Source organism: Coregonus lavaretus (assembly GCF_964263955.1).
Source record: "Coregonus lavaretus genome assembly, chromosome: 12".
In the NCBI taxonomy this organism is placed as follows: domain Eukaryota; kingdom Metazoa; phylum Chordata; class Actinopteri; order Salmoniformes; family Salmonidae; genus Coregonus; species Coregonus lavaretus.
Genome location: NC_139999.1, coordinates 29,000,958 through 29,073,046, shown reverse-complemented (window position 1 = coordinate 29,073,046; position 72,089 = coordinate 29,000,958). Strand labels below are relative to the sequence as shown.

The following is a 72,089-nucleotide window of genomic DNA, read 5'->3' as shown; positions in this document are numbered from 1 at the left end:
TCATCGCCATGGCAATCAGCAGGTACAAGACCTATGTCAATCCGCTCTCTCACCTGTGTCTCTCATTTGTCTCACCTCCGTCTCTCCTCTCTCTGTGCCTAACTTTCCTTTCACCTGTGTCACGGTTCTCTAACGTGTCTCACCTACCTCTCATATGTGTCACTGTTCTCTAACCTGCCTCACCCTCCTCTTCTGTCTCACCTGTGTCTGTCCTGTGTCTCACCTCCCCTCCTCTGTGCTCTCCTTAGTGTTGGGGGTCTGATCCTAGATAAGACTGTGTCCAACCCCAACTTTGCTGGTATGGCTGTCTTCACTCCTGTTATCAATGGTGAGACTCCTGGCATTGAAATACCCAGTACATAACCACTCATACACAACCACTGATACAAAACCACTCGTACACAATGCCTGTCTGTCTCATACGTGTACTGTGATGTGCTCTGCCAGGTGTGGGAGGTAACCTGGTAGCAGTGCAGGCCAGTAGAATCTCCACCTATCTGCACATGAACGGTATCCCAATGGGAGACCCTGACCCCAACCCCAGGAAATGCCCCACTCCCTGCACCTCCTTCTTTAGCTCCAGTGAGTATTGATTCGTTTTATGTTAAGGTTCAATGTTTACTGATGCAGGATTGTTAGCAAAACGGTGGTTTGTTGAGTGATATTATGTAAACACGTCTTTCGTACCCCTCTCTCTCTCTCTATCTCTCTCTCTACATTTCTCTCTCTACATCTCTCTCTCAGATGTGAACTCTCGTTCGGCGCGGGTGCTCTTCCTCCTGGTTGCTCCAGGTCATCTGGTCTTCCTCTACACCATCAACTCCATGCAGGGAGGACACACCACTCTAACATCCACATTTATTGCCTTCTACATGGCAGCTGCACTACTGCAGGTACACATACACACAATCACACACACACACACACACACACACACACACACACACACACACACACACACACACACCTCACCACTCTCCTTCTCTGTCTCTAGGTATTGATCCTGTTGTACCTGGCTGACTGGATGGTCCATTGGATGTGGAGTAGGGGAATGAACCCTGATAACTTCTCTATTCCCTACCTGACGGCCCTGGGAGATCTGCTGGGGACTGGCTTCCTGGCCCTCTGCTTCCATGTCCTCTGGCTCATTGGAGACAGAGACACCGACGTGGGAGACTAAGCATACACACAGCTGGACAGTATACATACACGGCATCAACGCCGGATCACCGGAAACAACCTGAACAACTGAACTGTACAGTATCTCCCTCTAGACATCTGAACCACAGAACAGCTGAATGACTTTCAGACCCAGACCAAACCCCCCTCCCCTCCCTGGGTCGCAGACTACGCTTCTCTTTCTTTATTTGACTAAATAAGAGAGTTCTACTACTATTATTTTTATTATTATTACTATGACAACGATTATGATTATTATTGGTAATAGTGAATTTGATATGAATCTATATCTGTTTTATCATTGGGCAGATTAATCCTCATTATTTTCAATGGGGACATTCTCCCTTGGGCCAGTCACGTTGGCCGCATTTGTAAAGATGAGATACATTTTAAAGACTTGAAATGAAGACAGACAGCAAAAAAACTCTCACAAGCCTAGAATACTTAATCACCAAGTGCTATATGTATAAAGAGATTAATTAATTATGAGATATGGGGCCGATTCCGACCCGAGTTAAGCGCGAGTAAATGGAACGTAATTCCCTTTTAATGCACTTTTCTCTCTATGTGTATTCTGACCTTGAACTTAAGCATGAGAATAGCATGATATTCACCCGCTATTCGTTCAGGGTGGAGATCTAAGAAATGAAGGTGTGGTGGAGGTGTGTCTACACCGTATTCTGACCTTGACTTAATTCCCTCATAATTCCACCACCTTTACACGCAAGGAAACCAGGAATAAGGTTGAGCGAACCTGCCGGTTCCAAGTGGAAAACGCATCTACTTTCTTTTTACCAATAGAAATAACAGCATTCTCCATGCACTATAATTTATAAATTGATAAGAGCTATTGATAGGAGCTAGGTAAATGAGTAGGGGATTGTAAATACACATAGCAATTGTTTTAGATGATTTTTCCTTATGATCCCTGGAGACGAATGTGAAACCAGTTATGGAAGCAAACTGAAAATCATATCAACATGACATGTATTGTGGCCCCCTTTTTTTACGGTGAAGTAGGCTATAAGTAGCTGTGCCATTATTCCAAATTTGAATTGTGTGCCCTCATCATTTGCGTAGATGAAATGTGGAGACCCAAGCTATAGGCTTCTGATCCTGCCCGGTTGATGTATGCGCTTTAGAACTTTTTAATTATACGCTCGGGCTTTTCTCCTTCATATTAAATATTAGCCACTTTCGGGAGCCACCGTCAGTAATACCCACATACATTTATGACTGTCACTTTAGTGTTCGTTTTCTTCAATTTGTAGCTTACATTTTTTATCATTCCATTCCGTTTCCCTTTCTTTCCTCTGTCACGTCCGTGAAGTTGTTCCTGAGGGTCGTAATCATTAGTGGATCATATTAGGCTAACGTGCAATAATTTCGGACATGGAGCCTATTTGAATCATTATGGAACTCAGACCACACGTAGCAGGTTAAACCTGGAGCATGGCACACGGTTCACAACGACTGGACCGTTGTCATACAGTTCCATGATTAGTGGGGATTAGGGTAAATGTATAGGACTATTGTTTAACCCTTATTGTACACTTTTTCCACCTTCCAATATTTAATGGATTGAACTTGATTCAGGATAAATCAAACCACTGTATTTTTGATTCATCAATATATTTAGTGTGTAAAGGCTCTCCAAACCAGTTATTTTTTAATGATTCATACATACTTTCCTAACCCTAAAATGTGCCTAAATAATCGATATGATCACAGTATTTTTAAATCTACGAGTTGGTGCTGAAAAGGAGACAAATATGCATATATTTAGATTACTTTCTTTCATTGATCCCTATATTCTGAACCCATTCTTTCGATGTATTCTAATGAGTCGGTTGACAAAATTCAAATTAAAGGTACACCGTATTTAAAGGGATGGCTTAAGACAAATGTACTGAAAACCCTATTGATTGAAAACTCCACAAGAAAATCTGTTGGCCAGCTAGCGGGAGGGTTTTTAGCAGTTTAATTAAATGTATTCAGCATGTGCAAGGGAACCACGCCTGCAAAGCCCGTTACGCACCTGCATAAGGTAAGTCTGAAAACCAACTACTGAGATGTGCGTAGGAAAGGCGCGGGTAGCAAAGGCATATATTTCCTAAGTCGGAATCGGCCCCTATGTGAATAATGTTTGATGAAGGAGAGTGCACAGGGCCTTAAATGACTCTCCCAATTTGCCTTGCCTTTATCGTAGTGATTCAGTGGGGGCAGCTGCACAGGGACCCGGACCAGAATGTATAGACCTGAATCCGCTTAAGTAACAACCTTCCAACCCAATCAGTGGACGTCTGAACACTAACCTGAACAGAAACAGGAAGTGTTAACAGTTCTGGGTAGAAGTTGCCCTTTAAGCACAGCTCTAGGATCGGCTTACCCACCCCTAATCCTAACCTGAACCATTGGGGAGAGATGAAAACATACCTGACCCTATATCAGTGGTGAGAGGCAACTTCAAACTATTCTGTGGACAGAGGTCACTAAGGTCGTGCCAGATCGTAAGGTCAGGTGCCAGGGACCTCTATACACATCATGTTTCACACACAGTTGGAGGGTTGTTTCTTGAATTAAAGTCAGCCCAATTCTTGCCAACCATGTCCTTAGTGGTTCCTGAGGCAGAAGAGCGCCACTACAATGTGTCAACACTTCCTTGTTCTCCCCTAAATCCTCCTAAAGGGCTACGATTGTGAAATATCTTAAATTAGATTGTTGTTTCTTCTTTGTTAACGGTTTTTGTACACAAACACTTAGAGACAGAAAATTAGGCTTTGTTTGTCCGGCCTGCCTCAGTTTCTGGCAGGATGACGGTTACGCACACAAATAGCCGCAGAAAGTAGTTGTGCTGAGGGTGCTGCAGCACCCCCGGATAAATCAGAGAAATCAAAAATAATATTTTAAAAAACGTATTTTGTTTTTCTTGTCCCCCCCCCCCCCCCCCCCCCCGTCGACAGCACCCCCACCTCAAAACATCTTTCTGCGGCCATGCGCACATACACACAGCTCTGCTGATCACTGGGTTCACCGAGGTTAGAGTAGCCTTACTGGGAGGCCAGAGAGAGACCAGAGAGGGTAGAGACAGCTCTTATTGAGACAGAGGCCATTCTAGGTGAAATCTGCTCTCCAAATCAAATCACATTTTGTTTTTTGTTTTCCAGCACAAGGAATTTGGAGAATCTGTAAAAAACGTGGCTTTACTTGTTTGGTGTGTTCTGATTGGAAGGCTTAACTGGAATTCAATGGTTAGTGAGGAAAGACAGGATGTCAACTGATGTGAGATGAACGTTATCAGAAATTGCAGTTTGTTGAGGGATGAATTGTCAAGCCAATATTCCCACCGTTAGGGATATCATGTAACAACATCTCATGTCTCTCTCTCTCTCTCTCTCTCTCTCTCTCTCTCTCTCTCTCTCTCACACTCTCGCTCTCTCTCTATTAGGGATATAATGTACTAAAATCTCATGTCTCTCTCTCTCGCTCTCTCTCTGTTAGGGATATCATGTACTAAAATCTCATGTCTCTCTCTCTCTCTCGCTCTCTCTCTGTTAGGGATATCATGTACTAACATCTCATGTCTCTCTCTCTCTCTCTCGCTCTCTCTCTGTTAGGGATATCATGTAACAAAATCTCATGTCTCGCTCTCTCTCGCTCTCTCTCACTCTCTCTCTCTCTTTTAGGGATATCATTTAACAAAATCTCATGTCTCTCGCTCCCTCTCTCTTTATGTCTCTTTCTCATGGTACAAACAACGTCAAACACAATGTGCAGCTGACCTACAATATCTGCCAGCTAGACGCCATGCTTCAAAATGGTCTCTTATCCTACCATCATCTACCTACTGTCAGTATAGACACTCAAATTCTCTAAGCAGCAGAGCCCAGCTTGATGGTCAAATTCATGTGTTATCATCTAATGCTTTGTTATCTGTTGCTTGTTAGATTTCTATGTTTTTTAAGGGGCCAGCAGAATGCATGTGCAGACCACATAATATGAATATGCAAAACGTGTGCTTTATGAATTAAGTTTCCTTCTCTTTAAAATATCATGTTTTCCTGCTTAGGTTTGTGACCCATTTTACAAAGTGGACATTGAGTCTGTTGTTAGATTTTTATTTAACTTCATTATTTTTCCTAATCCTTCTGTGATCTTATGTGTTGGTCATAGAAAATGATTATGTCATGTCTATGATTGAGGCAGCCCAAGTGGAGTATAGCGTCATTGTGTGGAAAGTACTGTAGTATACACACAGGCACCAGAGGGCGACATTGTCATATGAGTGAATATGAGACAGTGCTGATCGCCTCTGTTCACTATTCCCTTCATCTAGAGTCTAGAACCTGTATCCAAGATTCTGATCAAGGACCTATGTTTTCTAGATTCTAGAACTTTTATTTTCTTGTTTCTAGAACCTGGGTGTTCTAGAACCTTTATCCTTGGTTGTAGAATCTATACCTTCTTACTTCTAGAACGTCCTCTGGATTCTTGAAGCAGAACCCTGGATCTAGAACCTGGGTTCTCTTTGCTGTCTTACTGAACCTGTGCCAGCGTTGTGCCCCAGCACGGGTCAGAGGTTGTGAATACTTCTTCAGGGGGGAAGGAATGCTTTGTCTATTTATTTTTAGATGCATACAAAGCAAATTGTACATACTATATTTATTCTATAAATAATGTGTTTATTTTTCATTTCATTTTGTCTCAGTTCGCTGTTTTTGTTTTTGTAATTGTTTATCTCATTTTCTTTCTTTTCTTTTTTTGTTAATTATTTTTTCTTGCCTCGGGCCAGTAGAGCTTTAGCGCTAACCGCGGTAGATTAGCGGCTAAGTTAACGAACAGAACAGCGTGGTGCCTAATATCTCATGAACCTCACACACCTCACACCCCCTGCCCTCGGGCAGGGGACCAAACATAGGAGGCCTTAACCAATCAAGAGCCAAGCTCAATACATAATAACAAATCAGGAGCCAGGCTCACCACAGAGTAGCATCTCTTTAATTAGCTTTGACTAATAACTGATGTATGTTGATTTGATGTTGAAATGTAATGAGTGAATGAGCAGTCTAAGAGAGAGGCTGCATGGCTATAAAGGCTGCAGTGTTTGGGAATCACTGGGGCCAGAATCTTCTATTTAGAACAGAAATGAATAGATGAATATTGTAAATAGAAGGCGCTGTCTAGGGCAACTGTGGGCTGGGTATAGGAACAGACTCAGTGGTGGGACGACACCGAGGTTTAGAAAGTATAACGGACTGATCATCTCTCTATAACCCCCCCCCCTATAACCCATACACTGTAACTTCAGAAAGGCATAACACACACACACATACACACACCATACATACATACATACTGTACATACATACAGATATACACACACAAACACACTCATACACTGTATTTGGAACTGTGTCCCACTGCTACACCCCCCCCCTCCCCCCCCCCCCCCCCCCGCTAACTGTAACCCCATGACTGTAGTGGGGTTCTCTCTCTGCAGGACTTTATAAATTGCTGGAATTAAAGGACTATATCATTTCGAACCACTCTTCAGTAATCCTATGGTCTTCTGTGAGTGCCTCTGTCTTTGTGTGTGTGTAATGCCTTTCTGAAGAAACAGTGTAATGTATCACATGGGTATGGGTTATTGAGTGTCCTTGTGATAGAGGTGAGTAGCTCTCTCTCCAACAAACACACACACACACACACACACACAAACACACACACGCACAGATGTTTGGTGCTGTCATCTGGTTCACAAACAAAGACACACATACACCCTGAGTCATGGTTCTCACAGTCTTATCAGATAACTGTCTAAGTACAATCTATCAGCTCAACACTGAATCTTGGAAGACACATGTTTTTCTGAGTAATTCAACCTCAGTAGACATGGATTTGAATAGTGAAAAAGAAAGTGCTCAATACAAATGTATCAATGTTTTATGTATTAATGTAATTCTACAATAACTACAATAATTAGAATATTACATTTAGGTCCCTCATGTGAAAATATATAAAATCTCCATGAGACATTTGATAAATAATGAATAAAGAGTATAAACTAATTACTGCACCTGATGTTGAGTAATCAGTGTCTAATGTCAATCAGAATAAAAGAATACACACAGTAGTAGAGTGCTCCTCTACAAAACATTGAACTAGAGAGGCAAGACATGTCAGATCTGACAAAGAACACAGAAAAACCTAAACATTGAACTAGACAGGCAAGACATGTCAGATCTGACAAAGAACACAGAAAAACCTAAACATTGAACTAGACAGGCAAGACATGTCAGATCTGACAAAGAACACAGAAAAACCTAAACATTGAACTAGACAGGCAAGACATGTCAGATCTGACAAAGAACACAGAAAAACCTAAACATTGAACTAGACAGGCAAGACATGTCAGATCTGACAAAGAACACAGAAAAACCTAAACATTGAACTAGACAGGCAAGACATGTCAGATTTTATTTTATTTTTTTCACCTTTATTTAACCAGGTAAACCAGTTGAGAACAAGTTCTCATTTACAACTGCGACCTGGCCAAGATAAAGCAAAGCAGTGCGATAAAAACAACAACACAGAGTTACATATGGGGTAAAACAAAACAAAGTCAAAAATACAACAGAAATACATATAATATACAGTGTGTGCAAATTTAGCAAGTTATGGAGGTAAGGCAATAAAATAGGCTATAGTGCAAAATAATTACAATTAGTATTAACACTGGAATGATAGATGTGCAAGAGATGATGTGCAAATAGAGATACTGGGGTACAAATGAGCAAAATAAATAACAATATAGGGATGAGGTAGTTGGGCGGGCTAATTTCAGATGGGCTGTGTACAGGTGCAGTGATCGGTAAGGTGCTCTGACAACTAATGCTTAAAGTTAGTGAGGGAGATAAGTGTCTCCAGCTTCAGAGATTTTTGCAATTTGTTCCAGTCATTGGCAGCAGAGAACTGGAAGGAATTGCGGCCAAAGGAGGTGTTGGCTTTGGGGATGACCAGTGAGATATACCCGCTGGAGCGCAGACTACGGGTGTGTGTTGCTATGGTGACCAATGAGCTAAGATAAGGCGGGGATTTGCCTAGCAGTGATTTATAGATGGCCTGGAGCCAGTGGGTTTGGCGATGAATATGTAGTGAGGACCAGCCAACAAGAGCGTACAGGTCACAGTGGTGGGTATTATATGGGGCTTTGGAGACAAAATGGATGGCACTGTGATAGACTACATCCAATTTGCTGAGTAGAGTGTTGGAGGCTATTTTGTCAATGACATCGCCGAAGTCAAGGATCGGTAGGATAGTCAGTTTTACGAGGGCATGTTTGGCAGCATGAGTGAAGGAGGCTTTGTTGCGAAATAGGAAACCGATTCTAGATTTAACTTTGGATTGGAGATTCTTAATGTGAGTCTGGAAGGAGAGTTTACAGTCTAACCAGACACCTAGATATTTGTAGTTGTCCACATACTCTAGGTCAGACCTGTCGAGAGTAGTGATTCTAGTCGGGTGGGCGGGTGCAAGCAGCGTTCGGTTGAAGAGCATGCATTTAGTTTTACTAGTGTTTAAGAGCAGTTGGAGGCTACTGAAGGAGTGTTGTATGGAATTGAAGCTCGTTTGGAGGTTTGTTAACACAGTGTCCAATGAAGGGCCAGATGTATACAAAATGGTGTCGTCTGCGTAGAGGTGGATCTGAGAGTCACCAGCAGCAAGAGCGACGTCATTGATATACACAGAGAAAAGAGTCGGCCCAAGAATTGAACCCTGTGGCACCCCCATAGAGACTGCCATAGGTCCAGACAACAGGCCCTCCGATTTGACACATTGAACTCTATCTGAGAAGTAGTTGGTGAACCAGGCGAGGCAGTCATTTGAGAAACCAAGGCTATTTAGTCTGCCAATAAGAATGCGGTGGTTGACAGAGTCGAAAGCCTTGGCCAGGTCAATGAAAACGGCTGCACAGTACTGTCTATTATCGATCGCGGTTATAATATCGTTTAGGACCTTGAGCGTGGCTGAAGTGCACCCATGACCAGCTCGGAAACCGGATTGCATAGCGGAGAAGGTACGGTGGGATTCGAAATGGTCGGTGATCTGTTTGTTGACTTGGCTTTCAAAAACTTTTGAAAGGCAGGGCAGGATGGATATGGGTCTGTAACAGTTTGGATCTAGAGTGTCACCCCCTTTGAAGAGGGGGATGACCGCGGCAGCTTTCCAATCTCTGGGGATCTAAGACATTACGAAAGAGAGGTTGAACAGGCAAAGATCTGACAAAGAACACAGAAAAACCTAAACATTGAACTAGACAGGCAAGACATGTCAGATCTGACAAAGAACACAGAAAAACCTAAACATTGAACTAGACAGGCAAGACATGTCAGATCTGACAAAGAACACAGAAAAACCTAAACATTGAACTAGACAGGCAAGACATGTCAGATCTGACAAAGAACACAGAAAAACCTAAACATTGAACTAGACAGGCAAGACATGTCAGATCTGACAAAGAACACAGAAAAACCTAAACATTGAACTAGACAGGCAAGACATGTCAGATCTGACAAAGAACACAGAAAAACCTAAACATTCAGTGATTTGCATAGCTAATCCTTCTTGTCCAATATTATAAGTATAAATATAAATATATAAATGTGCATGAATAAATGTGTCTGTATGATAAGTGCCATTTTGGTAACAAACACAATAGAATAGATAGACAGGGAGTAATGGCTAAAGCTTCTGTGTAATTCAGATTATAAAGCGAGTAGTTTGGGTCCTGGATGCTGATTGGCTGAAACAGCATTTCACCCTGGTGTATACTGTATCAGACACCACAGGTATGATGTAAAAATACTTGTTTACTGTTCTATTTATGTTGGTAACTAGTTTATAATAGCAATAAGGCACCTCAGGGTATTTGTATTTTTTGTATTTATTGTTTAAATATACCAAGGCTAAGGGCTGTTCTTAAGCACGAGGCAAAGTGGGGTGCCTTGATATAGCACCAGCCGTGGTATATTGGCCATATACCACAAGTCCCCAACATGTCTTATTGCTATTATAAACTGTTTACCAACATAAATAGGACAGTAAAGTATTTTTGCATCATACCTGTGGTATATTGTCTGATATCAGCCAATCAGCATCCAGGACCCAAACTACCCAGTTTATAATTAAGCAATAAGGCCTGAGGAGGTGTGTTATATGGCCAATATCGTTCTTACGCACGACGCAACGCGGAGGCCTGGGGGCCTGCAGGGCATAAGAGGAAGTGGTATAGTAGCACAGTCATAGAAGGAGGTTTAGGCAGACCCCCAATGTCCAATCTGGAGCGAGAAGTCACAAGCTCTGCTGGTCGGCTACTGCGTAGCAACCTAGCGGTGCCAAAAGCCCTGGCATGCCCCAGAAAGCCTTTGTAAATTAAGATCACCAGAACGGCCAAACCCCAACAAATTTACAAACGTTTTGGGCTCTAAAATTAGTTTATTACGATCAAGTTCAATCCCCACAGTGAAGTTTTCTACAAATTGAGATATTTCATTAAATAGTGATCCATTCTGATGACTACGTCATCACACAGGACCACGTCCTGACACAGACCAATTAAGGGCTACGAGGAGGCTCTTTGCACGTACACCTAAGGGGGTGTGGTGTGCTATCCAGATGAGAGTGCGGAGTCAAGCATGTCAAGTGGAGATGGAGGGGCTGACCAATGTCTATGGGGCTGACAGGGAGCGGAGAACAGAGGATGGACATGGAGGATTGCGCTCACACTATATTTGAAATGTCAATTTAGTATGCAATTATAAGTTAATACATTTTGAATACCAAACTACACTTAGTATACAACACATTAAGAACACCTGCTCTCTCCATGACATAGACTGACCAGGTGAATCATGGTGAAAGCTATGATCCCAGTGATGTCACTTGTTAAATCCACTTCAATCTGTCACGTTCGTTGTGTAAAGGATCAGACCAAGGTGCAGCGTGGTATGCGTACATAGTCGTTTATTTTAAGAAACACTGACAAAATAACAAAATCCAACAGAACGTGAAGTTCTAAAGGCTAAACATCCAACAAGCCGAAACAGAAACAAGATCCCACAACATAGGTAGGCAAAATGGCTGCCTAAGTATGATCCCCAATCAGAGACAACGATCGACAGCTGCCTCTGATTGGGAACCACACCCGGCCAACATAGAAATAGATACACCAGAATGTATCCAAATCACACCCTGACCTAACCAAACAGAGAATACAGGTGATCTCTAAGGTCAGGGCGTGACACAATCAGTGTAGATGAAGGGGAGGAGACAGGTTAAAGAAGGATTTTGAAGCCTTGAGAAAATTGAAACATGGATTGTGTATGTGTGCCATTCAGAGGGTGAATGGGCAAGACAAAGATTGAAGTGCCTTTGAACGGGGTATGATAGTAGGTGCCAGGCGCACCTGTTTGTGTCAAGAACTGCAACACTGCTGGGTTTTTTACACTCAACAGTTTCCCGTGTGTATCAAGAATGGTCCACCACCCAAAGGACATCCAGCCAACTTGACACAACTGTGGGAAGCATTGGAGTCAATATCGGCCAGCATCCCTGTGGAACGCTTGCCCTGACTAATATGCAGGTTATGGGCATATCTGATTGACTTAGCTAACTTAACTTGGTCGTCTTCGTTTTCATGACAAGCAGTAATAAAATGATGGTGATGGTGATTGACACGTTTACATGCACAATAGTAGGCTATGCCGCATATCACTGGGGGCTTTGACAGGAACATGGTGTTTAAGCCTACACATTATAAACAGAATATTGCCATATCCCAAATAACACCGGAATATTAATGTGCATGTAACACGGTCACTAAATTCCAATTGCTTTTGCTGGACTAACGTTACTCAATGGCCAGGGTTTTTAGTTTGTCTAATAAAAATTCAGTGTAAGCCAGGGGTTCCCAAACTTTTTTGGCCCACAACCCCATTTAGATATCTGAAAATGATCGCGATCCCAACCATGTGAAAAAAAAGTATGTAATTAACAGCCAATGTTTCCTTTTTTATTTGGGTCTATGGCAGTTCATTCAAAAACATTCTAAACAGTATTTCTGATTGTCTTCTCGACTCACCATCACATACTTTTAGTGTGGGGCTATGATAGTCAATTGGAAATTAGTCTGACATAATGTATCTTATCTCACCACCACTAATGAGATGGGTGGGCCTGACGAATGTCTCGTCGGAGATTCTCAAAGTTAGGGGGCGTGGTAGACAGTGTGCTCCTCATCTCTGCTGTCACATCCAACCTGGATCAATATTTGGTTTTAAGAGCTCTATAAGTGATCACGTTTGCCACAGTTTGAGACAGGTTTTTTTGGGTGTAAATTCTTAATGTCCAGAGACTTACTTTTTTGTGCAAATTCTTAATGTCCAGAGACATACAGTGGGGAGAACAAGTATTTGATACACTGCCGATTTTGCAGGTTTTCCTACTTACAAAGCATGTAGAGGTCTGTAATTTTTATCATAGGTACACTTCAACTGTGAGAGACGGAATCTAAAACAAAAATCCAGAAATCACATTGTATGATTTTTAAGTAATTAATTTGCATTTTATTGCATGACATAAGTATTTGATATATCAGAAAAGCAGAACTTAATATTTGTTACAGAAACCTTTGTTTGCAATTACAGAGATCATACGTTTCCTGTAGGTCTTGACCAGGTTTGCACACACTGCAGCAGGGATTTTGGCCCACTCCTCCATACAGACCTTCTCCAGATCCTTCAGGTTTCGGGGCTGTCGCTGGGCAATACGGACTTTCAGCTCCCTCCAAAGATTTTCTATTGGGTTCAGGTCTGGAGACTGGCTAGGCCACTCCAGGACCTTGAGATGCTTCTTACGGAGCCACTCCTTAGTTGCCCTGGCTGTGTGTTTTGGGTCGTTGTCATGCTGGAAGACCCAGCCACGACCCATCTTCAATGCTCTTACTGAGGGAAGGAGGTTGTTGGCCAAGATCTCGCGATACATGGCCCCATCCATCCTCCCCTCAATACGGTGCAGTCGTCCTGTCCCCTTTGCAGAAAAGCATCCCCAAAGAATGATGTTTCCACCTCCATACTGGGATGGGATGGTGTTCTTGGGGTTGTACTCATCCTTCTTCTTCCTCCAAACACGGCGAGTGGAGTTTAGACCAAAAAGCTCTATTTTTGTCTCATCAGACCACATGTCATTGGCAAACTTCAGACGGGCCTGGACATGCGCTGGCTTGAGCAGGGGGACCTTGCGTGCGCTGCAGGATTTTAATCCATGACGGCGTAGTGTGTTACTAATGGTTTTCTTTGAGACTGTGGTCCCAGCTCTCTTCAGGTCATTGACCAGGTCCTGCCGTGTAGTTCTGGGCTGATCCCTCACCTTCCTCATGATCATTGATGCCCCACGAGGTGAGATCTTGCATGGAGCCCCAGACCGAGGTTGAATGACCGTCATCTTGAACTTCTTCCATTTTCTAATAATTGCGCCAACAGTTGTTGCCGTCTCACCAAGCTGCTTGCCTATTGTCCTGTAGCCCATCCCAGCCTTGTGCAGGTCTACAATTTTATCCCTGATGTCCTTACACAGCTCTCTAGTCTTGGCCATTGTGGAGAGGTTGGAGTCTGTTTGATTGAGTGTGTGGACAGGTGTCTTTTATACAGGTAACGAGTTCAAACAGGTGCAGTTAATACAGGTAATGAGTGGAGAACAGGAGGGCTTCTTAAAGAAAAACTAACAGGTCTGTGAGAGCCGGAATTCTTACTGGTTGGTAGGTGATCAAATATTTATGTCATGCAATAAAATGCAAATTAATTACTTAAAAATCATACAATGTGATTTTCTGGATTTTTGGAGATTCCGTCTCTCACAGTTGAAGTGTACCTATGATAAAAATTACAGACCTCTACATGCTTTGTAAGTAGGAAAACCTGCAAAATCGGCAGTGTATCAAATACTTGTTCTCCCCACTGTATGTTTTGTCATTATCTGCTACCTGCCCTCTCTCCGATTGACAGTTTTACAATTTACAGACTCTGTTTTTGAGCTGAACTCTGCCAACTGAGGCTCTAGTGTAGTATGATATGCTCGCCTGCCTTGCTGAGGTTCGTTACTTTGCCCATCATAAAATATTCTGACCCAATGTGGTCCAAGCATTGTGGAATGGGGCATGGAGGTGGTAGGCACTGCTTCGATGTACACAAAACGGTCTCCATTGGAGCAGTTTGTGAGCTGGTTCTTGAATCTTATCATACGCCTCATCACCTTCCCCACAATATTGCATCCTGCCTTTGTCAGAAAATCTGTGACAACACTACAGTCGTGGTCAAAAATTTTGAGAATGACAGAAATACTAATTTTCACAAAGTCTGCTGCCTCAGTTTTGATGATGGCAATTTGCACATACTCCAGAATGTCATGAAGAGTGATCAGATGAATTGCAATTAATTGTAAAGTCCCTCTTTGCCATGAAAATGAACTTAATCCCAAAAAAAAATTCCACTGCATTTCAGCCCTGCCACAAAAGGACCAGCTGCCATCACGTCAGTGATTCTCTCGTTAACACAGGTGAGAGTGTTGATGAGGACAAGGCTGGAGATCACTCTGTCATGCTGATTGAGTTAGAACAGGGGTGTCAAACTCATTTTAGCTCAGGGGCCACATGGAGGAAAATCTATTCCCAAGTGGGCCGGACCGGTAAAATCATGGTATATATAACTTAAAAACAACAACTTCAGATTGTTTTCTTTGTTTTAATACGATCAACATACAACCTAAAGCTGGAGCCTGAGGACAGTGTGTCCAAAATAGTACAAGCACAACATCACTATTAATCATAAAACACGTCAAGTTTATTTGAAAATTCTAAAGAAAAAGAACACACAAACACACAATGCCTCAGTGATTAACAGAACTGTTTCACAGATCACAGAACTATATCAGGGTGTCATTTCTCAGGCAGAAATGTAGATAAAAATAATGAAATCCTGTTCCCCAAACAAGTGCAAGAACCACAGAGTCAAGAATAGGTTAAATATACAAATAAAATAAAATCAATTAAAAACAATAGCACATCAACATAAAAACATATAAACATAAAGCTGGAGCCTGAGGACAGTGTCCAAAAGCACAACATCACTATTAATCATAAAACACCTCAAGTTATTTGAAAGTTCTGAGGACAAAGAACACACAAACACACAATGCCTCAGTGATTCACATAACTGTTTCACAGATCACAGAACTATATCAGGGTGTCATTTCTCAGGCAGAAATGTAGATAAAAATAATGAAATCCTGTTCCCCAAACAAGTGCAAGAACCACAGAGTCAAGAATAGGTTAAATATACAAATAAAATAAAATCAATTAAAAACAATAGCACATCAACATAAAAACATATAAACATAAAGCTGGAGCCTGAGGACAGTGTCCAAAAGCACAACATCACTATTAATCATAAAACACCTCAAGTTATTTGAAAGTTCTGAGGACAAAGAACACACAAACACACAATGCCTCAGTGATTCACAGAAGTATATCACAGATCACAGAACTATATCAGGGTGTCATTTCTCAGGCAGAAATGTAGATAAAAATAATGAAATCCTGTTCCCCAAACAAGTGCAAGAACCACAGAGTCAAGAATAGGTTAAATATACAAATAAAATAAAATCAATTAAAAACAATAGCACATCAACATAAAAACATATAAACATAAATCTGAAAGCGTTGCTCAAACTCCCGTAACAGTCCCGTTATTTTATCTTTGAACCGCTTCATGTCTGCCACATGTTGGGTCACGCACACATTTTTCAGACAGGGGAAGTGAGCTGCATCACCACCGGCAAGTTGCGTCTCCCACAATGACAGCTTCAACTTGAAAGAACGTATGCTGTCATAATACTGCGTGACAACTTTGTTGCGCCCTTGCAGCTGTTTGTTCAAGTTATTCAGGTGCTCTGTAACATCCACCATAAATGCAAGGTCCGGCATCCATTCTGCGGAATGTAATTCTAACACTGGTTTGCCCTTTTCTTCCATGAACTGTTCAATTTCTTCTCGTAAATCAAAGAAACGCCTCAGCACAGCACCTTGGCTTAACCATCTTACCTCAGTGTGGTATGGCAGGCCATAGATGTGGTCTTTCTCTCTGAGAAGGCTGTCAAACTGACGGTGATTCAGGCTTCTGGATCGGATGAAATTAACAGTTTGGATGACCACCTTCATGACGTTATCCATCTTTAATGACTTGCAACACAAAGCCTCCTGGTGCAAAATACAGTGAAAAGTCAAAATATCACGTCCTCCATTTGCAGATTGCACTTTCTCTCTGAACTTTGTCACAACGCCTGCTTTTTTCCCGATCATTGAGGGCGCACCATCTGTAGCCAGGCTGACAGCGCGGGACCAGTCCACTCCGACCCTGTCCAGCGCGCCGACGAGTGCGGTAAAAATATCAGCTGCTGTCGTTGTATCTGTCATCGGCACCAACTCCACAAACTCCTTGGTGACGGTCAATGTGTCATCAACTCCGCGGATGAAAAAATGGCCAGTTGTGCAACATCTGTAATGTCCGTGCTTTCATCAATTGCAACCGAAAACGCAATAAATGACTTTACTTTTTGCTTCAACTGGCTGTCCAAATCCACTGAAAGATCGGAAATCCTGTCTGCAACTGTGTTTCTTGTCAGGCTGATATTTGCAAAAGCCTGCCGCTTTTCAGGGCACACAATCTCCGCTGCCTTCATCATGCATGTTTTTACAAATTCACCCTCACTAAATGGTTTTGAAGCCACTGCGATTTCATTAGCAATGAGGTAGCTAGCTTTCACTGCAGCGTCACTGATGTCTCGGCTGTGAGTAAACACAGACTGCTGTTTCTTCAGACCCGCCAACAGTTCATTCACCTTCTCTCATCTCCGCTGTCCTTGAAAGTTGTCATATTTGTCGGCATGAAGACTCACATAGTGGCGACGAAGGTTATATTCTTTCAGCACTGCAACATGCTCTGAACACACCAAACATACAGCTTTCCCATTCAATTCCGTGATTAAATAGGATGACCATTTTTCTTGGAACACTCTGCACTCTGCGTCCACTTTTTTCTTTTTTGACAGAGACATATTGGGGCAATGAGGGTGCCAAAGCACATAATGTTAAAAGTAGAAGCCGTAATAAATATCGCGGGCAAAACAAAGTAGCTCATTGGCTGCACTTGCTTGACCTACTTGCTCTGCCCCGGTATAAACAGTTTGCTTGCTTAACACAATTGCTATTGCGCCATCCAGTGGACGCAATTGGAACAGCAGTTTATTTTATTGAAAAATTGCAGCGCATTTTTATACTTTACAAAATAATATAATATAATATATATATATATTATTATTTTTTATCATCTCGCGGGCCGGATTAAACCCGTTTGCGGTCCTGATCCGGCCCGCGGGCCGTATGTTTGACACCCCTGAGTTAGAATAACAGACTGGAAGCTTTAAAAGGAGGGTGGCACTTGAAATCATTATTCTTCCTCTGTTAACCATGGTTACCTGCAAGGAAACACGTGCCGTCATCATTGATTTGCACAAAAAGGGCTTCACAGGCAAGGATATTGCTGCTAGTAAGATTGCACCTAAATCAACCATTTATCGGATCGTCAAGAACTTCAAGGAGAGAGGTTCAATTGTTGTGAAGAAGGCGTCAGGGCGCCCAAGAAAGTCCAGCAAGTGCCAGGACCGTCTCCTAAAGTTGATTCAGCTGCGGGAGCGGGGCACCACCAGTGCAGAGCTTGCTCAGGAATGGCAGCAGGCAGGTGTGAGTGCATCTGCATGCACAGTGAGGCGAATACTTTTGGAGGATGGCCTGGTGTCAAGAAGGGCAGCAAAGAAGCCACTTCTCTCCAGGAAAAACATCAGTGACAAACTGATATTCTGCAAATGGTACAGGGATTGGACTGCTGAGGACTGGGGTAAAGTCATTTTCTCTGATGAATCCCCTTTCCGATTGTTTGGGGCATCCGGAAAACACCTTGTCCGGAGAAGACAAGGTGAGCGCTACCATTAGTCCTGTGTCATGCCAACAGTAAAGCATCCTGAGACCATTCATGTGTGGGGTTGCTTCTCAGCCAAGGGAGTGGGCTCACTCACAATTTTGCCTAAGAACACAGCCATGAATAAAGAATGGTACCAACACATCCTCCGAGAGCAACTTCTCCCAACCATCCAAGAACAGTTTGGTGATGAACAATGCCTTTTCCATAAGGCAAAAGTGATAACTAAGTTGCTCGGAGAACAAAACTTCGACATTTTGGGTCCATGGCCAGGAAACTCCCCAGACCTTAATCCCATTGAGAACTTGTGGTCAATCCTCAAGAGGCGGATGGACAAACAAAAACCCACAAATTCTGACAAACTCCAAGCATTAATTACGCAAGAATGGGCTGCCATCAGTCAGGATGTGGCCCAGAAGTTAATTGACAGCATGCCAGGGCGGATTGCAGAGGTCTTGAAAAAGAAGGGTCAACACTGCAAATATTGACTCTTTGCATAAACTTAATGTAATTGTCACTAAAAGCCTTTGACACTTATGGAATGCTTGTAATTATACTTCAGTATACCAAAAATATCTCATAACACTGAAGCAGCGAACTTTGTGAAGACCAATACTTGTGTCATTCTCAAAACTATTGACCACTACTGTAGCTATGTTTCCATTAACTTGTCCAGTGATTTTTTTGTCAACATTTATAAAGTTTGCATAGAAAATATATGCAACAATTGCCTGCTAGGGTGCATTTCCATTTAACTATCTTGTGTCGAAAAAAAAACAGCTGGGTGTATTGACGTCACTCCTAAAGAAAACACTTTATCGCAAAAACCTACAGTGTTGTAGTATCTGAGGGTCTATGATTTTGCTGACGTTTGCAAATGGTGTGTTAGAGGAAACTTGGCTCAGCTTGCGGAAACATCTGGAAAGCATTACTACATAGGTTTCTTGGAATAGAGGAAAGTCTGCTATGTAGAGGCAGGGGATTGGTTTATTAAAATCACGCCATATTATGTTACATAGGATATAAATACTTTGTTTGAACAAAGGACGGGGAGACAACAGATTGGGCCGTTGTTCTCAAATGCCTGCAGATATCTGTAAATTGATACTGTGATCTTTGATACAATAAAATCTTTATAATCAAAGTACAGTGTAAGCGGACTTCTTATCATCACAGCATAGATCAGCATCGTTGTCTTGGACACCACATTAAATGGCGACAAGGTTTTTGGGACGTGCTGCGTCTTTTCTCTGCATTCCATTCATGGGCTGCGAAGTGACTCCCGCTCAAGACGCCGGCAGATAAGGTGAGATTTCTCACAGTTTTGGGCGCTGGTTAGTTTGTGTGCTTGTGCATGTGTGTGCGTTCAGACGTACCGTTAAAGGACTTGTGTGTGCGCTTTGCTGTTATTTGCTGTGTGATGGGAATCCGTTCTAAATTCTAAATTTGTTTGCGTTGGGAACAACGCAAACAGGGGGGAATGTATATAGGAATTATTGACACTGGGCACACATATTTTGGCTTGGAAAAAAGTGTGAGAGAGTGTCCAGGAAAAGCATGAAGGAATAAGGCCAGGAAATAAGGAAAAAGTATACTTTTAGGACGTCGCTGATTAAGGAAGCCCTCAAAGAGGCGATCATTAAGATGGGCCATAAATCCTGGGAGTCATTAGATTGACTGTCAGGTCAGTTCTGGGAACTGTCAGTTGTAGAATATACATTCAATTGTACGTTACCTCTCGGAATATATTTGACGAAGTATATGCCCGAAGTAACCTCTCATTGAATTTTCTGCAACTCGAGGTAGCATAAATTTAGTAAGGTACAAAGGAAATAAGGAGTGACGGTAGCATGCTTAATGTATTGTATGAATGGATGCATTCCTCTTGAATTGTGTGTGTGAGACAAGGAGAGCCTATGTCTCTGTGTGTGTGTGAGAGAGCCTATGCGTGTGTGTGAGTACATGGAGAGGTCTCTGATATGTTCCAGCTGTGTGTCGACTAGGCTATGACAACAGGGGTTTTAGTTTTTTGTAAGGAAATATGTTAGTTATGGTTAAAACCTTATGAGTCTCCGTCAGAGAGAACTTTTAATACTTGTTAAAAAAAAAACTATGAGCCCCTGGGAGGATGATTATTTGTAATGGATTAGAAAATAACTATGAATCTGCAGATTACAATAATTAAAGATAAGAAACTTCGAAGTAGGATTTGTGTTCTGTGTTGGTTTGTGAGTTTTGTTTGTCAAAGGGGGGAGCAAACGGAGCGACAGCGGGTCTGTCCACTCTGTTGTTTAGACTTGGAGAGAGCTGCCAGAGAGCTCTCTCCACTCTGAAATCGCACTGGTGAATGAACTACGCACGCGTGGGATTTTATGTGTTTAGAGTTACGTAGTGCAAATGTGCCACTCCTCTGCCTGCACTGAGTTGCTGGGAGACGCAGACTCAGAACAGAGCAGACAGGGAGTGGGGGAGATTTGAACACTAATAGTGTTCTGTTTGTTAAATAGGCTGTTGCTTAATGATGAAACTATTTGTTGAGATCTATTGAATTGATAAATGAGAGAGATATGTTGACGGATTAAAAATAAATAAATAATTAAATAAATAAATTAAATCAAATGTTATTGAGCTATTTATAATATTCCTGAGTTAAGCTGTTTGCTTATTTCTTAGCGCGAATGTGAACATAGGTATGCATAAAATACTAAATTATTGTCTGTTTCTTTGTTCTTCTATCATGTGAGAGATGATAAGAAGGAGGAGAGAGAAAGAGAGAAGGTGCTGACAACGGATCAACTCCAACTAAGGTTGGTGACTTTGCCGTGAGTGTAATGGGCCAGGAGGAAACACAAGAGGGAATTTCAGAGGAAGATACAGGAGCAAGTGAAGATCATCTGGAAGACAGGTGAACCCCTATAGGGGAAAGGAGCAAGGATTCTAGGGGTGCCCAGAAGATCCGAAAGGGGGGTGTCAGCTGGTAGCATCAGGACCGGAAAAAGATCCAACAATTGAGGTGAAAGTAAACAAAGGACTATGGGAAGTGATGATGGATAGCGGAACTGCTTTTATCTGTGTTCAGCCTGAAGAGGTTACACATCTCACTATGTAAAATCAACTAATTAGGATAGGGATTTGAGGGAGTAAAACAGTTGATTACTCTTAAGGAACCAATTGAGCTCTGCTATGAAAATGAGAAAATTACAATACCCATACTGGTATCAGAACACATACAGTGGGGGAAAAAAGTATTTAGTCAGCCAACAATTGTGCAAGTTCTCCCACTTAAAAAGATGAGAGAGGCCTGTAATTTTCATCATAGGTACACGTCAACTATGACAGACAAATTGAGAAAGAAAAATCCAGTAAATCACATTGTAGGATTTTTATTGAATTTATTAGCAAATTATGGTGGAAAATAAGTTTTCTGGCTCTCACAGACCTGTAACTTCTTCTTTAAGAGGCTCCCCTGTCCTCCACTCGTTACCTGTATTAATGGCACCTGTTTGAACTTGTTATCAGTATAAAAGACACCTGTCCACAACCTCAAACAGTCACACTCCAAACTCCACTATGGCCAAGACCAAAGAGCTGTCAAAGGACACCAGAAACAAAATTGTAGACCTACACCAGGCTGGGAAGACTGAATCTGCAATAGGTAAGCAGCTTGGTTTGAAGAAATCAACTGTGGGAGCAATTATTATGAAATGGAAGACATACAAGACCACTGATAATCTCCCTCGATCTGGGGCTCCACGCAAGATCTCACCCCGTGGGGTCAAAATGATCACAAGAACGGTGACCAAAAATCCCAGAACCACACGGGGGGACCTAGTGAATGACCTGCAGAGAGCTGGGACCAAAGTAACAAAGCCTACCATCAGTAACACACTACGCCGCCAGGGACTCAAATCCTGCAGTGCCAGACGTGTCCCCCTGCTTAAGCCAGTACATGTCCAGGCCCATCTGAAGTTTGCTAGAGTGCATTTGGATGATCCAGAAGAGGATTGGGAGAATGTCATATGGTCAGATGAAACCAAAATAGAACTTTTTGGTAAAAACTCAACTTGTCGTGTTTGGAGGACAAAGAATGCTGAGTTGCATCCAAAGAACACCATACCTACTGTGAAGCATGGGGGTGGAAACATCATGCTTTGGGGCTGTTTTTCTGCAAAGGGACCAGGACGACTGATCCGTGTAAAGGAAAGAATGAATGGGGCCATGTATCGTGAGATTTTGAGTGAAAACCTCCTTCCATCAGCAAGGGCATTGAAGATGAAACGTGGCTGGGTCTTTCAGCATGACAATGATCCCAAACACACTGCCCGGGCAACGAAGGAGTGGCTTCGTAAGAAGCATTTCAAGGTCCTGGAGTGGCCTAGCCAGTCTACAGATCTTAACCCCATAGAAAATCTTTGGAGGGAGTTGAAAGTCTGTGTTGCCCAGCAACAGCCCCAAAACATCACTGCTCTAGAGGAGATCTGCATGGAGGAATGGGCCAAAATACCAGCAACAGTGTGTGAAAACCTTGTGAAGACTTACAGAAAATGTTTGACCTGTGTCATTGCCAACAAAGGGTATATAACAAAGTATTGAGAAACTTTTGTTATTGACCAAATACTTATTTTCCACCATAATTTGCAAATAAATTCATAAAAAATCCTACAATGTGATTTTCAGGATTTTTTTTTCTCATTTTGTCTGTCATAGTTGACGTGTACCTATGATGAAAATTACAGGCCTCTCTCATCTTTTTAAGTGGGAGAACTTGCACAATTGGTGGCTGACTAAATATTTTTTTCCCCCACTGTACCTATTGCATTGTTGGGAAGAGATGCATTGTGGAAATTGAACTGTACAATAAGATGTACACCAGACGGCTGTCTGGTAGAAGTGCCAAAGGAAAAGGTTTACCAATTGTTTATGATGACGGAGATGGATTAGTCTACAGGATTCTGGATTGGAAATCTCAGTGAATATTCTTTAAAGAAGGCTAAGATTAGGAGAAAGATCACAAAGGAGTATGGTTTTTGGGAACCATATTTGCTTGAATAGATTGACTATGTCATAGGAAGGTGCATAATTTGTCTGAAAAATTGTGTTTGCAGGGGTGTGACTGTTATTCTTGGTTACATTTCTACACCAAGAGGTGCATAAGATGTCCAACTAAGCTAAAATATGCTCAATCGGTTGCAAAGTTCTTGTGTAAAGAAGTCATAAACAGGTGGGGACTTCCCGATCGAATATCCTCAGGAAATGGGAAAGAATTTGTGGATAAATCAGTGAAATGTTTTTTGAAAAATTAGTGGGAAAAAAAAACTCAGACTAAAATGTTATGAAAACTAGGGTTGAAATAACTCTAGGAAATGTTGAATATCTGATTGTGGGATAATTATATTATTGTGATATTTAGTATTTTCTTATGATTCAAAAGGGGGGAAATTGAATATGATTAATTTTATATATCATTTTATATATCATTTTTATATTTTTAGTTGATATTGATGTTTTAATTTGAATGTGTTGTTTTGCAAAAGATACTGTTTGGTCTTTTCTTTTCTTCCAGAAGCATATGGGGGAATGTGTAGAGGGGATTCAAATACTCAAACATGGACAATATGAGTGGACTGGAGGAAGTGGAACAAGGAAGGTGTGGAGATGTTCAGATTCCATCATCAACGTTTCATTGGAAGTCGACACTGCTGAGGAGATGAAGTATAGTGGACTACATTCCAGTGTCTGCAATGATATATAGACATATTTGCATGTGTAATACATAATTTGTGTTATATTCTTTCTGTATTAATGTTTTGAAGAATTATGTTTTCTGTTGTTGGGTAGATGTGGGGACCTCAGATGTTTTTGTTTATTTAGTTGAAGCTTAGGGATTTTGGGTCTAGGCAGGGACAGAGAGAATCCACAGGAGGGTCCGATGCGTCGACCAGCCTGAATGTGGAAATTTTTATTGTATTTTGTTTGCTGAGGTTTTCATGTGTATTCAATTGCATCATAGCTTAAAATGCATTGATAAAGATTTATAAATTGATCTGGAGTACTTAGGTGGTCGCCTGGGGCAGAGGGGCCGTGAGAGAATTTTCCTGTCTTGACTGATTGATGGATATTTGGAATGAAAGCTGCCAGACAGGTTTTTTGCTCTTACACTCCATAACAATTTATTTACACTCCATAGCAATTTATTTACACTCCATAGATATTTGTTCATATTTCATAGAAATGTATTTACACTCCATAGAAAAAGGTGTTTACTCTCCATAAAATTTGGTTTATTGTTGAAGTTACTCAAGAACAAAAATTGTTATTTGTCATAATCCTATTATTTTTGTTTTCGAGACTTAATTAGTCTCGAAGGGGGGAAATATGTAGTATCTGAGGGTCTATGATTTTGCTGACGTTTGCAAATGGTGTGTTAGAGGAAACTTGGCTCGACTTGCGGAAACATCTGGAAAGCATTACTACATAGGTTTCTTGGAAAGTCTGCTATGTAGAGGCAGGGGATTGGTTTATTAAAATCACGCCATATTATGTTACATAGGATATAAATACTTTGTTTGAACAAAGGACGGGGAGACAACAGATTGGGCCGTTGTTCTCAAATGCCTGCAGATATCTGTAAATTGATACTGTGATCTTTGATACAATAAAATCTTTATAATCAAAGTACAGTGTAAGCGGACTTCTTATCATCACAGCATAGATCAGCATCGTTGTCTTGGACACCACAGTGTCAAATAAAATGTAGTGGTTAAAGTGTTTTCATTACCCATTTAGGCAAATTATGCATTAATAAATTGGCGACAGGCTCCATGCCCTCCCACCTATCTGTTTCATGTCTCAGGTAGCCCGCGATAGCCATCATAGATAGAATGCAATAATTTACTAATATTTACCTATTCTAATAATTCTCATGTGCCAACGTATTGCCACGGCCCGTGCCATGGTGACACGTGCACTCCTGTAGATCTGAAATAATTGGATGGTGAAACTAGATAATTCCTTTTGACATTGCTTTTGTCTAATGGTTTATTAGACAAAAGCAATGTCTAAAAAAAATCTAGTTGTTGTGAATGCACACACTTGTTGAACAGATAAAAATTGAAAATGTCCCCTATATCTGCCGTTTCCATTACACGTCGCAATGATTTGTTTTTGCGACATTGCTTTTTAATAAACCTGGGTCAATGGAAACCTGCCTTGTGTCATCAGCCAACTCAGGTAGTTATATTATTTAAACCTGAATGGAGTTTTGCATGACTTCATGCTGAAAGGGTTATTTTCTTTAAACTCTACATTATTTCCTCTAAATGATATTCCTTTGATCACATGCTTTGCTCTTGATTCTTTATTGTGAAGATAGATGCGCCAGAGTGCTTGAACTCTCTGTACTGAAAATAAGTGGTTTGGATGGATTTCCTGTATGAGGATGTCTTTTTCTTCTTCGATGAGGTTTAACGGCAGTTGGCATCCAATAAATGTTGCATTACCACCACCTACTAGACTGAAGTATAACACCCTTATAATTTGCTTAAAAATATATCAATAAAAATACCCTACCATCTAACACTACACTCACAAACAAAACAACTTTAAAAATACCATACTCCACTATTTAAATCTATTTATTCCTACTTCAGGCCAACAGCCTGAAAAATGGGACACCACCACTTAACACACCCTGTAACTGTTCTGACATCAAGTCTCGCACACCCAAATACAGCGCATTTGGAAAGTATTCAGACCCTTTGACTTTTTCCACATTTTGTTACGTTACAGCCTTATTCTAAAATGGATTTAATAGTTTTTCCCCTCATACATCTACACACTATACCCCATAATGACAAAGCAAAACAGGTTTTAGAATTGTTTGCTAATTTATTAAAAATTAAATACGGAAATTTCACATTTACATGAGTATTCAGACCATTTACTCAGTACTTTGTTGAAGCAACTTTGGCAGCGATTACTGCATTGAGTCTTCTTGGGTACAACACTACAAGCTTGGCACACCAGTATTTGGGGAGTTTGTCCCACTCTTCTCTGCAGATCCTCTCAAGCTCTGTCAGGTTGGAGGGGAGCGATGCTGCACAGCTATTTTCAGGTCTCCCCAGAGATGTTTGATCAGGTTTAAGTCCGGGCTCTGGTTGGGCCACACAAAGACATTCAGAGACTTGTCCCGAAGCCACTCCTGCATTGTCTTGGCTGTGTGCTTAGGGTTGTTGTCCTGTTGGAAGGTGAACCTTCGCTCCAGTCTGAGGTCCTGAGCGCTCTGGAGCAGATTTTCATCAAGGATCTGTATGTACTTTGCTCTGTTCGTCTTTCCCTTGATCCTGACTAGTTTCCCAGTCCTTTCCGCCGAAGAACATCCCCACAGCATGATGCTGCCACCACCATGCTTCACCGTAGGGATGGTGCCAGGTTTCCTCCAGATGTGATACTTGGCATTCAGGCATTCTACGGACAATTCCTTCGACCTAATGGCTTGGTTTTTGCTCTGACATGCACTGTCAACTGTGGGACCTTATATAGACAGGTGTGTGCCTTTCCAAATCAGGTCGAATCAATTTAATTTACCACAGGTGGACTCCAATCAAGTTCTAGAAACATCTCAATGATGATTAATGTAAACAGGATGCACCTGAGCTCAATTTCGAGTCTCATAGCAAAGGGTCTGAATACTTATGTAAATAAGATATTTCTGTTTTTTCTTTTTAATAAATGTACAAAAATGTCTACAAACCTGTTTTCGCTTTGTCATTATGAGGTATTGTGTGTAGATTGATGAGGCGGAAAAAATATTTTATCAATTGTAGAATAAGGCTGTAACGTAACAAAATGTGGAAAAGGTCAAGGGGTCTGAATACTTTCCAAAGGCACTGTACCTCTCTGCAGCTGCCACCACAACCTAAATGTTCTGCTACTTACGTTCCATCCCTGCAGTACAGTTGATAACCATTGCTATAAATGCAAAAAATCCAATCTTACTGAAACATATACAGTGGGGGGAAAAAGTATTTAGTCAGCCACCAATTGTGCAAGTTCTCCCACTTAAAAAGATGAGAGAGGCCTGTAATTTTCATCATAGGTACACGTCAACTATGACAGACAAAATGAGAAAAAAATTCCAGAAAATCACATTGTAGGATTTTTTATGATTTTATTTGCAAATGATGGTGGAAAATAAGTATTTGGTCAATAAAAAAGTTTCTCAAAACTTTGTTATATACCCTTTGTTGGCAATGACACAGGTCAAACGTTTTCTGTAAGTCTTCACAAGGTTTTCACACACTGTTGCTGGTATTTTGGCCCATTCCTCCATGCAGATCTCCTCTAGAGCAGTGATGTTTTGGGGCTGTCGCTGGGCAACACAGACTTTCAACTCCCTCCAAAGATTTTCTATGGGGTTGAGATCTGGAGGCTGGCTAGGCCACTCCAGGACCTTGAAATGCTTCATACGAAGCCACTCCTTCATTGCCCGGGCGGTTTGTTTGGGATCATTGTCATGCTGAAAGACCCAGCCACGTTTCATCTTCAATGCCCTTGCTGATGGAAGGAGGTTTTCACTCAAAATCTCACGATACATGGCCCCATTCATTCTTTCCTTTACACGGATCAGTCGTCCTGGTCCCTTTGCAGAAAAACAGCCCCAAAGCATGATGTTTCCACCCCCATGCTTCACAGTAGGTATGGTGTTCTTTGGATGCAACTCAGCATTCTTTGTCCTCCAAACACGACGAGTTGAGTTTTTACCAAAAAGTTCTATTTTGGTTTCATCTGACCATATGACATTCTCCCAATCCTCTTCTGGATCATCCAAATGCACTCTAGCAAACTTCAGACGGGCCTGGACATGTACTGGCTTAAGCAGGGGGACACGTCTGGCACCTCAGGATTTGAGTCCCTGGCAGCGTAGTGTGTTACTGATGGTAGGCTTTGTTACTTTGGTCCCAGCTCTCTGCAGGTCATTCACTAGGTCCCCCCGTGTGGTTCTGGGATTTTTGCTTACCGTTCTTGTGATCATTTTGACCCCACGGGGTGAGATCTTGCGTGGAGCCCCAGATCGAGGGAGATTATCAGTGGTCTTGTATGTCTTCCATTTCCTAATAATTGCTCCCACAGTTGATTTCTTCAAACCAAGCTGCTTACCTATTGCAGATTCAGTCTTCCCAGCCAGGTGCAGGTCTACAATTTTGTTTCTGGTGTCCTTTGACAGTTCTTTGGTCTTGGCCATAGTGGAGTTTGGAGTGTGACTGTTTGAGGTTGTGGACAGGTGTCTTTTATACTGATAACAAGTTCAAACAGGTGCCATTAATACAGGTAACGAGTTGGAGGACAGAGGAGCCTCTTAAAGAAGAAGTTACAGGTCTGTGAGAGCCAGAAATCTTGCTTGTTTGTAGGTGACCAAATACTTATTTTCCACCATAATTTGCAAATAAATTCATTAAAAATCGTACAATGTGATTTTCTGGAATTTTCTTTCTCAATTTGTCTGTCATAGTTGACGTGTACCTATGATGAAAATTACAGGCCTCTCTCATCTTTTTAAGTGGGAGAACTTGCACAATTGGTGGCTGACTAAATACTTTTTCCCCCCACTGTATCACTTGTTGATTTATCCCTCTATACTGGTACAGATCTACTACTCACACCACTCCTCTCAGGATCCCTCCCCCTTGACCCATCTTCCTCTACTTTCTTCACTGCCTCAGCATATCACAACTTCTGCACTACTCTAACCCTGGAAACCTCAACCTGCATCTCTAGTATGGGACATTTCTGAATCTTCCCCTTCAGTTGGTCAACTTTCACATTTACCGCTACCCCAGTAATCACTCCTTTCAATGGCGCCCTTTTCTTGAGAGCAAAACAATTCACATCTCTTGCCCCCATTCGTTTAACACGGAGCGCCTGCTCCCTCTGACCAGCAGAAACACAAACAATTATCACTAGACCACTTCTGGTTACCTTCACCAATTCCACAGCACCCAACTCTGTTTACACCCACCCTGAAACCACAAATGGATCAGCCAAAAGTTAAGGGTCCACTTTATCCAAAAACGTCACTCCTACTGTCACAGACTCATCTTTATCCTGACCCTCGGTGCAAGCCTCGGGCTTCGAGAACTTCACCACACCTACCACCTCAGATACTTCGCCCTCATTCACATCCATTTCTCCTCCTGTCTTCAGCTCACTCTGCTTACACTTCCTACCATTCTTCTTTAACAAACCATCTCCCCTTTTCCCGCCATTTTTAACCGACTCAAGCTCACCCTCTTCCTCCCTCGCTCTCTTAGACCTCCTCTGTCTCTCTTTTTCCCTCCATTCCTCCTCCGTATTCCAAGTATACGTCTCCTTATGATAATACTGCACTTCTCCTGACATACAAGTTGTTCTTGACTTCTCAAGGGATGCCATTTAACCGGCTGTCACAATCTCCGTACAATCAGCACGAACCCCTCGGGATGTATCGCTCAACAGTGCATCCCACTTGTAAAGCCTCAACCGCTTTCTTAATTCAATAAACGTCTTCAAGAGGAAGTGAGTTCCGGGTGCATTCCATTCCACTCCTCAGGAAGTAGGGCTGTGCTCACGAGCTACTAGTTTCCTTCCTGGAAGTTCGTAGCGCAAGAACTGTATGAGGCTGTGGTATAGCTCCTCCTCATTAAAGCGGCAATCAGCTGTTGAAACAATAACAAACCTACCACATTTTTTTTTCTTACTCATCAACACACAATACCCAATAATGACAAAGTGAAAACATGTTTTTAGACAATTTTGCTAATTTATTGGAAATTAAATACAGAAATACTGTATCTCATTTACATAAGTATTCACACCCCTGAGTCAATACTTTGTAGAAGCACCTTTGGCAGTGATTACAGCTGTGAGTCTTTCTGGGTAAGTCTCTAAGAGCTTTCCACACCTGGATTGTGCAACATTTGCCCATTATTCTTTTCCAAATTCTTTAAGTTCTGTCAAATTGGTTGTTGAGCATTGCTAGGCAACCATTTTCAGGTCTTGCCATAGATTTTAGACAAAATTATAACTCGGCCACTCAGGAACATTCACTGTCTTCCTGGTAAACAACTCCAGTGTAGATATGGCCTTGTGTTTTATGTTATTGTCCGGCTGAAAGGTGAATTAATCTCCCAGTGTCTGGTAGAAAGCAAACTGAACCAGGTTTTCCTCTAGGATTATGCCTGTGCTTAATTCCATTCTGTTTCTTTTTTATCCTAAAAACTCCCTAGTCCTTGCCGATGACAAGCATACCCATAACATGATGCAACCACAAGAGATGACGCAGATGCTAAGCTACAGGACTGTTTTGCTAGCACAGACTCAAATATGTTCCGGGATTCTTCCGATAGCATTGAGTACAGAGATGAGGTAGTCATTTGAAAATCATGTTAAACACTATTATTGCACACAGAGTGAGTCCATGCAACTTATTATGTGACTTGTTAAGCAAATGTTTACTCTTGCTTGCTATGCTTGCTATAACAAAGGGGTTGAATACTTATTGACTCAAGACATTTCAGATTTTCATTTTTTATTAATTTGTAAACATTTCTAAAAACATAATTCCACTTTGACATTATGGGGTAATCTCTATTTAATCAATTTTAAATTCAGGATGTGCACAACAAAATTTGGAAAAAGCCAAGGGGTGTAAATACTGTACTTTCTGAAGGAACTGTATATGTGAATGTTGTGTATAGACAGTATGGACAGCATGTGAATAGAAAAGGTGTGTATAGTAGTAGTTATATAGGATGAACCATGACTACAATACAGTATGTAAACATTATTAAAGTGGCTAGTGTTCAATGACTCTATGTACACTGAACAAAAATATAAACGCAACATGTAAAGTGTTGGTCCCATGTTTCATGAGCTGAAATGAAAGATCCCAGAAATGTTCAATACCCACAAAAATTGTATTTCTCTAAAATGGTGTGCACAAATTTGTTTACATCCCTGTTAGTGAGGATTTCTCCTTTGCAAGATAATCCATCCACCTGACAGGTGTGGCATATCAAAAAGCTGATTAAATAGCATGATTATTGCCACAGGTGCACCTTATACTGGGGACAATAAAAGGCCACTCTAAAATGGTTAGTTTTGTCACACAACACAATGCCACAGATGTCTCAAGTTTTGAGGGAGCTTGCAATTGGCATGCTGACTGCAGGAATGTCCACCGGAGTAGTTGCCAGAAAAATGTAATGTTCATTTCTCTACTATAAGCCTCCTTCAACGTTGTTTTAGAGAATTTGGCTGTACGTCCAACCGGCCTCACAACCGCAGACCACGTGTAACCACACCAGCCCAGGACATCCACATCCTGCTTCTTCACCTGCGGGATTGTCTGAGACCAGCCAACCGGAGAGCTGAGGAAACTGTGGGTTTGCACAACCAAAGAATTTCTGCAAAAACTGTCAGAAACCGTCTCAGGGAAGCTCATCTGTGTGCTTGTCGTCCTCACCTTCAATGGCCACTGGCACGCTGGAGAAGTGTGCTTTACACAGATTAATCCCAGTTTCAACTGTGCCGGGCAGATGGCAGACACGTGTATGGCGTCGTGTGGGTGAGTGGTTTGCTGATGTCAACATTGTCAACAGAGTGCCCCATGGTGGCGGTGTGGTTATGGTATGGGCAGGCATAAGCTACGGACAACGAACACAATTGCATTTTATCGATGGCAATTTGAATGCACAGAGATACCGTGACAAGATCCTGAGGCCCATTGTCGTGCCATTCATCCGCCGCCATCACCTCATGTTTCAGCATGATAATGCACGGCCCCATGTCGCAAGGATTTGTACACAATTCCTGGAAGCTGAAAATGTCCCAGTTCTTCCATAGCCTGCATACGACCAGACATGTCACCCATTGAGCATGTTTAGAATGCTCTGGATCGACATGTACGACAGCGTGTTCCAGTTCCTGCCAATATCCAGCAACTTCGCACAGCCATTGAAGAGGAGTGGGACAATATTCCACAGGCCACAATCAACAGCCTGATCAACTCTGAGGCAAATGGTGGTCACTCCAGATACTGACGGGTTTTCTGATCCACGCCCCTACTTTTATTTAAGGTATCTGTGACCAACAGATGCATATATGTATTCATGTGAAAACCATAGATTAGGGCCTAATGAATTTACACTGAACAAAAATATAAACACAACATGTAAAGTTGGTCCCATGTTTCATGAGCTGAAATAAAAATCCCAGAAATGTTCCATACGCACAAATTTGTTTACATCCCTGTTAGTAGGATTTCTCCTTTGCCAAGATATTTCATCCACCTGACAGGTGTGGAATATCAAGAAGCTGATTAAACAGCATGATCATTACACAGGTGTACCTTGTGCTGGGGACAATAAAAGGCCACTTTAAAATGAGCCGTTTTGTCACACAACACAATGCCACAGATATCTCATGTTTTGAGAGAGCGTGCAATTGGCATGCTGACTGCTGGAACGTCCACCAGAGCTGTTGCCAGAAAATGTTATGTTCATTTCTCTACCATAAACTGCCTCCAACATCGTTTTAGATTATTTTGCAGTACATTCAACCGGTCTCTTAACCGCAGACCACGTATAACCACGCCAGCCCAGGACCTCCACATCCGGCTTCTTCACCTGCAGGGTCGTCTGAGGCGGGGTGGTGGTGGGTGCTGAGGAGCATTTCTGTCTGTAATAAAGCCATTTTGTGGGGGAAAACTTATTCTGATTGGCTGGGCCTGGCTCCCCAGTGGGTGGGCCTATGCGCTCCAAGGCCCACTCATGGCTGCACCCCTGCCCAGTCATGTGAAATCCATAGATTAGGGCCTAATTTATTTATTTCAATTGACTGATTTCCTTATATGAACTGTAACTCTGAGTAAAATCTTTGAAATTGTTGCGTGTTGCGTTCATATTTTTGTTCAGTATATTTCAATTGACTGATTTTCTTGCCCTGGAGGTAGCCCGGTTCCAAATCGAATGCAATCAACGCTAACACGGTTCACTTAATGCCCGGGCATTAATCGAATCCCCTCATTAATTTCCTCACTTCCTTTTTCAATGTAATGTATGGAAAATATCATATGTAACAACATTCAGGTAACCTTAGCAAAATTAGCTAATTATCAAGGTCAATGTTTTTATTTTTAAAGTACTTTTACTCTGAGTCGTTTTTTTTACACCAGTAATTTTACTTCTACTTGAATAAAACAGTACTTCTAATTGAGTAGGGTATTTCAGTACTCGTTCCACCCCTGCTAGGAGGGCAGTGGAAGTTGATAAAAAACTTTCTTGATTGATAAAACCAATGCATTTTATAGATAGAAAAAATTATTTTACAAACCAGGTTTCCATCCAACCTTTTTAAGCGAGTAAAGTGCATGTCTGATAAAAAATAAAATTAATGACAGGCATGATGGAAACAGAATAAGTGTTGTTAAACTTTCCACATGTGTCAAATCAAAATACGCTAGACAAGGTGGGATCTTTTTGTGTTGGTAAAATTAATTATGCGAGAAATGTCGGTGGAAACGCTTTTATGCGCAAATATTGATATAATAACCCTCATATCGAAGTAAACTTGGAGTCACTCGATGACATGTTGTGTGACACTCCCATTACGACTTGTCGGGAAAGCATGCAGTTTATTAGGCTACAGCAGGGGCGGTGTGTTCAATAGGGCGATATGGGCGACGCACTGCCAAACGGGAAAAGGAAGGGATTTTTTTTCTAATCAATTATATCACGGCAACAGTAGTTATCAGTGTTCTAATCTGATCTGACTGCCACTAAATGTCAAATCAGGCTAAAGTCGTGCTTCAAATGGCCCCGCCCGTTTTTGGGGCGATTTCAGTCATGTTGAAAATCGCCCAGAAGTCTGTCATAGACTCCCATGTAAAATCTATTTTTTTCAAATTTCAAAGCTTTCAATACAATCTCTATGGGTGTCTGTGGGCTTGCACTTACGCGCTTTCGTCATACGTGACGTAACCATGAACGTAACTAAGAAAATAGCGGCTAGCAGCGTCTCTGTTGCGACCTGCAGTGTGGCGTTATCTTATGTTTTTAATTTGTACACTTAGTGGCGTTATTTTATGTTTTTAATTTGTACACTTAGTTTACAAACATTCTGCCAACCATGGATTTCCAGTGGTGGGTTTTGGACTGATCTTGTTGATCGTGTACATACCCGCTACGAACGGACTAAATAATGAAAACGCTGCTGGCAGCGGAATCCAATACAGCTGGGAGACTTGGCTGGATGACAGAGTCCCGGACAGAGAAGTGGAGCCGGCCGGCTTCACCCTGGTCAGAGCGGACCGCGATCTGACACAGTCACAGGGAAAATCGATCCTGGTAAGAGAGCGACTCTGTACCCCCGACATTGAACTGCTTTCTGTGTCACTGCGACCTTACTATCTGCCCCGTGAGTTCCCCCAATTGTTTGTTACCGTTGTGTACTGTTGATAATCACAAGTTTACTGGAGAACTGAGACCAAGTAGAGACTTTGGACAGGGTGGATATGGTATAATAAAGGCAGTTTATTCAGAGGTAAAGATATCTGGAATCGCGTGCACGGACTCGTTCGTCAAACTCTTAGGGAGCTATCTGAAGAGAGCCCCGAAAACATTGTGTGCAGACATTTTATACAATAAATGATGTAGGTTGAATCTAGTAGTTCTGATCTTCTGATTGGTCCTGATGAGTTGGGCGAGGTCCCCTCCACTGTTGCATTGGCTCTGAGTCGGGTTCTCTGTCTTCAAATGTTCAGCCTAAAGAGAGGGGATTTTTGTGTGTGTGTGTGTGTGTGTTTAACAGTGATGATGTGTGTGTGTGTGTGTGTTATCAGTGATGATGTGTGTGTGTGTGTGTGTTTGTGTGTGTGTGTGTGTGTGTGTCCTCAGAGCAAGAACTCGTGAGTTGGAAGAACTGAGAGACCTATGGCGTGGGTGTTGTCCTTGGCCACCTGCTGACAAGGCTGACAAGATAGGACTCTTTTGTCCATTGTTATAGGATAGGAACAGCATTGATTGAAAACAAACGCCCAACACAAAATGGGTCATGCACAAGATTTTAGTCAGACCAAGCTATAACATTATATATTTACTACGACAGTACATTCAACCAAAAGCTAATATAACAAAGGCATCAGAGATTATCTGTCACAGAAACTGGAATCCATCTCCCCAGATCAGTCAATAAATGCTTCTGGTATTGACTTATATGCTGCCCCTGTCTTCATGTTGTTGCTGGACATATCTTTTTTAAAATGTGTGTAGGTCACCTAAATCATCAGAAAAATTGCCCCTCCTGAGAATTTTTTCAGGAGCCGCCACTGGGCTACAGATAAAATAAGTTATGATGAACTTCACAGGGTGGTGAAAGTGCAAGGTGATGAGCTTGATGCTCCTTTCCTATAAATATCGAGGGTCTCATTCTGGTGACATGATCATCGATGCTTGCTGCCGTTTGACAAATAATAATAATCTAGCTCTTTTGTCCATAATAATCTCATCATGTATGTAGGCCAGGGTTTCCCAACTCCAGTCCTCGAGTAACCCCAACAGCATAAACGTTTGTTATAGCCCAGACAAACTCACCTGATACAACTCATTGAGGGCTTGTCCGGGGCTACAACAAAGATGTGTGCTGTTGGGTGTACTCAAGGACTGGACTTGGGAAACACTTTGTAGGCTATACCCGCACTGTATCTGCAAGGTGTTGGCTAGAGCGCACATGTGCACTATTTAACGCAACATTTCTTGCGATAAAACCATTGTAGAGTTGAAAATGCAATGGAAACCCACTTAACGTGGTCCTCTGTAGCTCAGCTGGTAGAGCACGGCGCTTGTAACGCCAAGGTAGTGGGTTCGATCCCCGGGACCACCCATACACAAAAAAAAATGTATGCACGCATGACTGTAAGTCGCTTTGGATAAAAGCGTCTGCTAAATGGCATATTATTATTATTAACTTGTATTTTTTATTCTGTACATGGGAATTTTACCTCAAAAGTTATTTTTATGTGCACTATGTCATCACGCACAGCCTTTTATCCGTAACAAGTCAATTTCATGAAAACTCATCTCTGGTGGGAAAATGCATATATATATATATAATGTGTTTTACACACTATAAAATATATTGAATGCCATTACATTGCTGCCGCTGGTAATCGACTGGTATTTGCATCACAACACTGACACCCTCTGACTGAAATGTGTACTTCTAATCATATTGAGAAGAATACTGATTGGTCAATAGGGGGCGCCCCAGACTAAGTTATGGCCAGTGTCTGTGACCAATCAATAGGCCTAAAATGTTGCGTAAAAAACAATGACATGTTTCTTTCTGATCAAAAGTAGATCATCATTCAAGGTCATGAATGTCGCCCTTCTCAAACGAAAACGGCTACTGTGATGCTCTTCGGCTCCACTCGGACAAACTCGGGCTTAGAACGTGGGCGTGCTCCCTCCCAGTCCGCCGGTTGCTGGCGGGTTATACACTGTATCCGCAGGATAGAACAGCAGCCTCTGGTAAGACAAGGGTTGGCGGTCTATGTATATTTGTAAACAACTGCTGGTGCACGATATCTAAGGAAGTCTCGTGGTTTTGCTTGCCTGAGGTAGAGTATCTCATGATAATCTGTAGACCACACTTCCTACCAAGAGAGTTTTCATCTATTTTCTTCGTAGCTGCCTATTTACCGCCACAAACCGATGCTGGCACTAAGACATGATCAAGATAAAGGAGATGATTGTGGACTACAGGAAAAAGAAGAGGACCGAGCACGCCCCCATAGACCGCACTCAATGAAATGTATAAGCAAACAGGAAAACGCTCATCCAGAGGCGGCGCTCCTAGTGGCCGGGGACTTTAATGCAGGGACATTTAAATCCCTTTTACATTTACATTTTACACATTTAGCAGACGCTCTTATCCAGAGCGACTTACAGGAGCAAATAGGGTTAAGTGCCTTGCTTAAGGGCACATCAACAGATTTTTCACCTAGTCGGCTCAGGGATTAGAACCAGCGACCTTTCGGTTACTGGCACAACGCTCTTACCCACTAAGCTACCTGCCGCCCCCACACACAGAGACGCATACAAAGCTCTCCATCACCCTCCATTTGGAAAATCTGACCATAATTCTATCCTCCTGATTCCTGCTTACAAGCAAAAACTAAAGCAGGAAGCACCAGTGACTCTGTCAATAAAAAAGTGGTCAGATGAGGCAGATGCTAAGCTACAGGACTGTTTTGCTAGCACAGACTGGAATATATTCCGGGATTCTTCCGATGGCTTTGAGGAGTACACCACATCAGTCACTGGCTTCATCAATAAGTGCATCGATGACGTTGTCCCCACAGTGACTTTACGTACATACCCCAACCAGAAGCCATGGATTACAGGCAATATCCACACTGAGCTAAAGGGTAGAGCTGCCGCTTTCAAGGAGCGGGACTCTAACCCGGAAGCTTATAAGAAATCCCACTATGCCCTCAGACGAACCATCAAACAGGCAAAGTGTCAATACAGGACTAAGATCGAATCGTACTACACCGGCTCCGACGCTCGTCAGATGTGGCAGGGCTTGCAAACTATTACAGACTACAAAGGGAAGCACAGCCAAGAGCTGCCCAGTGACACGAGCCTACCAGACGAGCTAAATTACTTCTATGCTCGCTTCGAGGCAAGTAACACTGAAACATGCATGAGAGCATCAACTGTTCCAGATGACTGTGTGATCACGCTCTCCATAGCCGATGTGAGTAAGACCTTTAAACAGGTCAATATTCACAAGGCCGCAGGGTCAGACGGAATACCACAACGTGTACTCTGAGCATGCGCTGACCAACTGGCAAGTGTCTTCACTGACATTTTCAACCCCTCCCTGTCTGAGTCTGTAATACCAACATATTTCAAGCAGACCACCATAGTCCCTGTGCCCAAGAACACTAAGGTAACCTGCCTAAATGACTACCGACCCGTAGCACTCACGTCTGTAGCCATGAAGTGCTTTGAAAGGCTGGTCATGGCTCACATCAACACCATTATCCCAGAAACCCTAGACCCACCTCCATTTGCATATCGCCCCAACAGATCCACAGATGATGCAATCTCTATTGCGCTCCACACTGCCCTTTCACACCTGGACAAAAGGAACACCTATGTGAGAATGCTATTCATTGACTACAGCTCAGCGTTCAACACCATAGTGCCCTCAAAGCTCATCACTAAGCTAAGGACCCTGGGCCTGTTCACTCATGACTGCATGGCCAGGCACGACTCCAACACCATCATTAACTTTGCAGATGACACAACAGTGGTAGGCCTGATCACCGACAACGACGAGACAGCCTATAGGGAGGAGGTCAGAGACCTGGCCGTGTGGTGCCAGGACAACAACCTCTCCCTCAACATGATCAAGACAAAGGAGATGATTGTGGACTACAGGAAAAATAAGAGGACCAGCACGCCCCCATTTTCATCGACAGGGCTGTAGTGGAGCAGGTTGAGAGCTTCAAGTTCCTTGGTGTCCACATCACCAACAAACTAACATGGTCCAAGCACACCAAGACAGTCGTGAATAGGGCATGACAAAACCTATTCCCCCTAAGGAGACTGAAAATATTTGGCAGATCCTCAAAAGGTTCTACAGCTGCACCATCGAGAGCATCCTGACTGGTTGCATCACTGACTGGTATGGCAACTGCTCGGCCTCCGACCGTAAGGCACTACAGAGGGTAGTGCGTATGGCCCAGTACCCCCCCCCCCCCCCCCCCTCTTTTATGCTGCTGCTACTCTGTTTATTATCTATGCATAGTCACTTTAATAACTCTACCTACATGTACATATAACCCCAATTACCTCGACTAACCGGTGCCCAGGCAGATTGACTCAGTACCTGTACCCCCTGTATATAGCCTCGCTATTGTTATTTTTACTGCTACTCTTTCATTATTTGTTACTTTATTTATATTATTTTATATTGTATTTTTTTGTCATTCTTTTTTGTATTCTTTCTTAAAACTGCATTGTTGGTTAAGGGCTTGTAAGTAAACGTTTCACTGTTGTATTCGGCGCATGTGACAAATGAAATTTGATTTGATTTGATTTGCTCCGAGCACGCGGTTACGCGCGTCTAGCGTCAGATGATTACGCGAGGGCGGTGCCAAGTATGATTAAAGCGACGACGAGAACCTCACCGGTAGTTGCATCCTTTCCTTTAACCACCGATAAGCCCATGGTTTAGCTAACGTTAGCCGTTTATACAAACCAGCTCACAAACAATTGTTGTTATATATATATATTTTTTTTTTTTATGTCCCGAATTCCAGAAATATCTGTCAAGAATTCGAAACGGAAAATAAACCACATTATGGAGACGGAAATACACGTGCCTGTGGGGTCGCCGGTAATTCGAAAATTCCCGATTTTCGTGGAGGAACATAACGTAACCGATGGGGCAATGAAGCTGATAAAGCAGCTTCGGCCAGCGTGGGACATAAACCATGTCAAGACCAAGGTAAGTTTGACATCTCTCCACTGAATGATGCGCCAATACATCATCATCAATAGATAGCTAACTAAAGTTAGCATAACTATTAGACCAGTCCAGGGCCCTTGATATATTCCTCGTCCCGTGCATACATTTAAAACATGTATTTCGTGCATCACACTGGCTTCTCTTGTATTTAGTTACTTAGTTTGCAGTTATTCAAGCTGAGATCAAAGCTAGTGGTGTTCGCAAGCTAGTTAACCACGTTAGATTGGTTTCGTCCTGGGTGTAGCAGCCAGTAGCTAACTAGCTAGCTGTCACTACTCCAACCTTGGAGTCTTTAGGTCGAATCAAAAAGGAATATTCGTGTCTGTATTGTGTGTTCCATGGATACATTGACAGAAAAGTCATACCTCTCCCTTCTTCGTGTGGTTTTCCGGCAGACTAGACGCTTTGTTGCGTATTGCTGCCTTTCACAGTTTGGAAAGTGCATTACACATTTGTTCACAAGAAAATAAATTGCACCTAGATAGATAACTCTCTCTCTCTCACTCTCACACAAAAACCCTACTTGGCCCCAACAGATCTTACACCAGGCCATCGGCCTGGGAGGCTACAACCCCTTCTCTCAAAACCGCTTGTAGTTTTTCTGCATTACAATCTCTGATACCCAAAAACCTCTCTGCTGCTGCTGCTACTACCAATTCAATCTTCTTGGATTTCCTTTCCATCTGTGCTGTACAATTAATGATCATAGCAATAAACGGCAAGTAGCCAACCTTACTAAAGCACAAACTGTTCGGGTCACTCTGTACTGGCCTACTAGTCACAGGGATCCTCTCAGGCTCCCTCACCATTTGCCCACCATCCTCTACTTTCCTCACTGCCTCAGCATATGACACTTTCTGCACTGCTCTCACCCTAGAAATGTCAATCTGTCTCACTTGCACAGGACATTTTGGATCCGCACCCCCACAATTGAAACTCCACTTTTTACCTCAAAACTCCACACTATTTTGTCCTATGCTCTCCTGCACACTTCTCACACCTTGGAATCTCCATCCTACATACAGAATGGCTGCAACATGACCATAAACTTGCCACCTAAAACAGAGTAGTGGGTTCAGAAAAAATGCTCTCACGGGATAACTTCTATACCCTAGCATGACTATATCCAGCAAACACTCTGCATCAAAACTCAGGACAGACAGGGTCTCCTCAGTCTGCGTCGCACCAAACGGCATGCATCACACACACCAGGTATCCCCAACTTCAGTTGATCCACCTTAACACTCAACCCCACCCCAGTTATCACTCCTTTCAGTGGCGCTCTACTCCGGAGATCAAAGTAGGACACTGCTTTCGTCCCGAGACTCGAAACGCATAGCGCCCTCTCCCTCTAAGCAGCAGACACACCTCTGGATACTTTAACCGAATTGACAGAACCCATCTCCTTCTTCACCCAGTCTGATACCACAAACAGATCGGCCAAAAGGCATGGATCCACTTTTTCCATGAATCGTACTCCCCCTGGGCCAGAGTCATATCTGGCATTTTCCTGATCATTGGGTTGCTCGTAAGCCTTCACCTCACCTGACGACGCAGGTCCTTTCTCCTCACTTTTGTCAGGATCAATTTCAAGTTCAGTCTGTAGACTGGTCAGGGTCTTCTGGCACGTAACATGCATTTTTCTCTCCTGTACTTGACCCAAAGGAGAAAGTACTCGGCTTGTATTTGTCGGTTCGGGTTTGCACCTCGCGCCTTTCTTTTTGCCTCGCTGCTTCTCGCCATCTGCCCACTTCCATGCCCGGTCCTCGGACATGACTTACATCTCCGTTTGGGACTTCAGGAAACTCAGTATCGAGTCGCCCGCTGATGCCATGTTCCCTCCTTTGATTGCTTTTAGAACTGAACTGATTCCAAATTAAACAAGACTCTCAGAAGCACAGTGCATATTTCATGTCTGAAGGCCTTACCATTGCTGAAATTACAATTTGTGTAATCTGTGGTTAATATCCGGTCGTAGGTTCAATTCTAAATGCTGCCTCAATTGCTGCATGTTCCAAAGAACCTCAGGTTTAAATGTATTAAAGTTTATTTTAGTATCACCAAATCGATAGAACGAGAGCAGGAGACGAAGGGCTCAGTGAGAGAGAACATCTCCGCCTTATCCAAGCAGAACGCCCCACTCTCTCCCTCAGTTAGCTAACGGTGGCTAGCTAGCTAAACAGCTTGTTCACCTACTTGTGGTAAATCTACGATCACTTCAACAATTCAGCATGAAATCTTGATAGCAGCATAGCAAAATGTTCATTAGAATGTAGTTTTCTCCACAAAACTCCTCCTAGTCAGTCAACTTGTATACTTTGAGTTGGTACTCAAATAGTTTATGATTGGACAAGATAACACCTCTAAATGGACGAATGTGAAAGCAGTATTTTCAGGAGAGCAGGAAAAGTGGTTGTCAGAAGCATCAAACGGTTCTGGCCCCACTGATTGAGGGAGCTCCTTCGATATCAGAGAGACATGCTCACAAACGATTTATCAGACGTTAACATTTACACACGTTGTTCACAACATATTAAGGAAGATATCTATGCAAAAATATTTCCATTTAATTCACAGTTGATCAGAATATCATAATTTATCAAGTGAACACCAGAGTGGACAGTCAAAATCTCCTAGCTAGCTATCTCATTTGCATTCCCCACTGCCTCAATAGCTTCATGTAAATACAGGAACTTTGAAAGCTTTCCTCTCAGATAAGATGGACAGGGTAGTGGCAAAACTGTGTGCGTGTCCAGAGGATTTTAGTACCCTGTGAGTCACCCATTGTCCGATGACGACGTCATATCCCCATCCATAATTGCCTCACTCCTGACCCCCGACACACTCCTAACTTTTGGCTTCACGCACACACCCACATAAGACACAACTCACCTCAACTACACACACACACACACACACACACACACACACACCTCAATCTCATCTCATCTCCATACCAACTGGAGTTGATGTCCATTGATAGACCAAGCTAGGTCTATTTATTACCCTGTTTGTGTGAATGACTGTGTGTGATGTCTGCCACGTTTAGGGTTCCTGTAGGGGAAAGGGGAAATGCATTATTCACTGGCACTAAGCAGTAGGTAGGCCTGCTATTGGGTGAATCTTGTCTCTTGACAAAGTGTCAGCTGTTTTATGGCAATGTGTTGATATGTGACGTATGATGATGACACTCATGCTACATGACACACTGGTTTCATTCGGGCTTTGTAGAGCTGGGACGATAAACCGGAAATTACCCGACACCGTTTACATCGGTAATTTTCTGTGATTTTGCTACACAACATTCCTGTAGATTGTTCTAACACCATTATTTGGTCAACAGTAATGGCATATGCATTATGTTGATTCCTACTATGAAAGTATCTCTGTCCCTGTTTGGCTGTCGACTGCTGACTCTCACTCCCTCTCCCCACTGTGCGCACGGAGGAGGGAGAGATGCATTCTGAGAAGCACAAGCATGACTGTTGCTAAAAATGCTATTGCGGGAAAAATGCAGTTTTCAAAGCAACTGCTGTTGTTCTGGAACGTTTTTGTAGGACATTAGCCTACATTTACTGATAGCCATGTAGTCTAATTGATCAATCTATCTAGCAACAATGTCATATTTAGAGTTAGCAATCTAGCTAAGTGTTTTGAGTTCCCACTTCCTCAGGTGGTGAATAATGTAGCCTATAGGCCAATATGCACAAAGATGTCGGCAAATTCTTATGGTTGTGGTGAGAAATGTGTCAATTTATCACAATCTGGATTTTTGGCCATATCTCCCAGCTCTAGGGCCTTGCTAGTGAGACTAACTTCCCACTCCTCGACTAGTGCTGACAAACTTACACATGTCTAACTACCCAGTCATTCTGGGTTGTTTTGTACATTGAGGCCAGAATGTGACTGTGTCTCAGCTGAATGTTTACCTGTGTGTGTGTGTCTAGTCCCTCCCTGTCCCCCCCTGCTGCCCTGTGACTGAGAACGTGACACTGTTGACCTCCCAACACAGCTTTTCTCAATGGGAGCCACCCAAACAGGCTTTGTCCCCCTGCCTTTGTCCCTGTAACCCACTACAGCCCCCCCCCAGACATGGACACGTGCCAACTGAGAGAGAGAGAGATGGAGGACAAACTGAGCGAGACTGGGAGGACAGACAGAGACGGAGAGCTGGGAGACCGAGAGAGAAACTAGTTGGAGAGCAGTGAAGGTGGGAGGGGAGGGGGGGTTACTGGAACTGACTGAGCCACCTGGACAGGATTGGGAGGGGGCCGGGGTGCTTTTTGTTACTGTAAATATCTAGTGTCCAGTCCCAAACATCCTGCCCTCTGTCCCTACAAACACCAGAACCTGCCAACACCGACACCCCAGTCACATCCCATTCCCTTCACCTTTGACCTGCTTATTATCACACATTAATGCCATGTGGCCTTCTGCCAATTCTGATGTGGGTGTGCAAGAGATATTTCGTAACTTTTGCGTGTTTGATTGTCAATGGCCTCATCAATGGATAGAAACTGAGAGAAGGGTTCAGTCTCAACAGAGAAGATCAATGCTCTGGAGAAGGTTTTCATTTGAGCCAAAGCTTTTAAGCGTAGCCACAATAAAGTGATGGCCTACTAAGATATGCAGACGTTTTGTTCTCATTCAAAGAACATGTCACCTAAAACAGAATGTTCATTAATAATTACCCCAGTTGTGTTGGAGCTTATTGCCTGTGACACATGGAGAAACTCACACACACTGGGGCACGATGATCACAGGTCTTAGTGGTGCGTTGTGTTCTGGGTATGTGTAGACTGTCACGGGATAAATAAAGCAGTCACAAAGCGGTGTACGTGTGTGTGGTCATAACACGGTGCCCATGTGCCCATCTCTGGTCAACCATGCTGGGAATGCCAGCTATGTAGGGGTGGGCGGCCAGAGAGAGGGCCAGTGTGTATAGGGCTAGTCGCTCTGTGGTCTCTAGCTGTGGGGATGGATATCTGCTGACTGTCAAATCACTAGTCCGGATTGTCCACATTCCAGAATATGGTCAGTTATTAGCCATTGGGTGGATCTCAATGGTCTGAACTGGTTGGAAAGGAGATGGGGAAAGAAAGCCACACTTAACTAAAGACTACAGATGCAGACCATGAGTTCCTGTGTGTTACTTTCTCCCCCAACAGTAGTCATTGAATGAAGTGGCTCACACTGGTAATGCAAACAGCTTCCTTGTCTGGGAGACGTTAAACAAGTAGCCTAGCTGTAAAGCCCTTGCCCTTTGGCCCAGTTGTCCAGCTTCAGTGTAACCCATAATACTGTAACTGTGTCTTATCTCAGCTCACAAGATAGGCTAGTCAGACCTTCGAGGAAATCACTGTTGTGACTCCCTCAACCTTCTCATGGTCATCTAGGCCTACGCTTCCTGATATGATTCCTCACAAGGACAGGCTTGTGCCTCAAATGACCTAGTGACAGTAAACTAGAGTAGAGTCAACTAAACTATACCTTCACTGTTGGGAAACGGGCATACCTAGTCAGTTGTATTACTGAATGCATTCAACTGAAATGTGTCTTCCATATTTAACCCAACACCCTCTAAATCAGAGAGGTGCGGGGGGGCTGCCTGAATCGAAATCCACGTCATCAGCGCCCGGGGAACAGTGAGTTAACTGCCTTGCTCAGGGGCAGAACGACAGATTTGTACCTTGTCAGCTCGGGGATTTGATCCAGCAACCTTTTGGTTACTGGCCCAACGCTCCTACCCGCCAGGCTACCTGCTGCCCCTACTGATGTATTTTGCTGTATTAATCACTCCCTACCTTTCTCAGCTCTTCACTGATGGGACCACTAATAAGCTGGTGGGTTGTTATGTGGATGCCAATCCAGAAGACGTGGTTCTGGTGCGTGTGTACGGGAACAAGACGGAGCTGATCGTCGACCGAGACAACGAACTCAAGAGCTTCCAGGTGCGCGCACACGTTCTCAAGAGCTTCCTGGTTCTCAAACACACACACACATATATATATATATATATATATATATATATATATATATATATATATATATATATATATATATATATATATATATATATATATATATATATATATATATATATATATATATATATATATATATACACACACACACACACACTTTACAGTTCACACATTTGACACTTCAGAGCATTTCACGATCAAACTCAGGAACAAAGTGCATCTACACTGGTAGCGAAGTTCAACTCCCTGTGCATGGACCCATATGGAGGCTACTTCCTGGTCTGTCTTATGAGGTCATCTGTGTCTAATCCTTTGCATGTCTTTCCAGGTGCTACATGCTAATGGCTGCGCGCCACGCCTCTACTGCACCTTCCAGAATGGCCTCTGCTACGAGTTCATGCAGGGGGACGCTCTCGGAACACAGGACGTCAGGGACCCTACTTTACTCAGGTGAGGACATTTACTAGAAAACCATCTTCAAGCTGATCCTGGTATCTGTCTAGCCTGCAGGGAAAGCCTGCTTTGATGTGTAAATATACATACCCTCAATACAGGCTCCTTGAGGAGATAGATAGCTAGGAGTTTATAGTGCACTCATTCAGGTCCTGTCGCACCTCTCACTGTCTGCTCTGCTGGATTTAGGGTTTAGTTGGAGTTCCATGTTAACAGCAGAGAGAACATGGCAATGGTGTGGTGCTCCCCTGTTCTACCAGCAGAGAGGTTAGCTGACTATTACTGAGTCCAGAGGGACTGATGAGTCTCTAGGCAGTACTAAGCCCTGTTGGCTGCACCATGGAACTACAATAAAACTGTGTATAGTAAACACCAGAAAAAGGTCAGATAACAGTCAAGTACATTTATTTTTCATTGATCAGAACAGGATGCAGGACACAAACATATTTTGGGGGATAGGAGTCATTTTGCAATGAGCATGTTGTCTATTATTTCATCATACTTGCAGAATGATGAGTATTGAGTAGTGTGTGTGTGTGTGTGTGTGTGTGTGTGTGTGTGTGTGTGTGTGTCCTCAGACTGATATCCAGGGAGATGGCTCGTATCCATGCGATCCACGCACACAACGGCTGCATCCCCAAACCCAACCTGTGGATCAAGATGAGGAAATATTTCTCTCTGGTCGCCACCGAGTTCACCGAGCAAGCCTCTAACGCCAGGTAAGAGGAACCTGAACACACACAATACTCTGTACCAGTTCACCTGAACACACACACACACACACACAGACTGTAGAGAAACCAGACTGAAGTTACACACACACACACACACACACACACTTTGGCCCTCTTACTCAATAAGGTATTTTCTTAAAACGGTTTACTGTTCATACATGCGCTGGCCAGCTGTCTCCCAGTCCTGTCCTCAATGGCTGTGTCTGCCTGGGTCTGCTATTAATTCCTCTATACAGGCTCTTATATAAGTGTGATCATAACTACAGCACAGGGTAGAGGTGGATTAGGGAGGCGGAGGTATGCACTGGGATAACAGATGTTTGCATACCACTTATCAGCAAGCCTAGAACGCCTGGGTAATGTAGCGAGCTAATGCGTCATTCAGCCTGCCTGCCTGCACTGTACAAACAAACACGCACACACGTAGACTCAACAACTGTGCCCCAGCCAGCACTATCAGAGGAGGCTTCTGTCTTCTTGTGGGTGGGTACTGGCTGCTCCTATACCCAGCCAACAGCAGAGAACTGGGCAGGCAGGGAGAAGCTGGTTGAGGCTCTGTTGGCGAGAGGTGGCCTGGGTAGATGGACCTCAGTGGGGATAGGCCATGGGGAGGGAGCAGCAGCAGTTGGTGGTAGGTTACTGTTAGTATGGAGCAGTCCAGCCAGTATTAGCTGTTGCTGTACTACTAATGGAAGAAGGTTAGAGGTGGGAGTCCCTGGATAGAGGGTTGAGTTAACACAATGGGAGTCAGTCAATCTTCCTCTCCTCTCTTCAGGCTAACTCTGGATTAACCCTTTAAGCCCATTACCACAGGAGAGCGGCCCTTTCCCCTCAGCACTGCTCCACTGGGCACTCTGACTCTACACAGTGTATACATACACACACACACTCCGTGTCTGATTTTAAACTCTATCCTTTTAGGATAAAGACTAGCAATAGGGGCAACCTACTCCCCACTTCCTCCTACCTCTCCCTTCCTCCTGTCTCCCCCCATCTCTCCAGGATCCAGCAGGAGGTGCCCAGCCAGGCAGTGTTGGAGCAGGAGATGGTGTGGATGAAGGAGCACCTGTCTCAGCTGGGTTCTCCTGTGGTGCTCTGTCACAATGACCTCCTCTGCAAGAACATCATCCACAACAGCAAAGAGGGTGAGATATGTCATCAATTTAGAACATCACCCAGATGATCATCCACAAACTCACATCATCCACTTATAACATCATCCAAATGTTACTAATTCCAACCTTTCCTTGTTCTCCAGGCCATGTCCGATTCATAGACTATGAATACTCTAGTTACAACTATCAGGCCTTTGACATCGGGAACCACTTCAACGAGTTTGCCGGTAAGAGGAGATACATGGGCTGTATCTTAGACATGACATGCAGTGTGTGTATGCAGTGCATTCGGAAAGTATTCAGACCCCTTTACTTTTCTACATTTTGTTACGTTACAACCTTATTCTAAAATGGATAAAACATGTATTTAAAAATCTCATCAATCTACACACAATACCCCATAATGACAAAGCGAAAACAGGCTTTTAGACATTTTAGCTCATTTATAAAAAATAAAAAACAGAAATACCTTATTTACATAAGTATTCAGACCCTTTGCTATGAGACTCAAAATTGAGCTGAGGTGCATCCTGTTTCCATTGATCATCCTTGAGATGTTTCTACAACTTGATTGGAGTCTACCTGTGGTAAATTCAATTGATTGGACATGATTTGGAAAGGCACACACCTGTCTACATAAGGTCCCACAGTTGACATTGCATGTCAGAGCAAAAACCAAGCCATGAGGTCGAAGGAATTGTCCGTATGTTGAGGCACAGGATTGTGTTGAGGCACAGATTTGGGGAAGGGTACCAAAAAATTTCTGCAGCATTGAAGGTCCCCAAGAACACAGTGGCCTCCATCATTCTTAAATGGAAGAATTTTGGAACCACCAAGACTCTTCCTAGAGCTGGCCGCCAAACTGAGCAATCGGGGGAGAAGGGCCTTGGTCAGGGAGGTGACCAAGAACCCGATGGTCACTCTGACAGAGCTCCAGAGTTCCTCTGTGGAGATGGGAGAACCTTCCAGAAGGACAACCATCTCTGCAGCACTCCACCAATCAGGCCTTTACGGTAGAGTGGCCAGACGGAAGCCACTCCTAAGTAAAAAGCACATGACAGCCCACTTGGAGTTTGCCAAAAGGCACCTAAAGGACTCTGACCATGAGAAACAAGATTATCTGGTCTGATGAAACCAAGATTGAACTCTTTGGTCTGAATGCCAAGCGTCACGTCTGGAGGAAACCTGGCACCATCCCTACAGTGAAGCATGGTGGTGGCAGAATCATGCTGTGGGGATGTTTTTCAGCGGCAGGGACTGGGAGACTAGTCAGGATCGAGGGAAAGCTGAACGGAGCAAAGTACAGAGAGAGCCTTGATAAAAACCTGCTCAGGACCTCAGACTGTGGTGAAGGTTCACCTTCCAACAGGACAACGGCCCTAAGCACACAGCCAACGCAACGCAGGCGTGGCTTCAGGAAAAGTCTCTGAATGTCCTTGAGTGGCCCAGCCAGAGCCCGGACTTGAACCCGATCAAACATCTCTGGAGAGACCTGAAAATAGCTGTGCAGCGACGCTCCCCGTCCAACCTGACAGAGCTTGAGAGGATCTGCAGAGAAGAATGGGAGAAGCTCCCCAAATACAGGTGTGCCAAGCTTGTAGCGTCATACCCAAAAAGACTCGAGGCTGTAATTGCTGGCAAAGGTGCTTCAACAAAGTACTGAGTAAAGGGTCTGAATACTTATGTAAATGTAATATTTCAGTTTTTTATTTTGAATACATTTGCCAAAATGTCTAAATACCTGTTTTTGCTTTGTCATTATGGGGTATTGTGTGTAGATTGATGAGGGGGGGGGGAAACGATTTAATCAATTTTAGAATAAGGCTGTAATGTAACATTTGGAAATGCACTGTATATAATATGTGTGTGTGTGTGTGTGTGTGTGTGTTAACCTGTGTGTTTTCAGGTATGAGTGAGCTGGACTATGGGCTGTATCCTAGCCGTGAGATGCAGCTGGAGTGGTTGCGTGTGTATCTGCAGGCGTACAAACTGTCCACTAAGAAAGGAGAGGAGGTCAGCGACAGAGAGCTGGAGACTCTCTACGTACAGGTCAACAAGTTTGCCCTGGTGAGGAACACTCCGCATCGTCTCTCTCACCATCAGATGAGTTGGTAGATGCTGGGCTGAAACTTGTATTGGTTTGACCCTGTCTAACCTTTGACCTCTTTCTGTAGGCATCACACTTCTTCTGGGGCTTCTGGGCACTCATCCAGGCAAAGTACTCCACCATCGATTTTGACTTCCTGGGGTAAGTGTGTTTGTGTGTGTAATGGTCCCCTGTGGAGTGATGTTAAAAGCTGTTGGTTGGCTTGTCTGCCTGTGGTGCATGTGAGTGAAAGGGATCTTTTAATGTGGGTGACAGACTGAAAGACAAACCCAGCAGCATAGTCAAACTCTGTGGTACAGCACAGTTTCCAATACACACAGTTTCCACAAACACACACACTGAGAAAGCAGACCGGTAGAGAAAGAGGCGAGAGAGGGCCTGAGAAAATAGTGGGAGAAAGGAAAGATGGAGTAGAGAGTGAGAGCGGTCTTGTCTTGACTCTGCCCTCCTCGGGGCCTGCAGAGTTGAAACTGACCCTGGTGGTTTCAGTGTCTGCAACCCAATCAGTCCTGCAGTGACGACAGAGCTGTCCCCCCGGTCACTCTCAGTGCCGCTGCCTGTATGAATGACATATTGCTCTTGACAGTTTAACAGCCAGTCAATGGGAGCTGTCTGGGCTATTGTTAGGGCTGCTATTGGATAGTTGGTGCTCTCATTAAGTCAAAATCGATGTTTAAAACTCTCTTCCGCTCACTTTCAACACTTCCTTCCCCATCTCTCCCTCTTTCTCCCTCCACCTTTCCCCCCATCTCTCCTGCAGGTATGCTGTGCTGCGCTTCAACCAATATTTCAAGACCAAGCCTGCAGTGATGGCCCTACAGATCCCAGAATGAGCGGAGAAGACGAGAGAAGAAGAGAGGACCCCATCACTGGCACTGACCAGGGAAGGGCTGTGCTGGGGTAAAAGGGTTGGGCTAGGAGCTGGGGCTTGGGGATGAGGGACAAGGGTTGAGCGTTAATACTGGGGTCGAGGGGTGGGGTAAATAACATTTACGGGGCTGAGTGTGGATGGACCACAACATTCTTTTGTAAACTCAGTCCCTGGCAACAAGTGCAAATACTATTTAATTCCTCTTCAACTCTGTCCACCTCTGTCTCACCAGTCAAGCTCATCAAGATTCCCCAAAACAGCCAGGTCTGTGTGTAAATGTTGTCTGTATTTATTCTGTGAAGAATTGATTGACCTAGTGATGTAAGATTCATTCCCCAGGCAGACAGGAAGCTGAAACACTAGCTGAGTCCGGGAGCATTTGGTGCCAACATTGAGGACAGTGTGCAGACAGAGTTGTGAATATATGGGCTCTGGGTTTGCCCTGTGGTTGTGTTCAAGGCATGTAGTATGGGAGAGAGGACAGCCATCTTCAACCCCCTAATCCTTCATGTAGGCACTGATCTGAGAGGATTTCTTAAGCAATATGGTAATGGCTTCGCCATGAAAATAGTGTATTAATTTACATTCAACTACATTTAAAAAGAATGTAGAAAAAAGGTCCAGCAAACACTAAGTCCATTCTCTCAGATCTACACAAAGTGGCTGGGGGTTGATGTAGAACTGGGAAGTTTTAGTTGCTTTGCAGTGAAGGTGGCATTGACGTGTAGGTTAGAGAGGGGCTAGCCATGACAAGACAGTGATATGGTGGTTTAATAATGTCTGTGACGGCAGAGCTGCCTCTGTGGCCAGGAGCAGCTTTGCGTCACTGATTCTAAACTTTAAACCAGGGCCTGTTCTCCCTCAGCCTCTTTTCCACCACTTTAGCTTTTATGGTTATGGTGACTCGCTCTGTTAAACTTTGCACTCCTCAGACTACTCTGAAAATCACAACCTCAATCACCCCTGCCTTCCCCAGTCTCCCCCTGCCCTCTCTTACCCCTCTTCCTGCCCTATTACGCTTCTGCCTCTCTCTTGATTGGCTGAGGTGGTGGAGGGACTTTTGCCTGAAGTGCACTTACTCACTGTAACATCCCAACCCCCATCCATCCATCCAGTCATAACTTCCCTAGAAAAGAGCCATAATGTTATACAATGAGATATTGTGTAAACTGTCAGGTCAGAGCCAGTCAATGCTTCAAAGGGTGTGGAATCACTAACCCTAATGTTAGTTCTGAAGCTAATCAGGATGTGAGTGAGGTGACCAAGGACAAGACAGCAGGGTGAAGTCCACACTGAGCCAGCAGCCACGTCCTTCTCTGACTGGCATCATGGCACACAGGTCTTTGGAGGAACTCCAACACCTTTCCTTACCCCAGTCCTCCCTCCCTTCCTCTCCAGCCCTCTCAGATCAGAAGATCAACATGTAAGGGAAACTAGAGGAGAGCCATGTTCTACATCTGCATTGCTTGCTGTTTGGGGTTTTAGGCTGGGTTTCTGTATAGCACTTTGTGACATCTGCTGATGTAAAAAGGGCTTTATAAATACATTTCATTGATTAGAGTATTAGGATATTGTACAGCCTGTCATGTGATCCCTGCCCATGACCACTGGGGGGAGACGGAGAGCGCTGATCCCTGCCCTCCCCTGGCTGTCTCCTGTTACTGACAGGGTTAATAATTCACCAATATAGGACAGAGGAGGGGCTATCCATCATTCAGCAGACCATGACACCATCTTTTACCTGCCTGAACAGGCAGGGTCCATAACTCTGTCCTGGAGTCAGAAATCCTCTCTCCCTAGTCAGTCACTAACATGAATAGTGTTTCAATAGTGTGGAACAAAGCCTGCACACCCTGTAACTGTCCAGGACCAGGGTTTTTGACTACTGGAGTAGTGTTAAGCAGAGCAGAACATCCGCAACATAGCAGCAGATGGAGATGCAACAAATGGAATGGAAATGACTCATACTTGATGTAGGATTGTGTCCATTCTATACAGTACATTTCTATCTTCTATCTTCTATCAACATTCCAAATCATTTATGTCATTGAGTCAGCGTTTTTAAGTGAGTGGAATTGGTTGTGAGAATCTCGTAGTGTTTCCTAAATGGATGGTCAAGGCCCTCTTGTATAAATCTTTTATGAACATTATGGACAGAGACATCACTTTGAAAGGCTTTAGGTGAGTCACAGCTCACCACCTGTTCTATGTAGGCCCAGGGTTGAACTAAGAGGTGACCAAGTGCAATGAATTCCTGTTTATCGTAGATGTACATATGTGAATGTGTTTCCTTTGAGTTGACCTTAAGATTTCAATCAGACTCAAACTGTATTCTCCTGTTAGGGTGCATCTCAACCGTCTTAGAGTGGATTCCTTTCCTAGTCTCCTTTCCTTCATCTGCACTAATAGGAAACAATTGGATGGATGACAATAAATGAATCCACCATATTGCTTTCATCCTATGTCTTCAGATGCGTGGTGCTTAAGGAGAGAAGAGTAGGGGAAGACACTTTAGATGATCGAGACTGACCATAAGAGTATGAGGGCGATGTGGTCGAATGTCAAGAATGGAGGTTAAGATTATGTTCTATGCACCAAAGCACTCCTGGTGGTCTGTGGTTACATTCAACTAAACTAGTCAGAAGTCACTAGATGGACAAGCTACAACAAACAGAAGTGGCAACTTAGGTTACAGTTAGGTTGAGGTTAATATTTGTGATTAGAAGGCAACAGCCTACTTCCATCCATTCTAGCATGGCCAGATAGTGACGACTGTAAATGAGTCAGCTTCCTGAACGCACAACCAAAAATGGAAATGCACCCCACTTATTGAAGTGGTAGACTAACTACGGCAGGCTAGGGCTGCTTTCCTATTCTCCATTCTGCCTATGCCCTTGTTAACTCCCCCTCACGAAATGTAAAGCTTTGGGTAAGTGTAAACGATTATGCTTATTGCTCCTAGTACCCTTTTGATAGGCTGGAGGGAGTTTCTACCATCATGCTAACACCTATCCAATCCTCTCAGATCTTAGAGGGCAAGCCAGCAAGAGCAGATGGAGGGGAGTGGGTTGAAGAATTGAAGTGCCCTGTAGGTCTACTAATAATAGCTAAAAAGCAGTATAGTAGAGTTTTTATACACTACTACAGCACATGCCTTCACTGGACAACATTTGAAAGAGCTTTTGATTTCCACTAGTTATTGAAAGTGTCCCAGAAGACTTTGCACACTTGCTTTCAAAGACATTCAATTAAATACGTTAGTAAAGAAAAAGTCCCCCATTTTAAAAAGCCAGTAATACACATGTAGGAAGTTAAGCGTGCACTAATGTGGGACTTGATTTTATTCTTGTTATTCCAATATAGCCCTGTGGATATGTGCTGGCTATGGAAGGGTTACATCCTGATGGTGGTATTTTTAGACTAGAGACATGTTAAAGGGGGTATTTATTGAGTGAATCTGTCATGTTTTTATTTTCTATATACATACCAAAATGGTTAGCTTCATAAGTCTTGCAGTTCATTTGAAAGTAACTTTTTGTGTGTGTGAATGTACTAAACTGACTTAACTGGAAAACACTCTACAGATAACTAGATTTTACTTTCTCCATATTTACTTTTTTGTACATGCTTTTGACTGATTTGAATTTTAGACAAGTGTTCATTAGAAACGGTATAAAAGAGGGCCTAACATTAAGGTGTGTGGTGGGGCGGGTGTAGGGAGTCAGCCATTCTCGAAGGGGATGCTGTGGCATTAAGGCCAGCGGAGAGGAGACAGAGGTTGTAAATACTGTAAGAAATACTGTGAAAATCTGACTGTATAGTGATCCTCCACACTTCTGTGTGAGTGCTAGGGAGTAATTTAACATTGGTAAGTAAATATTTCCATTAAAAAATGTCTGAACTTTTTGTTGTGTATGCATGTGTGAGAGACAGAACACCAACCTTGATGGGGTAATATGTTTCCTGTGACCTGTCTGCCTCTGGCAGCTGAGAGAGGGAAGGAAGACCACCAGGGGGCTCCACTACTGAAGATATCCTCTAAACACACACATCCTAATACACTACACCAACATGAAGTTACCCTTCACTGCCCTCAAGACTACTGCCATTGCGTTTCTATAGGAGTCGACTTCTATACAGTTGGTCAGTGATTTATAACCAGTAAGTTGCCTTCTAGTTTCACTATAGGCCCGGCTGATGATAGACTACATAAAAAGCAACTGATTGTTTGTTTATTTCATTTATTTCACCTTTATTTAACCAGGTAAACCAGTTGAGAACAAGTTCTCATTTACAACTGCGACCTGGCCAAGATAAAGCAAAGCAACTCGATAAAAACAACAACAGAGAGTTACATATGGGGTAAAACAAAACAAAGTCAAAAATACAACAGAAATACATATATATACAGTGTGTGCAGATGTAGCAAGTTATGGAGGTAAGGCAATAAATAGGCTATAGTGCAAAATAATTGCAATTAGTATTAACACTGGAATGATAGATGTGCAAGAGATGATGTGCAAATAGAGATACTGGGGTACAAATGAGCAAAATAAATAACAATATAGGGATGAGGTAGTTGGGCGGGCTAATTTCAGATGGGCTGTGTACAGGTGCAGTGATCGGTAAGGTGCTCTGACAACTGATGCTTAAAGTTAGTGAGGGAGATAAGTGTCTCCAGCTTCAGAGATTTTTGCAATTTGTTCCAGTCATTGGCAGCAGAGAACTGGAAGGAATGGCGGCCAAAGGAGGTGTTGGCTTTGGGGATGACCAGTGAGATATACCTGCTGGAGCGCAGACTACGGGTGGGTGTTGCTATGGTGACCAATGAGCTAAGATAAGGCGGGGATTTGCCTAGCAGTGATTTATAGATGGCCTGGAGCCAGTGGGTTTGGCGACGAATATGTAGTGAGGACCAGCCAACAAGAGCGTACAGGTCACAGTGGTGGGTAGTATATGGGGCTTTGGAGACAAAACGGATGGCACTGTGATAGACTACATCTAATTTGCTGAGTAGAGTGTTGGAGGCTATTTTGTAAATGACATCGCCGAAGTCAAGGATCGGTAGGATAGTCAGTTTTACGAAGGCATGTTTGGCAGCATGAGTGAAGGAGGCTTTGTTGCGAAATAGGAAACCGATTCTAGATTTAACTTTGGATTGGAGATTCTTAATGTGAGTCTGGAAGGAGAGTTTACAGTCTAACCAGACACCTAGGTATTTGTAGTTGTCCACATACTCTAGGTCAGACCCGTCGAGAGTAGTGATTCTAGTCGGGTGGGCGGGTGCAAGCAGCGTTCGGTTGAAGAGCATGCATTTAGTTTTACTAGTGTTTAAGAGCAGTTGGAGGCTACTGAAGGAGTGTTGTATGGCATTGAAGCTCGTTTGGAGGTTTGTTAACACAGTGTCCAATGAAGGGTCAGATGTATACAAAATGGTGTCGTCTGCGTAGAGGTGGATCTGAGAGTCACCAGCAGCAAGAGCGACGTCATTGATATACACAGAGAAAAGAGTTGGCCCAAGAATTGAACCCTGTGGCACCCCCATAGAGACTGCCATAGGTCCAGACAACAGGCCCTCCGATTTGACACATTGAACTCTATCTGAGAAGTAGTTGGTGAACCAGGCGAGGCAGTCATTTGAGAAACCAAGGCTATTTAGTCTGCCAATAAGAATGCGGTGGTTGACAGAGTCGAAAGCCTTGGCCAGGTCAATGAAAACGGCTGCACAGTACTGTCTATTATCGATCGCGGTTATAATATCGTTTAGGACCTTGAGCGTGGCTGAAGTGCACCCATGACCAGCTCAGAAACCGGATTGCATAGCGGAGAAGGTACGGTGGGATTCGAAATGTTCGGTGATCTGTTTGTTGACCTGGCTTTCAAAAACGTTTGAAAGGCAGGGCAGGATGGATATGGGTCTGTAACAGTTTGGATCTAGAGTGTCACCCCCTTTGAAGAGGGGGATGACCGCGGCAGCTTTCCAATCTCTGGGGATCTCAGACGTTACGAAAGAGAGATTGAACAGGCTAGTAATAGGGGTTGCGACAATTTCGGCGGTCTTAAATGGCTGAAGGAGGCATCCCATAATGACTGGGTGGTTACCATGATAAGGACTTGGGTGGAAATTCACCTTGGTAACCTCGGAGTCAGTATGGTAAGAACTAATTACTGGACTGCACTCCTGTGGGGATATAGGAGCACGTGATTGCAGCTGAACAAGCAAAGGAGTACACACAGAAAACATAGACAAATGTAACACAACCAATTTATTATTTTCAAAAAAACAAACAAAACCACAACTTAGAAAACATACAGAAAAGGTACACCTTTAAATTACACAGGCTCTTATAAACAAAATAAAGTCTATATTTACATCAGCAGGGGTGACAACAGGTGACAGTTCTCTTCCTCTGGGTTTCTGTCATAATTAGATAAACATGTTTCTCTGATACATCTGTCGCTATACAGTCCCAACATTTAACAGTGCCATCCCCTTGGCTCTGGGTTGAAGTTGTGCTTAGCAACAGACCTAGGATTTTTTTTTACACTATCCATATCCTAGCCTTAACATTATAGGCAACGATTTAAAACTGACCATAGATCAGTGTCCAGGGGCCACTTCTTCCTACTCCCCCAAGCAAGGCTCACCAAAAGCTTTACCACAGTGTGACAGCAACTAAACACAGGCCTGTCTCAGTTAATAATATGATTACACCACAAATCTGACCTTCTGTCCAGTACATTGTGATTAAGACTGTATCCCAATAGTCTAAAGTGGCTTCATATTCTGTTTTTCTTCTCCATCTGCACTGATCTGAAAACATGGGTTGAAAACTTTCATTTCACCTGTCCAGATCTTTCAGGTCAGTGCAGATGAAGGAAAGGAGACTAAGTAACATTAGGACTATTGAGATGGAGCCCTGTTGTGAGAAGGCAAACTGCAGTACACGGACAGAGAAACAGCTGTGGTCAAGACAAGAGGCCAGGGTGTCAGGATACACAGACAAAGTGTTCAGGCCAACCTTTGAGTTCAATAACCACACGCACACAAAGAAACACACATTTTACAGAACATTTGTATAACATTCTGTGCCAAATACATTGTAAACCCGCGTTCAAAATAAATTGATTGAAAGACATATGCACACACATCACATACAGCTTGTACACAACTAGAGAATAGAGAAGGATGAGATGAATCTAGAATAAGGGCTTGGAGGGGGATTCCTTACACATTTCTCCTCATTTACAGTAGATGTAACTGCTGATACACCACTTCTATCACAAGTGCAAACCTGTGAAACACTGGGTGCATCCCAATAGTCTAAAGTGGCTTCCTCGTCTCCCCTACTCTACTTGCACTGATGTGAAAGAAACTCTCGCAGAAGGAATCCCCCATATTGCTTTTACTTATCCTATGTTTTGTTGTCAGTGCATATGAAGGAGAGGATATAAGGAGACAAGTTTATATTTTAGACTACTTTGGTGCAGCCTTTGAGTCTGTTTTGGAAAGGAGATGAGGGTTCAGTGAAAGTGCATTCTTACAGAGTGCATCTCATTGCCTATGCTTGACCAGTGCATTGGCTAATAATGGGGATTATTCAGCCTCTATCACCACAGACCAGGTCATCTGTAAATATTGAGAATAAAAAAATAGTAAAAAATATCAAATACAAATATTTATTAATTTCTAACAATCTTAATGTGGGATATTTCATGGTGCTGTGCCCATCCCAAACAGCAGAGGGCAGCACTCTCCTTCAGAATCAAAATCAGATCTATCCCTAATTACTGATAAATGTAGCTAATGTTTCAGTTTTTAAGGATATGGTCTAGACATAATAGATATTTGGTTTTAAGGGAAACATCTATGTCAATGCCTGTTGGTGACAGTAATGGACCTCAAGTCTAATCCAGTGTATCTCAACTAATTTCACATTGTGAATGTCTGCTTCACATTTTGAATGTGCCTTTTATCACTAGCAACATGGATAGCCCAATCTATGATATGATTCATGACCAATTATCTTTTAGATTCAGCTGCCAGATTTATGAGTAAATGGCAAACACCTTTAACATCGTAACAAACAATGGTCTCATACTAACCCTAACATGTCATGGGCTCTCCTGACATGGTCATATCACATGGCTAAGATTTAACCGTTGAACTCTAGCACACTTGATGTGGTCCAAGATCCCCTTCTCCACACATACCCCTTTTCATTCAGTTCTCTACACACATATTTCTTTCTCTCCGTTCCTCTCTTCTTTTTCCCTTTCTTCTCTCTCTGTCAGTCAGTGAGTAGCACTAGCTTTCCCTTGCTCCTTTATCCCTATTAAACTCTGTCCCCCTCCCTCTCCCTCCCTCACTCTCTCCCTCGCCCTCAGTCAGTGAGGAGAACTAGCTCTCCCTCGCTCCTCTCTCCTCTGTCGCTCTCCTCCCCCTCGCTGTACGGTGGTGGTCTCTCTCTCTCCCTCTCTCTGTGGAGTGGAGTGGGTGTGATCTGCCCCTCAGGTCTGCGAGGAGGCGGAGCCTCCAACCCTCGTGGCAGGTAGTGCTCCAATAGCGCAGGGTGGAATGGCACCGTCGGCATGGAGACCGTTCCACCGCCGCCTGGGTATTGGCCATCGCCTGGGGCGTAGTGCAGCTTCAGCGGCTCTGATTGGCTGGAAGACAGGAAGAGACAGGACTTTGGTGCTGGAATGTCCAACAAATCCCAAATCCTTGTCTAAATCTGAAAGGACTGGATAGGTGTTTGCCCTGAGGCATGGCTGTATGTAGAGGTCTAGCACCATGTCTCAGGACAAGTCCATACCCAGAGAAGAGGACTGGACTGAAGTAAACAAACCACTCAAAGCTGCTGTTACTCAAGAGCAGTTTTACAGTCATAGAGAACAATAGAGCAGAGTTTTATTCACTATGAGAAACGACATAACCAGCTGTAGCCCTGCATTTCTATTTAACCACAGTGGGTTTGTTTGTGTTCTTACAGAAAATGCATGTGGGACGGGAACAGAGTTCATTGTTTATTTTCACTAAGAGCTCTCTGTATAATAGCAACTCAGGTTCTATTCACTGTCAGGGCCAATCTCTAACAGAACATAATCTCCAGTGTGTGTGTGTGTGTTACCTGTGTGTGTATGCCCCTCTCTGCTCCTGTCTCCGGCTCTTCATCATGGCTTTGTACTCGCCCACCCGGAGTCTCCGCCCCTCCACGATGCAGGTGCGTTTGGGGCGGGGCTTGTATTTATAGTCGGGGTAACGCTCCAGGTGCTGTCGGCTCAGCCTGGCCTGCTCCTCATAGTAGGGCTGCTTCTCCTGGTTAGACATAGACTTCCATCTAGTTCCTGGAGGGAAGGAAGGACACAGACAGAGTCGTGAAAAAGGACACACGTGCACACAGTCGTGAAGGCGGCGCAACAGCACTTCTTCCCCCTCAGGAGGTTGAAAAGGTTTGGCATGAGCTCTCAAATCCTCAAAAGGTTCTACAGCTGTACCATTGAGAGCATCTTGACTGGCTGCATCACTGCTTGGTATGGCAACAGCACCGCCCTCGATCACATGGCACTACAGAGGTTGGTGCGGACAGCCCAGTACATCACTGGGGCCGAGATCCCTGCTATCCAGGATTTTTATATCAGGCGGTGTGAAAGGAAGGCCCAGAAAATCATTAAAGACTCCAACCACCCAAGCCACAGACCGTTCTCTCTGCTTCCGTACAGCAAGCGGTACCGGTGCATCAAGTCTGATACCAACAGGCTCCTGAACAGCTTCTATCCCCAAGCCATAAATAAGACTGCCAATTTGTAAGTCGCTCTGGATAAGAGCGTCTGCTAAATGACGAAAATGTAAATGTCTAAATAGCTAACTAAATGGCTACACAGTGAGATGACCCTTGTATGTTTTTTGTTGTTGTTGCACTGTCTCTATGCACACTCACATAACTCTACACACTCACACACACACACATTTATACCGACTCGACACGCACACACACACACTCATCATATATACGCTGCTGTTACTCTGTTTATCATATATCCTGATGCCTAGTCACCTTACCCCTATACATATCTAACCCTACCACTCCAGTATCCCTGCACATTGTAAATATGGTATTGGAACTGACCCTGTATATACTGTAGCTTCTTACTTTCTCCTATTCTTCTTATTTCTATTTTATATTTCTCGTATGTTTTTGTTCTACCTTATGTTATTTTTAGTACTACATTGATATTTATTACAGTTTTGTTAGGTTTAGAGCTAGAAAGAAAGGCATTTCACTGTACTTGTGCACGTGACATTAAACCCTGAAACTAGTTGGACACAGATTTCCAGAGAAAGGGCTTAGCTAAACTACGTTCGATGGGGAGGGAGGGGAGGAGGGAGCGATAGCATGAGTGTCTCCAGTGCTCCACAATGGAATGGAATGTAAGTGTTTGGTCAGAGGAAAGGGGTGTGTGTGGGGGGGTTCCTGTCGCCGGGGGAAGCAGGTGGCAGATCGTGCCTTCGCATGCCCCTCTGTGCCAGGACTACAGCAGGTGACACACCCGGAATAGAGACACACACACACAAAGAGTACACACAAACAATTATAGTGCACATTGACTGACAGCATGTGTGTGTTTTGCATGTCAATTCAATTTCATACGACTCTATTAATCCCAGAGGAGCCATTAGTGCATGCTTTATGTCCCCGTGTGTGTGTGCTCACCCAGTATCTTGCTGATGGAGGAGTTGTGCATGTCAGGGAAGGCCTGTAGTATACGTCGCCTCTCATCTTTGGCCCAGACCATGAAGGCGTTCATGGGCCTCTTGATGTGGACGGAGGAGGGGGGGCTGCGAACCTCTGTAAACAACCCTACACCAGGAGCAGACAGGGGGCCTGCAGGAGGGGAAGAGGGTGGGGGGGACAGTTAGTCAGTGGCCAACAACAAATCTACTTTCCTTCACTTTTAAAAGAACAAGGTGAAAACAAATACAAGAATTCTCCATGTTGCTTTCCCCTGCTCTGTGTGTTGTGTGTTCAGATCAGTGTAGATAAAGAGGAGGAGAGTAAAGCTCTAGACTACTGCCATGCTTGCCCTCTACCATCTAAACCACATGTTCTTTTTGATCAGGCAGTTATGGAGGGCCTACCCTCAGAGTCACTGCTGTGGTGGTCCTCGTTGGTTTGGCGGGTCTGTCTGTTCTCTCCCGGGTCTGGGTGTGGCAGCCTGTTGCTGTGTCCAGCCACCTTATACTCCTACACAGAGACAGAGAGTTACACACACACACCTGACAGACACAGGCCTACACCTTAACACACATGGGTACACATATTTGAATGTTGCGGCAATAAAAACAGGTCTGAAGAGAGCATTTAACATTATCTCTGTGTGTGTGCGTGCGTGAGTGAGTTGAACAGCACTATTTCTGGCTGAGCAGGGTGATGTTTCTCATATCAGCCAGTGTTTTAAAGCAGGAAATAATAGAGGGATGAGGAGGAGAGAACTGTGTTGTTTATAGACCTGCGGAGGGGAGGAGAGGAAGAGAGGATGGTGGAGGGGTGAAAGACATAAGGACTATCCTCTATGATGGCACCAAATGCTCCACAACAATGACATTGTCACTGCTGAAGAATGGACTCGTCTTGGAGCTTTTGGTGCCATTGTGGAGTCCATGAAAAGTCTACATTTCAAACACACTTGGCCGAACACTATCTATGGCTCTGGAGAGAAGAGGAGGAGGGAGAGAGAGACGGCAGAGAGGAGGGGGAGAGGAGGGGAGAGGTGTGTTACAGTGGACAAAGGAGAAAGGTGAGTCATCCCCATGGTGTTTATAAGAACACTTTTGTAAGTTTACAGCAGCTGTTGTTCCTGCTTGAGGACATGGCTGATACTTTCTCAGTGTGTGTGTAGCTGAGACATTCTCCAGTCTATAACAGCCACTGTGAGACCACGCATCCCTGTAACCCTAAACCTGGCCCTGAACCCACCCCCGACCCTAAGCCTGCCAGCCTGTGTGTGTGTGTGACAGGAGAGAGTGACTTTAGACAATGGCTTACCATCCTGGCAGTGCTGTCTTTCTCTCGCTCCCTCACTCTTCCGCCCGGCCCATGACTCCACAGCAGCTGCTGTGCATCGTGGATGGCCTGGGTCACCACATCCCCCTCTCCCAGGAAACCTGTAGAGAGAGAGGAGGAGAGAGAAAGAGAGAAAATTAGGGGGGGGAAAAAACAGGTACAAATTGGTCATTAGAAGCTCAAATGGACAGTGCACCGACAAAGTGTTGCAAATGTCAATATAAAAGTGAGTCAAGGTATCAGAGTACACCTATTGCATCAGAGGGGATGGGGATGGTAGCGCACAAGCCCTGAAGTCAAAGGAGGAACAGGTTCTCTCACACACCACACACACAGTCAGGGTGTTGACATGCCTGAATTTGAGGAATGGCATGAGTGGAGGTAGGTATGTGTGTGTGTGTGTGTGTGTGTGTGTGTGTGTGTGTGTAAACATTCAGTTTATTAGGTACACCATCTAGTACTGGGTCGGATCCCCCCCCTTTGCCTCCAGAATAACCTGAATTCTCCGGGGAATGGATTCTACAGGGTGTGGCGTTCAAACATTGCTCAATTGGTGTCAAGGGACCTAACGTGTGCCAGGCAGGATGGGACCATAGACTCATGCTGCTTACGCCAAATCCTGACTCAGGATCATCAGCATGACGCAACAGGAACCGGGATTCGTTGGACCAGGCAATGTTTTTCCACTCCTCAATTGTCCAGTTTTGGTGATCACGTTCCCACTGGAGCCACTTCTTCTTGTTTTTAGCTGATTGGAGAGGAACCTGGTGTGGTCGTCTCCTGCAATAGCCCATCCGTGACAAGGATCGACGAGTTGTGCATTCCGAGATGCCGTTCTGCACACTACTGTTGTACTGCGCCGTTATTTGTCTGTTTGTGGCCCACCTGTTAGCTTGCACAATTCTTGCTATTCTCTTTCGACCTCCCTCATTAACGAGCTGTTTTCGCCCACAGGACTGCCCATGACTGGATGTTTTTTGTTCATCACACCATTCTCAGTAAACCCTAGACATTGTTGTGCGTGAAAAGCCCAGAGGTCGGCCATTGCTGAGATACTGGAACCGGCGCGCCTGTCATCGATGATCATACCACACTCAGTCGCTTAGGTCACTCGTTTTGCCCATTGTAATGTTCAATCGAACAGTAACTGAAGGCCTCGATGCCTGCTTTATATAACAAGCCACGGCCTTGTGACTTCCTGTCTGTAGGAGCGAACCATTTGTGTAGCATATTAATGTACCTAATAGACTAGCTGGCCGGTGTGTGTGTGTGTGTGTGTGTGTGTGTGTGTGTATGTGTACGTACGTGTGTGTGCGTGTAGACTGACCCAGGTTAAGTGCAGGTCGTGAAGGGCTGTCTCTATGGTTGTCCCTGGGTCTGTACCCCCCCTGCAGAGTCAGCGAGCCCAGCTCAAAGGCCTGCGGGCTGGGGCTCTTCCCCATGTCCATCCCCTTGGGCTTGGAGGTCAGGTTCAGAGGCTGGCTGGCTTCCTAAGGGGATGAAAGACAGAAGAGTAGACAATTAGCAGTGTGTCAGCCCAACACAAAAAAACACATTCAGAATACACTGCTTACTTAAGTCAATATAAAAACACACACACAACTTAAAATTCTCATCAAAGTCAATATAACAAACACACCCAGGTATGGGGTGGGTGTGTATGTTAGGGTTATGAATGACATATTTGGTGTGTCACGGCAGATCTTTCCTTTCACACCGCTGTAGTGTTTCTTTAGTCTGTCTGTTCTTTCTTTTGTTTAGTGATTGTCTAGTGATTTACGTGATGCCCTTTTCCACTTGTGCAGACAGAGCATGACTGCATTGTGCAGGCAAAGGCACACACACACACATACACACACACACACACACACAACTGTGAATGGGGTGTGGTGTATTTGTTAAGTTGTTCACTGTCCCAGATACCAGAAACATGCATTGTTAATTTGGAGTGCATTGTTTTGACAGCATTTTCAAAGATCTCCCAGCCTGTATCTGTAGTGTTAAGAGAGCTGGCTTCCTAGGTACATACAGTACATACCTCAGGCCTCAACCACCAACATGACATGCTATCCAAATACAAATATCCATGTACTATGTACTATAGTGCTGTATTAGGATTGTAACCTGTGCAATGTTTGCAGCTGTTATTTTCAGAGAGGTATAAAGCACAGAAAACCTGTCTTTATTGACACTTAGCATTTACACCATTTGGTTACTTTCCAATTCAACTTATTTTATTCCATCTGGAAAATAACAGGTGCAAAGAGAGAATCTGGCCAAAGGTCTTACTCTACCATATAGTTTAGTAATGGATGAAAAGCACTACCTGACGGAAGGTACCACTGGGCCTTTTCACAGGGGTGGAGCGAGAGTTCTGCAGCAGCTGCATGGGATAGTCCACTGCAAAATAAAAAGGGTGGAGATGAAAGCTTCACAATCCCTGTCTGAAGGGAACAGAATCAATAACATCCAAACAACGTTTAGACATTATCTGTACTATCATCATGCTGACTGCACCACAGATTGAAGGGTATGAGCAGGGAAAAGGGGGTTTGACTGAGAAGGTTACTGACCACAATACAATTTGAAAGGGACTACTGCTCTTTTTCTTGCAACTTACACAGTACATAGCAACAAGACAAACAAAACCGAGGAGCTAAATTGACCATTGTTTTGTTGTTTCAGATTGACATTTATTATACATTAAAAGTCTGCAGCGATCACTTGATGTCAGCATGTTACTTATTTGTTTTCATAGTGTATGAGAGGATTGAGTGTTTATAATGAACTACTGAGTAATCTAAACCATGTCACAGCCCACCAATGGGCCCCAACCAACCCTCATTTTTGGGAAGCATTGCAGTGGGGCCTTGGTCTGTGGAATTCCAGGTAAAAATACATATCTGCTTCAGTCTACCCTAGCTTCACACCACCTGACCTCCAAGACAGAGAAAAACACTGCCTCACAGATCAATGAGGTTCACAACGACCATCTGCACCCCTATTCACTGCATCCTCCCAGGCCTTTGGAAAGCCAGCAGGCATTGTAAGGCTGCTGAGGTATTCTTGTCAGTGCAGTGTTATGCGCTCAGTGAGGTGAGGCTACATTCAGGGGCAGACGTGTGTTTCTTACTGTTCATACCGAGAGGCTGCAAGGCTCCTAGAAACGCTCTGAGTTCAAGGAAGTCTTATAGAAGCCTTTTCTCCATATTTCTATGAGTGGAGCAATGCTCTACCCAGACAGAGGTCTATATTATTCATCTCTCCATTTCTGCTGCAGTGATCTGTATTTATACCGCACTAGACCTTGAGTTGAAGTATACAGGTCCATTTACAGTACTATAAAAGGTATTATTTATATGATAAAGCTTACAGAAAAACATACAGGAGATATTGCTGAAAGCACTGAGCTGTCGGCATGGTGACAACATGGTAACTCACCTGGCTCGAAGGGGATTGGCTAAGAGAGGTTGGTGAGCAGTGTGACTCACCTGGCTTGCAGGGGATTGGCTGCAGAGGCATGGTCATCTGGGTGTCGGAAGTGACAGGGAGTTGCTGGGTGTTGGGATGGAAGGCTGGGATCATCACGTAGGGCATGTTCACCTGCTGAGACCAGGTCAGACAGAGGGCACAAGGTCAGTCACACTCAGAGTTACCCCAAAGTTACTTCTAAATTCTGTTATGAAAATAGCATGTCATTTATAGAGGTCTCGTCTCACCTGGATCTGCTGCTGAAGCAGGTTGATTTTGTGCTGCTGCTGGATCAACTGCTGCTGCTGTTTGGCAATCTGGAATAAACCACACACACATTAACAACATAAAGCTTAGTCCAGGTACACTCAGGTTATGGTCAATGTTAGGGTTTGGGGTCAGAGTGAGTGTGAGTTGTGTTAGGGGTCAGAGGTCAGGATCACCTGTTCCTGCTGCTGTCTGGCCAGCTCCATCTGCTGCTGTTGTTTCTCCAGCAGCAAGGCGGCCATGTTCCTCTGCTCAGAGTGGGCTCCCAGCAGCTGCTCCCTCAGACCACCCAGCTGGTTGATCATCAACAACAACTGCAGCTCCTTCTCTGCCAGAGACTCTGGAGTGCCTGGGAAGGAGGGAGAACAAGAAAGAGAGAGAACGAGAGAGATGAGTACAAACAGGATTATACATAGAGAGGCAATTAGATATAGGAGGCAGACAGGCAGGCAAGCAGAGACTGACAGACAGGTGGAGAGACAGTTAAGACAAAGCGCTGATGGGTGAGTCAGGGGTGAGAGGTAAAGGTCAGGGGTTAGGGGTAAAGGGGTGAGAGCTCACCTTTCAGGTGGTTGCCTCCCAGGGGGCTTTTGTCCAGAAGTTTATCCCTCCAGTCCACACTCAGAAGCTTCTCTATGGTGGGCATGACTGCCAACAGGACACAGGACAAAGATGTGTTACTTGTTGTCCAGCCGCCATATTGTATGAACAAATGGAATTAGATTGTGTGTGAATCAACGCAGTAGTTCATATTTCAAGGTCTGCTACTTTGTAAGGATTTCAATAGGAAGGTACTTTGTGTGACTTCTCTTAAAAAAGAAAAACAGCCAAGGGAAATTCATTGCAATTCTGTAGCCAACGAATAGGAGCACAAACTTGAGCACACTGAGAGCTAAGGCAAACTCCTCTAGCCTCCTCAGATTCTAAATGGGATTCATTGTAAAAAAAAAAGGTGTAGGTGTACCATACCTTCGCTGACAGTGGGGTGCATGTGTCCCTCTGGTCGGTGGTTGTACCCCCTGCTGCCCCCCTTCATCCCCACAGGACTCTGTCTGAGAAGCTGTTCCTTACCAGGAGAGCCCTCCTACCAAGACATTTTACATTACATTTTAGTCATTTAGCAGACGCTCTTATCCAGAGCGACTTACAGTTAATGAATACATCTTTTTTTATACTGGCCCCCCGTGGGAATTGAACCCACAACCCTGGCGTTGCAAACGCCATGCTCTATCAACTGAGCTACATCCCTGCCGGCCATTCCCTCCCCTACCCTGTACGACGCTGGGCCAATTGTGCGCCGCCCATGAGTCTCCCGGTCGCGGCCGGCTGCGACAGAGCCTGGATTCGAACCAGGATCTCTAGTGGCACAGTTAGCACTGCGATGCAGTGCCTTAGACCACTGCGCCACTCAGGAGGAAAACATTGTTAGATCACAATCATATAGCTAACAAACTGTAGCTAGTTTGCCTGTGATAAACATAGTACAACCAGATCTACACAAGTGCCTATAGGCAAGGACTAGTGGGATTGGGAAGCAGACCTGGATAAGCTTTAAAATATTGTTTAAACAAAAAAATGGGAGAAGTTTATTACGGAGGGTGAGCGGGAGAGGGGAGGAGTCAGCTGTCTAGACTCCAGTCGTTCCCCTGGCTGATGTCCTGACCAATCACAGGCAGGGGAGGAGAGCAACTCTGCCTTGGCATGGGCTCCTCCCCCTTCTCCTCCAGACTCCTCCTCCTCCAACTTCACGCCGACGCCCACCATGCTGACATCACCGTTGGCATGGAGATGCAGCGCTGGGGGACTTTGCTCCACCATTCTGGAAGGAAAAGGGAAAAGAGAGAGCGAAATAGAGGGGGCGGGGGGGAGAGAGAATAACCATACAGGTGAATAGATAGTCCATGGGAACATGTAGGGGGAAAGCAACGCAAATGCTGTTCTGCCCTCATGCCTCTCGCCTTACCAGAGTGATCGCACAACAGCACGCACTCCCACTAACTGAGTGTCTCTATGACCGCCCAACTTTGAATTTTACAGCACGTCTGGAGCTGACCACACACACTAGTGGTGTGCGGCTCAGCAGTTTGTTCACCGCACCTGACCTCAATTGCTAATAACCCATCCGCAACTGCCCGACTATATGTGATAAAGTGAAAATCAGAGGCCTGCACCCGACCCTAACCAGCAAATATAGAAAATGCGCTATAGGCTACAGTCAAAGACTGCAGAATTATTTTTTGACAGGGGGTGCAGGATTTTTTGTTGTTGTTGCCTGATATACATATGTTTCTGCTTATAGTTTCCAACATTTTGGTAGGCTATTTGCAGTGGCGACCCGTCATTTTGAGCCCCACATGTTATTTTGGCATTACTACGTGTCACATATCAGTTTGCAAACAATGTAAAAAAATTAAATAATCATTGAGTTAATAAAGCTGTATACAAACATGGTCTCTTTTTTGCTTTCTTGAGTAAGGCAGCTCCAAAACGCAGGTGTTTCAGCCTAGCTCAGTGCTTTCTGTGGTGGTGGTGGTGGGGCAGCCAGTGGAAAATACGGAGCATAGGTGTTGGTAATATTCTCTAGTTGCACCGTGATTGGCTCAGTGTTCTGTCACTCATGGGGACACTACATCACTGCCAAGTCTAAGGGTAGAGCTACAAAATTCAAGCCCCTTGGGTGCTGCCATAGAGTTACATTAGAAGTGCCCATCCAAGAAGGCTCAAGGTCATTGGCCATAGATAAAATGACATCATATCACGTTATATCTACAGTAGCTTTGATTGAACTGATCATGTCAACATCATACTTTCAAAATCTTAGCTAGCAGTCATCATCATGAATCAAGTCGACAATCTACTGGCAAATCCTTTTTAATCCTTGTCATATGAAGATAAATAATAGATCAAACATATCTGTGCTCATCCACAATTGGACATAAACATTACACAACAAGTTGGAAAAGCGCAAATTCAACAATGAGTGGTTTGGCAGGAATCAGTGGCTAACTGCAAGCATTGCAAAGCATTCACTAGCCTGCTATTCAGTGGAGTGGCTGTGTGGTCACAAGTCTGAGATTAAGAGTCTATTTTCCAAGTTTAAAATGATAAACATTCAACATTGGCCATGCTGTCAATGAAGCATGATTTGTGCAGCGCTCAAAACAACTTAACTCGGAACTGCGAAATCTGACTTCAGTGAGTTCAAGAAAACTGGGAACTCGGGAACAAACTAGCTCCGACTGGGGAAATACGTTTTGAACGTCATCCAACTCGGAATTGTAAATCCGGAACTCTGGCCTATTTCTAGAGCTACGACCTGAAGATAACTGACGTCATCATGATTCGACCTTGTTTTTTTCAGAGTTCCCAGTTGACTTGAAAGCACCATAAATCCAGAGAATGCCAGACTATGACCAAATTTGCCCACGAAGGACAGCCGCACCACCTTCCTGTTCAAGTGAGCACAGCACAACAAGTTGAGTCCAAAAATGTATTGTATGCTGCTGCTTAAGTGATGTAATATGCCAGGGAGATATGTATACTGTAGCTAAGAAAGTAATACTAAGTGTATGTTGTGTAGTAAGTTGTTAGTAGCCCATGTGCCTCACCCTAATAATTTGGTCTATTTTCCCCTCTTAATTTCGCCTACTGTTCTGACTTGGTGGTACACATGTAGCCTATAACCTGTTTAAGAGATGTAATCATCAAATATTGTAAGAGCTTTCATTGTCTGCTTATATGCCCCCTTTACTTATCCTACGGTTCTGACTTGGGGTACAGGGAGAACACTGCTTGTCGTCCCCTTATGTCATAGTTTGTACATCTCAATTGTCAGTAAAACCACATTTGTTTAAGCAAGTCAGCCATATCAGCTATGTTTTTTTTTAAAGGCAGTAAATGAGGCTGAATGAACTGTTTCGCTGCCAGACAAGGCTCCGCTGATAGCCAGGTGTAGCAGTGGTAAGGTGTTGGGACTGCTGTTGGCACAGCTTTATGTAGGCCCTAACAGTTTGTGGGTACCATTTGTCACGTTATAGTGCAATTAATGTATTGTTTAGTGTTGTGTTGTGTAGTGGCTTTGCTGGCACGCATCCCACATTTTTCTGTTTTGTTTGCCCCACCAAGATTTACATGCTAAAACTGCCACTGGCTATTTGTTAGTCAACTTGTCTATAATTAGATACATGTAGCTTCTCTTTTGTCATTATGTTGCCCTAGAAGACTATAAATAACTCTTGCTCAACAGACTAATGTAATAGATCGATAGAATGATGGCTTCAATCAGGTTGACATTGGTAAAGTTCTCTCTGTCATCTTTTGTCGAGCAAAGACGTTTAGGGACTGTGGATGAAAGATTTTCAGTGCAAAATGTCCAAATTACATCAGTTTGACCGGTTGTAAGGAAAAAGAAAAGCTGTGAAAACTACCCAACGTTTTTCTGATAATATTTCAGTTCGGCTTCGATGCATATTTGATGTGGTTGAAATACTATCAGCTTTTATGATGAAGACAGCACCTCTACAGATGGTATCTAACTGAGCATTGCAGAAAGAAATTATTTCTCCACTCCTGTTCCCAAGTCCAAATATTGCCTACATTTGGTGTACCATTTTACTGCAAGAAATGCTTAATTCTGCAGGAGTTTTATTAAGCCTATAGCCCTATTTGCACCGGACTAGTATTACTAGAGAACGTTGGTTATGTATTTATTATCCCAGAATGTCCGTTATTCCAGAGGACGATTCTGACTGGATTAGTTTTTTTCCAAACCGTGAGCGACACCTGTCAAACTCAGACATTTCTCTCAAAACACAGGGATGTCGATTCACACGGGACTAATATTATCAGTGGATTTTGGAGTTTGACAAAAAAAACAGTAGGTTATTCTGGTTAGTCAATGTCCAGATTTCAGTTTCGATTTAACCGATCTAAACAGTAGGCTACAGTTTGTTCCCTTGACATGCCATAGGCCTATTTTAAGTCCCGTCTTGTGACTGTCGAATTTGTATAAAGCCTCACAATCATCACACATAACATAGACGGCACTGCTATCATCCTCTTTTACCACTTCACCAAATATTTCCCAAACATTACTTTTCTGGCCCTCCCTTCTCTTTATGTTCAACTCTCCTTTCGCAGATTTTTCTTATTGAATTAAACTTAGACAATGTCCTTTTTGA

At 43.6% G+C, this 72,089-nt stretch overlaps 3 protein-coding genes across 5 annotated transcripts in view; 2 read left to right on the top strand and 1 right to left on the bottom strand.

Moving 5' to 3' along the window:
* The window catches only part of LOC311138164 (solute carrier family 41 member 1), a 5,673-nt gene extending 1,611 nt beyond the window's left edge, over positions 1 to 4,062 (top strand). The window contains exons 4-8 of the mRNA XM_084172834.1: positions 1 to 22; positions 249 to 328; positions 448 to 582; positions 745 to 893; positions 995 to 4,062. The exon at positions 1 to 22 is cut by the window's left edge and continues 126 nt beyond it. Of these exons, the coding sequence (XP_084028960.1) occupies positions 1 to 22; positions 249 to 328; positions 448 to 582; positions 745 to 893; positions 995 to 1,180 (572 nt within the window). The 3' untranslated portion in view covers positions 1,181 to 4,062. The remainder of the gene's footprint in view (positions 23 to 248; positions 329 to 447; positions 583 to 744; positions 894 to 994) is intronic.
* A 35,443-nt stretch (positions 4,063 to 39,505) lies between these two features.
* On the top strand, positions 39,506 to 51,155 carry LOC311138733 (ethanolamine kinase 1-like). The gene is made up of 9 exons (XM_084173534.1): positions 39,506 to 39,821; positions 45,656 to 45,793; positions 46,155 to 46,276; positions 46,858 to 46,998; positions 48,016 to 48,158; positions 48,272 to 48,355; positions 50,035 to 50,195; positions 50,303 to 50,376; positions 50,996 to 51,155. Exons 1-9 carry the CDS (start codon positions 39,618 to 39,620, stop codon positions 51,066 to 51,068), a joined length of 1,140 nt encoding a protein of 379 aa, XP_084029660.1. The 5' UTR covers positions 39,506 to 39,617; the 3' UTR covers positions 51,069 to 51,155.
* Positions 51,156 to 57,357: 6,202 nt separating this feature from the next.
* The window catches only part of LOC311137908 (transcription factor SOX-13-like), a 49,499-nt gene continuing 34,767 nt past the window's right edge, over positions 57,358 to 72,089 (bottom strand). For 2 of the 3 annotated variants that reach the window (XM_084172515.1, XM_084172517.1), the window contains 13 exons: positions 68,503 to 68,728; positions 67,879 to 67,993; positions 67,471 to 67,557; positions 67,086 to 67,258; positions 66,891 to 66,959; positions 66,663 to 66,777; positions 65,498 to 65,571; positions 64,499 to 64,661; positions 63,154 to 63,272; positions 62,247 to 62,352; positions 61,822 to 61,992; positions 60,238 to 60,454; positions 57,358 to 59,773 (listed from right to left, as the gene is read on the bottom strand). In XM_084172515.1, coding sequence (XP_084028641.1) covers positions 59,491 to 59,773; positions 60,238 to 60,454; positions 61,822 to 61,992; positions 62,247 to 62,352; positions 63,154 to 63,272; positions 64,499 to 64,661; positions 65,498 to 65,571; positions 66,663 to 66,777; positions 66,891 to 66,959; positions 67,086 to 67,258; positions 67,471 to 67,557; positions 67,879 to 67,993; positions 68,503 to 68,728 — 1,918 coding nt within the window. In that variant the 3' untranslated portion in view covers positions 57,358 to 59,490. The remainder of the gene's footprint in view (positions 59,774 to 60,237; positions 60,455 to 61,821; positions 61,993 to 62,246; positions 62,353 to 63,153; positions 63,273 to 64,498; positions 64,662 to 65,497; positions 65,572 to 66,662; positions 66,778 to 66,890; positions 66,960 to 67,085; positions 67,259 to 67,470; positions 67,558 to 67,878; positions 67,994 to 68,502; positions 68,729 to 72,089) is intronic. The other variant, XM_084172516.1, reaches the window with a different exon arrangement.

Coding starts and splice junctions, on each gene's coding strand:
- LOC311138733 (XM_084173534.1), top strand. CDS start 39,618: ATGTCCCGAATTCCAGAAATATCTGTCAAGAATTCGAAACGGAAAATA. Junction 45,794..46,154: donor ACGAACTCAAGAGCTTCCAG/GTGCGCGCACAC, acceptor ATGTCTTTCCAG/GTGCTACATGCTAATGGCTG. Junction 48,159..48,271: donor CATCCACAACAGCAAAGAGG/GTGAGATATGTC, acceptor CTTGTTCTCCAG/GCCATGTCCGATTCATAGAC.